At 39.0% G+C, this 70,188-nt stretch overlaps 9 protein-coding genes and 1 pseudogene across 10 annotated transcripts; 3 read left to right on the top strand and 7 right to left on the bottom strand.

The window, feature by feature from the left end:
- LOC121775787 overlaps positions 1–1,277 on the bottom strand; it is a 3,426-nt pseudogene extending 2,149 nt beyond the window's left edge.
- A 9,576-nt stretch (positions 1,278–10,853) lies between these two features.
- On the bottom strand, positions 10,854–12,568 carry LOC121776219 (26S proteasome non-ATPase regulatory subunit 12 homolog A-like). 2 transcript variants are annotated; one of them, XR_006045262.1, is made up of 3 exons: positions 11,675–12,568; positions 11,457–11,599; positions 10,854–11,311 (listed from the first exon to the last, which is right to left on the bottom strand). XR_006045262.1 is itself a non-coding variant. In XM_042173380.1 (3 exons), the coding sequence occupies exons 1-3, from the start codon at positions 12,364–12,366 to the stop codon at positions 11,570–11,572; spliced, it is 294 nt and encodes a 97-aa protein (XP_042029314.1). In that variant the 5' UTR covers positions 12,367–12,568; the 3' UTR covers positions 10,857–11,569. The 2 variants fall into 2 exon arrangements, 1 of the variants encoding a protein (XP_042029314.1); XM_042173380.1 differs by having other exon boundaries at positions 10,857–11,599; positions 11,675–11,728; positions 12,157–12,568.
- Positions 12,569–20,687: 8,119 nt separating this feature from the next.
- On the bottom strand, positions 20,688–22,597 carry LOC121776704 (probable serine/threonine-protein kinase At1g54610). The gene is made up of 4 exons (XM_042173884.1): positions 22,298–22,597; positions 21,810–22,082; positions 21,168–21,707; positions 20,688–21,080 (listed from the first exon to the last, which is right to left on the bottom strand). The coding sequence occupies exons 1-4, from the start codon at positions 22,595–22,597 to the stop codon at positions 20,688–20,690; spliced, it is 1,506 nt and encodes a 501-aa protein (XP_042029818.1).
- A 959-nt stretch (positions 22,598–23,556) lies between these two features.
- On the bottom strand, positions 23,557–37,723 carry LOC121776394. The gene is made up of 3 exons (XM_042173568.1): positions 37,351–37,723; positions 25,911–25,991; positions 23,557–24,024 (listed from the first exon to the last, which is right to left on the bottom strand). Exons 1-3 carry the CDS (start codon positions 37,507–37,509, stop codon positions 23,644–23,646), a joined length of 621 nt encoding a protein of 206 aa, XP_042029502.1. The 5' UTR covers positions 37,510–37,723; the 3' UTR covers positions 23,557–23,643.
- A 2,364-nt stretch (positions 37,724–40,087) lies between these two features.
- On the top strand, positions 40,088–42,699 carry LOC121776571 (glucan endo-1,3-beta-glucosidase 8-like). The gene is made up of 2 exons (XM_042173764.1): positions 40,088–40,575; positions 41,450–42,699. The coding sequence occupies exons 1-2, from the start codon at positions 40,178–40,180 to the stop codon at positions 42,555–42,557; spliced, it is 1,506 nt and encodes a 501-aa protein (XP_042029698.1). The 5' UTR covers positions 40,088–40,177; the 3' UTR covers positions 42,558–42,699.
- Positions 42,700–44,452: 1,753 nt separating this feature from the next.
- LOC121775738 lies at positions 44,453–46,412 on the bottom strand. The gene is made up of 2 exons (XM_042172772.1): positions 45,983–46,412; positions 44,453–45,816 (listed from the first exon to the last, which is right to left on the bottom strand). Exons 1-2 carry the CDS (start codon positions 46,271–46,273, stop codon positions 44,530–44,532), a joined length of 1,578 nt encoding a protein of 525 aa, XP_042028706.1. The 5' UTR covers positions 46,274–46,412; the 3' UTR covers positions 44,453–44,529.
- A 2,195-nt stretch (positions 46,413–48,607) lies between these two features.
- LOC121777937 (small GTPase LIP1-like) lies at positions 48,608–51,701 on the top strand. The gene is made up of 7 exons (XM_042175272.1): positions 48,608–49,279; positions 50,048–50,115; positions 50,197–50,338; positions 50,427–50,731; positions 50,803–50,856; positions 50,942–51,069; positions 51,201–51,701. Exons 1-7 carry the CDS (start codon positions 49,183–49,185, stop codon positions 51,391–51,393), a joined length of 987 nt encoding a protein of 328 aa, XP_042031206.1. The 5' UTR covers positions 48,608–49,182; the 3' UTR covers positions 51,394–51,701.
- A 1,060-nt stretch (positions 51,702–52,761) lies between these two features.
- On the bottom strand, positions 52,762–60,024 carry LOC121776703 (proline-rich receptor-like protein kinase PERK3). Its single transcript, XM_042173883.1, has 8 exons — positions 59,776–60,024; positions 59,508–59,706; positions 55,519–55,806; positions 54,997–55,271; positions 54,760–54,918; positions 54,600–54,679; positions 54,364–54,511; positions 52,762–54,250 (listed from the first exon to the last, which is right to left on the bottom strand). Exons 1-8 carry the CDS (start codon positions 60,022–60,024, stop codon positions 54,050–54,052), a joined length of 1,599 nt encoding a protein of 532 aa, XP_042029817.1. The 3' UTR covers positions 52,762–54,049.
- A 1,027-nt stretch (positions 60,025–61,051) lies between these two features.
- LOC121776702 (zinc finger BED domain-containing protein RICESLEEPER 4-like) lies at positions 61,052–61,510 on the bottom strand. Its single transcript, XM_042173882.1, has one exon. It carries the CDS (start codon positions 61,508–61,510, stop codon positions 61,052–61,054), a length of 459 nt encoding a protein of 152 aa, XP_042029816.1.
- Positions 61,511–65,614: 4,104 nt separating this feature from the next.
- Positions 65,615–66,237, top strand: LOC121776465 (monothiol glutaredoxin-S6-like). Its single transcript, XM_042173639.1, has one exon. The coding sequence runs from the start codon at positions 65,680–65,682 to the stop codon at positions 65,986–65,988; it is 309 nt and encodes a 102-aa protein (XP_042029573.1). The 5' UTR covers positions 65,615–65,679; the 3' UTR covers positions 65,989–66,237.
- The last annotated feature ends 3,951 nt before the right edge of the window (positions 66,238–70,188 follow it).

The raw sequence follows: 70,188 nt of genomic DNA, 5'->3' as shown, positions 1-70,188 counted from the left end.
CTCCAACAGAGACGGGATATCAGCAGGAGCCTCTTCAACAATGCTTTCACCTTCTTTTGTTTTTTTCTTTTCTTTTGATGGGTCAACCTAAAAAACTCTAGGACTTATCTTTCTTGCGAGTATTTGAGCACGGACGTAGTCTTGGCGGTCCAAACATAAACAGACCTATGGAATGCAAAAGAGAGACACCCTTCACCATCAGCCAAATACAAAATTGAGAAAGAACACCCACCATAGATGGAGAAAAACGAAAAAATAACTTACTTGCTCAAGTATGAAAGCTATTTTTTCAGTTTTTTCCATGGCTCCAAATGTTTCTACCTGGCAAAAAAAATCTGTTAGATAACTGCTGAAGAAGTTAACAAAACCTAGTGCATAAGAGAAAACAACTCACCGCAACTTCTTGCATTAAATCTGCAGCCTCAGCTATATGTCCTTGTTCTTCCTTAATCTTAGCAAGTTTCTTAATGAGGCGAGCTCTCTCTATCTCAACGTAAATCTGTCAGCAAATTACGCAATACATTAGACATCCATGTCCTCAAAATAGAGATAAATTTGAAAGGATATCTGGACATTAACCAACTTCCCAGCCGATACACTATTGAGTGTCTTAATAAGCTCAATTTTAGTATTAATATCTGGAGTCTGATCAATATATTGCATTGCTTGTTGAACCATGGCTTGTACAGCCTGCATCAGCCAAACAGAACAAACTTCAGGCAGCAGAAAAGCTCCCAGAAACATCACTTATCAAGTCATCTACGAGTTCAAAAGGGCTGATAAAACTCTCACACGCAAGCAACTGTTTTCAATTTCGTATTACTAAATGCTAAACACAAAATATAAGTCCACAAAATGAACAAAATCGGCATTTGTATGATTTCATCTTAGCTCAAACCAAATGAATCTAGAAACAAAAAAAGGAAAAATTAAAATGTGTGAAAAATAAGGGAACCTGTTTCAACTGTCCACGGCGCTTGGAAATGAGCAGAATCTGCTCGTTGAGTGTCTGCCAAGCGCCGGCTTCGTAGCACAGCTGCAGAATATCGGTGGCGGCCTTCCGTGTGGCGGCGACGTCGCCAACTTGCCTCATTTGCTTCTCTACATTCAGCAGCGACTCAATTTTCGCCTCCAAACTGCCACCTCCATCAGCCTACAACATCGAGCCAATGATTATCCGAAATTGCACCACAAGATCAAAAATTGGGTGGAAAAACTGAATTGAAAGAATCTGATTGTAATCAGGTTGTTGGAATGGCCGAAAGAGCAGCTCAACATTTGGAAGAAATGACCTTTGGAGGGTGAGATGTCACTAGCCGTTGGAAGATATGTTGAGGAGGTTAGTTGGTTAGAAGCAATGTTTTAAAAACCGGACCGGACCGGCCGGTTCGACCGGTTCGCGTTGATCCGGTCCGGTTAGCACTATAAAACCAGTTACATGTTCAACCGCCATGAACCGCTGAAACCGGCCGGTCGGACCGGTCTGGCCGGGAACCGGAAACCGGTTCAAATGCTTTTCAAAATTTTATTCTAAAATTTAGGCCTTGATAGGGGTCGAACTCAAGACCTCTCGGTGAACTTACCAACAATTCTACCACTACACCACAAGGACTTCTTGGTAGTAATATGAACATAAATTATTTTTATATGTTAAACACGAAATATTTTATCTATATAAACTAATAATTCGTGTTTAATACGTATATATGTATATTAAGAATATGTGATTAATTATATTAAAAGTTTACTACTATTTGATTATATACTAGGAGTATTTACTAAATATATGTTTTTAATTTATGTTTATTCATATATCTTTGTGTATAATATTATTTTGCCGCATTACTTTTTGAAAATAATACTATGAACTTATTTATTTTTATACATAAATATTAAATTTTTTATTTACAATAACTTACTACTAGTATAATTTATATATTTAATTATATTTGTTGATAAAAAATTAATAAAATTCTATCATTCACTAAAAATATATTCTTTTTAATTTTATATTCTTTTAAGATAATTCATTTTAATTTTATATATTCTTTTAAGAAATTGTTAATTTTAATATATTTCTTATATTTTAATTATACTTTTACAATCACTAATGTTTTATAATATAGGAGTTTATAATTATACATAGAGTTTAATACTAGTTTTTAATATTGTGTATTATAATTTATTATTGTATTTAAACTTAACGTCATTAAATATTCTAATATACTAGTACAAGACTTGTTTTCTATAATAATACTATTAAATATATAATACTATAATATTTATTGATAAAACATTTGATTAAATTTTATTATTTACTACTAAATATATATATATATATAAACAATATTCCGGTTCAACCAATGGTTCGACCAGTGAACCGGTTGAACCAGTGAACCAGTAATGACGCCTGTTCACTTGCCGGTCCGATTTTTAAAACATTGGTTAGAAGTGAGCAGGGGAATAAGCGCAAGCCTTAGTTGTTTTTAGCTAGAGTATAAATAGAGAGTGCAGATTGGTGTAACAAATCTTAGTCAAAAATGAAATAAAAATTCTCTCTTTTAATATCCTCTTCTCTGTTTGTATGTGCTAGTGGTATTGTTTGGTATTGTTTGATTTTTCCGTTCATCTATGTTTGATTTCTCAGTTTCTACATGGTATCAGTAGACATTTTGTGATTCCGCTTCGCTTTCTCTGTTCTTTCTCAAGATGAATCGTCCTCCCCTAGGTCATCGCGGTGGTGGGCCGGTTGTTCCGGTTGAAGATAACACCAGTCCGTATTATCTTCATGCGAGTGATAATCCGAGCCTCCAGCTCGTTTCTCAGTTGTTGATCGGTTCCAAATACATCAATTGGAGCATATCTGTAATTACAGCCCCGATTGCTAAGAACAAACTCTCGTTTGTGAATGGAACACTGTCGCGACCTCAGATTGATGATCTTCTATTTCCTTATAGGCTCAGATGCAATAGTATGGTGATTTCCTGGCTTCGTAATTCAGTATCTCCTCAGATCTGCTCGAGTATAATGTATATTGATGATGCTGATGAGCTTTGGTTGGATTTACGCGATCGCTTTTCTCAGATCGACTCAGCTCGATCCTATCAGCTTAAGTAGCAGCTCATGTTCCTCACACAAGGTCATTCCGATGTGAATACCTATTTCACAAATCTCAGAATTGTTTGGGATGAGTTTAAACACTCACAGCCTATTGCTTGGTACACTTGCACTACCTGCCGTTGTGATAGCACTTCGAGGTGGCATAAACATCAAGAGGATGATTGCATAATGCCGTTTCTTATTGGTCTGAATCCTTTTTTTCTTAGATCAGGTCTAGTATTTTGTCTACAGTTCATTTGCCTTCTCTCTCAAAGGTCTTCTCCATGGAGGTTCAAGAGGAGAGGCAAAAGAGTATTGAAGGGAATTTACCATCTTCTACTGCTGTTACTTCAAGTGAACAACCCTATGCTAATGCAGCCTCAGTGAATTTTGGTCGAGGCAAACTATTGTGTTCTCATTGTGGCAGAACAAACCACATTGTGGATAGATGTTTTTCCTTGCACGGTTTCCCTCAGAGTTTTGGCAGAGGTCGGGGGAAGCCTCCGTCTAAGGATTTCATTCCCTCAAAATCAGTTAACTATGTGGATGATTGTGTGATTGATGGCACTGATAAGCTAATCTCTCCAGCTCCACCTATTGTCAAGCCTTTATCAGATCAGTGTCAACAGCTGATATCTCTGTTGCAATCATAGCTTGCTGCCTCCTCTACATCTTCTTCACCTACACAATCTGTTCCTCCTTCAGCTGCACATATAAGCTCACCATCTACCTCCACTCAAATTCCCTTCACTGGTACAACTCTATTTTTTCCATTTGTTGCTTCCATTTCCTCTTCCACTCTTTTGCGGTTACTTGATACAGGTGCTACTCATCATGTGTGTTGTGATATTAATCTTTTTACCTCATCTTCTCCTGTTGATAATGCCTCTGTAAACTTACCAAATGGAGCTAAAGCCATAGTCACACACATGGGATCAGTTCATCTCACTCCCACAATTACTCTTCACTCTGTGCTTTGTGTCCCTACTTTTGCTTTCAATCTCATATTTGTTAGTTCCCTTACTTCATCCTTATCATATGTTGTCCATTTCACTTATGATTCTCTACACATTCAGGGAGCTTCTCCGGGGACTATGATTGGGAAGGGTAACAGAGTGGGGAACCTCTACATCCTTGATGTTGATTATGATTCTGTTTCAGGTTCTAATCATTCTCCTTGTATTAATTTTGCTGTTTCTGTTGATCTTTGGCATAGAAGACTTGGGCATTTATTCGTCAATAAGCTCAAGTCTATGTCTTCTTTTCTGCCTTTCACAAATAAAACTCACTCAATTTGTGAAATTTGTCCATTAGCTAAACAGAATCATCTTCCTTTCTCTACTTCAGATTCTATAGTAGCTGATATTTTTGATCTTATACATTATGATATATGGGCTCCTTTCTCCCCCTGCACTGCACAGGGTTTCTCATATTTTCTCACCATTGTAGATGACAAATCTAGATTTGTGTGGACCTTTTTGATACAACACAAATCTGATGTTAAGAATGTGTTGACTCAATTTTTCAACACCATTCATACTCAATTCTCAAAGAAAATCAAAGCTATAAGATCTGATAATGGCCCTGAATTTCACCTTCCTCTTCTATACTCTTCATTTGGTACAGTTATACAACATTCTTGTGTGGAAACACCACAACAAAATGCTCGGGTAGAAAGGAAACACCAGCATCTGTTAAATGTAGGGAGAAGCTTATTATTTCAGTCTCACTTACCTAGTACCTTTTGGGGTGACTGTATCCTTGCAGCTTCTTACCTCATTAATAGAATACCATCTTCTGTATTACCAGATAACATCTCTCCTTTCCAAGCCCTCTTCCAAAAATCACCATCCTACTCCCATCTCAAAGCCTTTGGCATCCTATGCTATGCTTCCACTCTAAGTCGTCACAGAGATAAGTTTTCACCTAGAGCTTCTAGGTGTGTTTTTCTGGGATATCCATCAGGGTATAAGGGGTACAAACTTCTTGAGATTGATTCTATGCAAGAAATCATTACAAGACATGGTGTGTTTCATGAAGACACATGTCCCTTTGATCACTTATCTCCTTCTGCCTTTCCCATTCCTCTCAACACAGTCTCTTCCACTTCTGATCTGATGCAGAATCCTTCACATTCTGCTTCTGATCCTACACCTTTTTCTCCTGATATTCCATATACTCAGTCTTCACATAATCAACCCACAAATACTCAGCCTCCAAATAATCAGCCCACACGAGCTGGCAGACAAATAAAAACCCCAGCTTACCTTACTGACTACATTTGCAACTCAGTGTCATCCTCCACTCCATATCCCATCTCAGCTTACTTCTCTCTCTCCAAACTTTCTCCATCTCACCTCAAATACATTGTGCTAATGACTGCTATTTTTGAGCCAAAATCTTACACTCAAGCTGCTCAATATCCCGAATGGCAGCAGGCAATACAAGAAGAGCTATCTGCTCTTACTCAGACTAATTTATGGAAGATTCTTCCACTTCCTGAAGGGAAAATTCCCATTGACTGCAAATGGGTGTTTAAGGTGAAATTTAAACCTAATGCTACTATTGAGAGGTACAAAGCTCAGTTAGTGGCTAAGGGATTTACACAGCTTGAGGGCATTGATATTCTTGACACATTCTCACCAGTTGCTAAGCTTACAACAGTCAAGTTCATCCTTGCTTTGGCTGCAATTCATGGTTGGTCTCTGTATCACCTTGACATCAACAATGCCTTCTTATATGGTGATCTCAAAGAGGAAATCTACATGAATATTCCTCCAGGGCTGCTTGTTGAGGAGGGCAATCAAAATGGTCCCAGATTAGTTTGCAAACTGAATAAATCTTTATATGGATTGAAACAAGCCTCAAGACATTGGTATTTGAAGCTTACTGAAGTATTAGCAAAGTTTGGTCTACAACAATCAGCCTCGGATCATTCCTTTTTCTTCAAGAATGAAAATTCAGTTTTCTTTGCAGTTGTTGTGTATGTAGATGATCTAATGGCAGCCACCAACAAGCCTGAATTGATGAAAGACTTCAAAGAGTTTCTAAGTCAGTTCTTCAAGTTCAAAGAATTAGGGCCTCCAAAATATTTTCTTGGGCTAGAGATAGCAAGAAATGAGAAAGGTATTATGGTCTCTCAAAGGAAATATGCAATGGATTTGATAAGAGATGCAGGATTACTTGGCTGTAATCCTTTGTTCCCATGGATCCTTCAAAGCAATTGCAGCAAGAAGCAGGTGATGTTATGGAGGACTCATCCAAGTATGGAAGGCAAATAGGCAGGCTGCTATATCTCTGCATTACTAGACCGAACATTACATTTGCTGTGCACAAGCTCAGTCAGTATGTGCCAAAGCCATGTGTTGAGCATTGGGAAGCAAGTGAGAAGATATTGAAGTATTTGATGGCTACACCAGGTCATGGACTCTTTTACTCTAGTGAAGCTGCCCCAACACTTAGTATTTTTTCTGATGCTGGGCAGCTTGCCCTGATACTCGAAGGTCCATGACCGGCTATTGCTTGTTTCTTGGATCATCTTTGGTGTCTTGGAAAGCTAAGAAGCAACACACCATTTCAAGATCTTCAGGAGAGGCTGAATCCCGAGCAATGGCTCAAGCAACTTGTGAAGTAGTCTGGGCTATTGCATTACTAAAGGACTTTGGAGTTAAAGTAGAAAAGGCAGTCCCTCTCTTCTATGATAACCAAGCTGCGGTGCACATTAGTGTGAATCCAGTGTTCCATGAGCGTACTAAGAATATTGAGATCGATTGTCACACAGTCTGGGAGAAATACTTGGAGGGAACTATCAAGCCGATGCACATTAAAAATGATTTGCAGTTGACAGACATTTTTACAAAACCACTTGGAGTTGCAGCATTTGAAAGAATCTTGAGCAAGATGAATTTTTGTAGTTTGTATGCTTCATCTTGAGGAGGGGTGTTGGAATGGCTGAAAGAGAAACTCAACATTTGGAAGAAATGACCGTTGGAGGGTGAGTTGTCACTAGCCGTTGGAAGATATTTTGAGGCGGTTAGTTGGTTAGAAGTGAGCTGGGGAATAAGCGCAAGCCTTAGTTGTTTTTAGCTAGAGTATAAATAGAGAGTGCAGATTGGTGTAACAAATCTTAGTCAAAAATGAAATAAAAATTCTCCCTTTGAATATCCTCTTCTCTGTTTGTATGTGCTAGTGGTATTGTTTGGTATTGTTCGATTTCTCCGTTCATCTATGTTTGATTTCTCGGTTTCTACACATGTCATGTGACAGGTTACTATTTTGGTGGAAGTGATTCGACTTTGAAATTTGTCGTGCAATCAAACCCTAGAAAGAGAAATTGGGGATATTTGGGATTTCAGAGTGTTGAATTCTTGTTCAAGTGACTACTTACAAAGTTAAATTGTAAGTGATCTAAGGAACCATTAATTTAAAACATAACTAGAGTTCACTATAAGAACAATTACTTTGACCGCGTAAATATTTCTAAGGTATTTTAATTCACTCCTTATTTTTAAATATATATTGTGAACTAAAACGTTCATATAATAAACTAAATCATTTTGATCTAATCGCTCAGATTTACTCTCTAGTTATAAACTTAATATGAATTATACTTTAATCATCTCTATGGCATATATTAAATTTGTTATTTAAGCGTATATGTGGTCTAGCTAAAGAGAAATAATATGATTACTTTGAGAATGAATAATTATTTTTAAATTCCTAAAAATTTTAAACCCAAAATTAAATGCATTAAATCTTTTTTTCTTCATGCATCTAAACATTTTCTATTCTTGTTTAAAATAGTTTTAGTCCTCCAAATAAAACTATAAAAATCCAATCACAAAAGGGGAGCTAGCTCTCTTTATAAATTTTAAAAAAAAGTGTGATTATCATCATTCCTAATATCAAATGATTACCTAAATGAAAATAAAACTGAAAAATATTAGTGCTAACAAGTCATGTAATAAAAATAAAACATAAAAATAATCAACTGCAATGACAAATAAATATAAAAAATTATAAATTGCGACAAAAACAAATGTGAATTAAAGATAAATAATGTATATGAAAATTACCAAAAGTGATATGGTTACTATTCCTAAAATATGATAAGTTAAAAAATAATCTTTCCTTATTCGAACTTTGTAGGTCTTCTTCTATATCTACGTACAGTACTTTCTCCGTCCCTGAAAATTTGTCATATTTTTCTATTTCTATCTGTCCTATAAAATTTGTCACATTTCACCTATTTACCAATTTTGGTAGTAAACCCCACATCCCACTAACTTATTCTCACTCACATTTAATTATAAAATAAAATTGTACTTTAAAGGTAGGATTCACATCCTACTAATTTTTTCAACTACTTGCCGTAATATTCATTAAAACTCGTGCCTGATCAAATTGTGACAAAGTTTAAGAGACGAAGAGAGTGTACCTACATACAAAAACCTCATATCATAACTCAGCTCGTAGAAGAAAAATTAAGAAAAAGGAAAAAGAGAGAATGGCTAACAATCCGAGAAGCGAGAGAAACGACGTCGTGATCGAGCCCATGGAGGTGGCAGCCGCACTTGGAGAGGGATTATTGCTCACTACGTTTCTTTTGAGCGTTACGTCGTCGGATGTCGAGAGAATAATATTTACTTCCTTCGTCCGTCATTAGGAGTCTCATTTCTTGGCGGTACGGGTTTTAAGAAATGTTAAGAAAAGTGGGTGGAAAAAAGTTAGTGGAATAGAGGTCTCACTTGTATATGTTAGTTTTAAATGAAATGTGAGTTGAATGAGTTGGTAGAAGGTGTGACCCTATTACCATATATGATAAAAGTGAACCTGGACTCCTATTTGCAGACGGACTAAAATGAAAAAAACGGGACTCCTATTCGCGAACGGAGGGAGTATAATCCAAGAAAAAGAAGTTGCCACTTATGATACGAAAAGAATAGTACTTACTCCACCTAACAATTTCTCCTAAAATCCTGTGCCACTAAAAAAATAGACATCTTGTCATCTTGGTGGATTGGGGAGAGTATGATTTTATAATAGTTCCAATTTTTACTTAAGAATTCTTATTTTTATATATGTGTAAAGGGTAAGATTGTAATAATAGAACTATCATTTACATATTGAGTATGCAGGCATAATAGTAAAAACTGACAACTATTTTGTTGGGTTATAAACTCATTCCATATTGGATGTTGGAGGGAAATTGGAAGGTGTATATAATTCCGGTCTAATCCAATTAGCTTGAGCCATTTTGGGAGTGATCCAAAAACAATTCCGTGCGAGCTTGAAACAAAGCAAACAATATCAAACCACTGTTCAGTCGATGATCCTAATATACTTTAATATTTTCATTTATATTACTCCATCCGTCCACGAAAAATAGGACACTTTCATTTTCTGCACTCGTTTTGAAAAAATGATAGTACTTCTTAATAAATAGTTAAAGTGGAGAGAGAGAATTATATAGACAAAAGACTTCTTTACATTATTCTCTCTCGTACTTTACTTTCTCTACATTTTAACTATTTATATTATTTTTTAAAAACAAGTGCAAAAAATGAAAGTACCCTATTTTTCGTGGATGGAGGGAGTAGTATAATGTCATCTTTCTGTATGACATTGAATACTCTGCGATTTAAGAAGGATGCAAGAAGGAAAAAAATCAACCAACTCCAACACATAATTTTAATCTCTATATACACATCAAATACTACTACTAATTATCACTTTTTCAATAAATTTAGAAAAACTGCAGCTTAAAGAGATATTGGGCACGTGAAGTTTGACTTTCTTTTTTGTAAATAATTATGGTTTATTTGAATGTCATTAGACATGAATTTAGTTTAATCCACTATGTTTTGTATTGTTGATTTCTTATAGAAAATTTCTATTTAATCTTTTTCCGAGTATTGATTTCTAAGATTCAAAGTTTATCAATAGGTTGGTTCGGCAAAGCTCAAAGTAAAATCTAGAAATAATGACAGTCACAATCTATTGATCGATAACTATTTATAATGTATTTTTAATCTTTAATATGATTAAAACCATCCCTAGCTTTTTCAACTAAGAAAATATCATGATATTGCAATGTTTATAAAATTATATACACTAATAAATGATAAAGAAGTAACTCCATTAGTAATTAAAATGAAAAATATATCCCTTAATGAATTGCTAGGTAGATGCATGGTGCCTTGCCTAACAAACCTAACAAAAGTTATGAAATTTTCGTGAATTATATCTGGGATTATAGATAGATTTAGAAAAACAAAAAGAGTAGGAACTCTATTATTATATTTAGAATTGATTGATTAATCATTTATTTAAAATTAAATAATCAATATGGAATTTAATGTACACTTCCTTAACAAAAATGAATCAATACTTTTGTTTAAATAAATCTACTGTAATATGTTTGGACTGTACATTGGATTGCAATTTTATTTTAAGTAACATACTCATAAAAAGGACGAATCCCATCACTTTATGAGAACGATTATATAATACTACAAGTAGTAATTATTTTTTACTTTAATAAAGTTGTATTCTTCCTCACATACGCACTACAGCAGCCATTTCTTCTTATAATCCAACTTAAAAAAATTATTTACTGCATTGATTTGGGGAGGGCGGGTCAGAGTGATCGAAAAATTTTAGAAGTAGAAAAAAATCACAAAAATAGCTTTTCATTAAGAAGTAATAGCATGAATGAATAATGATACTTCATTCCATTAATCTCGTATAAATATGAAAATAATAACATACTAAGTACATCGTTTACATACTACATCGATTCGAACATTATCTGAAAGAGATGAAAATACGAAGGCGGGATGTCACAGTCACACTAGTGATACTTGAATATTACTAGTATTTTTATTTTTATTTTTATTTTTATTTTTATTTTATTATAATATAATATAATATAATATATTTATTTATTAATATACGAAATAATATTTTATTACTATTATAGAGTATATTAAATCATATTCAATTCCGCCCCATCCATTTCCGGGTTCTTGATCCGCCGATATCGTCCTACAGCTGGTCCTAATCTGTCCTCTGCAGAGATTCTTGATTCTTGGTGTCAAGGACTTGATCGGAACTAAAGGCGCCGCTGAAGATTGTGCATCCTGTTTGGAAGGTGTTGTTTGGAGCTGAGATGTTGCTTGAACCACTCATACTTGCGCCTCTAGAGTCCTTTCTACCCAACGCGACCGGCCACCAACCGGTACGTTTTACATTTTCATGTTACATCTCGTATTTGTTAAATATATAGACATCAAACATGGCCAGACCACAGTAATTTTAGCCCACTTTGAATGCAAGTCATGAGCGGATATACTCACTAGAATTGTGCAGTCCAAATATCCGCACAAGAAACGGTTTGAGGAGAGACTTTTACGAATCTCATCAAATCCACGTACTGAAAATCTGTTGGGGACTCAGGTTTTCTCACTGGTTAAGCCTCCACCGTTGTCCAAAAGAATCCCTGCAAAACACCAATTCATCAAGATTGCTAAGGTCACGTGGCACGTCGCAGTGGGTACCAGATACTTGTGAGTACCTTAACAAAACAGTCTGGATATGGAGGCTGAGAAGCGAGGCTCTTTAGCGACAGCTTTGGTCACGAAAGGACGACATAAAGAGAGAAGGGTGACACAGACACATAGGATAAAATAAGCAATGTTAGATGACACAGACACAGACACATACACATACACATAGGATAAAATAAGTCGTGGTTATAAACTATATACTTAACAGTTCGGGCCAAGATTTATAACCAATAAATGGACGAAATTACCCCTCAAGGCATTGATGCTATTTTCGTTCAGAAAAACTTGAAAATTGTAAAAAATTACTTCGATTGATATTAACTCATAGTTAACGCACCTTAAATAATATTTTCAAAGTTCACGGACCTAAAATAATAGTTTAACAAAGTTCGCATATCATGAAAAATGTTTCCTCTATTTGTAGAGCTTGTGGGCATGTTTGGTCGTAGAATTGTGGGTAGAGATAGCCTCTATACGGGAAGTTGGGAACCTGTTTCAACTGTCCACGGCGCTTGGAAATGAGCAGAATCTGCTGGTTGAGTGTCTGCCAAGCGCCGGCTTCGTAGCACAGCTGCATAATAATATCGGTGGCGGCCTTCCGTGTCCCGGCGACGTCGCCAACTTGCCTCATCTGCTTCTCCACATTGAGCAGCGACTCAATTTTCGCCTCCAAACTACCACCTCCATCAGCCTGCGACATGAATCTCTGAAATTACACCACGAGATATCAACAATTGGGTGGAAACACTGAATTGACAGAAGCTGATTGTAAATCAGGTCATGTGACAGGTTAGCTTTGTGATGGAAGTGATTCGACTTCGAGATTTGTCGTGCAATCAAACCCTAGAAACAGAAATTGGGGATATTTGGGATTTCAGAGGGTTGAATTCTTTTTCATATCACGCCGCGGTACTCCAAATGACGACGTACAGATTTATTTATGCATCTATAATTAATTTCACTTATAATTCCTTTTCTTTAGCTTATTTATTTTGTTACTCTCCCCTATCTTAAATAGTATAAAAATTATTTTCATTTGGTTTGTTCATTGAAAATAAAAAATTTCTAAATTTTCTATTTTAGGGAGAGAATTCCACAATATACTAACATTATTTTCATTTTTTTTTCCTCTTCATCTCTTGTACCTTACCTATTTTTCTTTTCTTCTACCTTACTTTACCAATTGTGCATTAAAACCCATGAGGCCGTACCATTTCAAATGTTCCTTTTTTTCAAAGACGGAGGTAGTATGATTCAATCTCCCAAAATTTATAATCTTAGGCCGAAATTTAATACTCAGTAGACCAAGTTAATCGGCAATCTTGGTTGCACGCCATGCTCTTAGGGTGTCCACAATAGGATGGACATGCCCAAGCCCAAGTCACAAAAACTTGGCCTTGGCCAAGGCCAAGAAAACTTGTCCAGGGCCACAAAAAAATTTGTTCACCCTAATAGTGGACAAACCCAAGCCACAAATCTAAATTTTTTTTTCATTCTTTGTATATATTAATTTAATTAGAATAAAAATTATATGACTATAATAATTATAAAAAAATGCATAATTTAATAAAAAAAATATTAAAACCAAATCTTCGTTGTATTATAGAAAGGGGAAAATTATACAACGAAAATTTTATAAAAACACTAAAAAAACACTGCCATCGCCTACTCGGTGGTGTCATCAGAATCCGCCGCTTCTTCACCAGTTTCGTCGCCGTTGCCGTCGCCGTCGCTGCCGCCCACCGCTCCCGCCGCCGCATTTAAACCCAACTTCGACCTCAACCTTTGTATGAGCTCGTACAATACCCCCTTCCTGATCGGGTCGGTCGCGGACGCGTACAATACACTGTTCTCCTGAAGTTGCTTCATCATCTGCACCTCCAGGTTACTGCTCAACACCAAGGCAGGTGATGGTGATGGGCCTGATGCAGACGCGCCCGCAGCAGAGAGTTGGGAGGTGGCTCTAGCGTCTAGGATTGCGGACTGCTGGCCTTGTGGACGTGGGCGCCTAGAGAGTGTCGAATGGGGCTCCTCCGAAACCTCGTCGTTGAGGTCGAAGGTATGTAAGCCACTACTACTCACCGAGTCTTGTCCGCTTCGCACCAGGAGCACGAGCTCGCACTTCCTCGCAGATGGCCCTGAATTTCAGGCAGTCCTACAGAACGAGGAATTCCTCCCAGTAGCCGAAGCAGCAACACTTTTATGTCGGCTTCGCATCGGCCGCTCTCAGCAGTGCGGAGTTGGTTCTCGTATATGCCTGTGAACCTCTTGACGGCTCTAGTGATCCTGCCAAACTTTTTCCGGATCTGGTCGTGTATACTTGGGGCGCAACCTTGCGGCTTGAATTCGTTGTACACCGCCAGGATGCACTTCCAGAAGCATATGCGGGTTTGATCCGTACCAACTACGGGATCGTTGGTGACCGTGTCCCAGGTCCTGGCAATAGCAACAGACTCCGCCGTTTTGTAGTACGACGCCCCCCGTTGACCGCCGCGGCCGTGGCCGCCGCCTTTCTGCTCACCGTCGCCGCCGCCGCCTCTCCCACCGCCTTCTCTCCCCGTCTCCACATGTCCGGACGTCGGGGTCTCCGGTGTGCCCATCAACTGCTCCCATATAAATCTATCAGATTTAGACAGAGAAGATTGGGTGGATTGGAATTGCTGAGAAGGGGTGTCACGACGCGGATAGTTGATCGCGTCCATGCTGGGCCGGTAGTCACCGAACCCCGATTGGGGACGACCCACGTTCCTCTGCTGATGAGAGGAGGACTGGCCCCGATATTGGGGTTTCTGTTGCCATGGCGGCGGCGATTGCGGACTCCACATCTGGGATGGAGGGAAGGTGCGACTCGATCTCCAGGGTTGGGAAGATGGATAGTTTCCGTATCCCTAGTCTCCATAGCGGGGGGAATCATCATCTCCACCTTGCATTTTGAGACTACAAAAATATAGATAGTGAAAATTAGGGTGTAAAATGTGTGTGATCTGAAAATGTGTAGAATGAGGTATTTATAGAAAAATTTTGAAATATTAAAAAAAATTAAAACTTGGGCGTGCGACGCGGCTCTCGGTCGCTGCAATAGAGCACCGCGGCCCGCGCCCAAGAGCCTCGGCCAGGCCAACTCCCCTCTCCCTCCGCGGCCCTCCTTGTCCATAGCTATAGGGAGCCGCGACCCAGCCACCCTCCTGCCCGGGAGCCGCGGCTCCCTATTGTGGTTACTCTTAATAGACATGCCGAAGAGCCCACGATTCAGGAACTGTTGGTTCTGAAAAATCTCGAACCGAAACTGAACCTTGAACGTATTTTGCAATTATGGTTTCGGTTCCGAACCGACGGTTTTCCTTCAGTTTTTCGCGGTTCAGTTTGGTTTCATGGTTTTTTGTGGTTCCGGTTTGGAACCACACGGAATAGGCGATTCCAAAATTTTGGAACCAGAACCGGCCCACAGTTCCAAAAGTGGAAGTTTCGATTCCAATTAAATCTCACGATTCTGGTTCAGAACTGTAACCGCTCGAACCATAAACCTTGGGCATCTTTAGGTCTTAATTCCCATTTGTTACATAAACCAATGATATTGTACCATTAAAAATTATGAATTTTGGTATAATATTTATATTTTTTAATATAATATACTTTATATATGATATTTAAATTTTAAAAAAAATTATCAACCAATGAGATTGTGATACCAAAATTCATAATTTTTCATTCTCTATAAATAGAGACCATATTTGCTATAGTTATGCCAACAAAAATCACATCTTTCATTTATAGTTATTATAATTTATGTTTCTTTATTTGTTTGTTTTACAAGTTTTAGCTTTTCATTTATCGTGTTTTTTTTATAAATTTTATTGTGCAATTATAAATATTTCATGTATTTAATAGTATAAAAATAAATAAAATGCTCATGGTGTGGTTGAGTGGTCATTGATAAACCCTTAAAAAATTTGTGGTTGGGTTAGATGAATATCGATGGTGTGGATGAGATAGAAAAAAATAAATACTTCCTCCGTTTCTGAAAAGTATGAACATTTGGTTCGACACGAGTTTTAATGTATAATTGGTAAAGTAAGAAAGATATAGATAGAAAAAGTGTTTTAAGTATTGTTAGTGGAGAATGATTAGAGAGAACATAGTTTCCAAAATTAGAATATTAATACTTTTCTAGGATGGACTAAAAATGAAAGAGTTCATACCTTTAGGGATGGAGGGAGTTTTAAAAAAGTGGAGGATTGGATTGAGTTGGATGATTGTTGATAGACACGGTCTTATAAAATAAAACATTAAATTTGATCAAAAAAATTATGAATAAGTTTTATAGTGGATTTCCCAAGTTTATTCTTAATTTACGGGAAATTCACTATAAAAATAAGTTCATGATTTTTGCGATTATTTATAAGTTAGTGAAAAATATCAAATTAGGCCGAAATTTGTAATTTTAGGTACAATTAATTTTAGGGACAATGGTCTTAACGTTCATTAACTTTGGTCAAAATCTGATATTTTCCATCAACTTTGAAATGTGTACATAAAACCTGAACTTTGACGGATCGTGTTATTTTTCCAATTCGATCTGAATTGTTCCGACGGAAAACGTCCTACATGTACAGATCGAAAATCTACGTGGACAATCGGATACATAATAATGGAGAGAGCTCGCGATTTGGGAGAGATAGAGCTAGCGATTTGGGAGAAGAGATGACGAAAGGACGACATAAAGAGAGAAGGGTGACACAGACACATAGGATAAAATAAGTCGTGGTTATAAACTATATATTTAACAGTGCAGGCCTAGATTTATAACCAATAAATGGACGAAATTACCCCTCAAGGCATTGATGCTATTTTCGTTCGGAAAAACTTGAAAATTGTAAAAAAGTACTTCGATTGATATTAACTCGTAGTTAACGGACCTTAAATAATATTTTCAAAGTTCACGGACCTAAAATGATAGTTTAACAAAGTTCGCATATCATAAAAAATGTTTCCTCTATTAATTTTGGCTGAAATCTGGTATTTCCCATTATCTTTACATAAAACCATGAACTTTTACGTCGGTGGGGAATTTCCCCAGACGGGTCGCAAATGACCCGTATGTGTGTCATGGCTTATTTTATCCTATGTGTCTGTGTCGTGCCATCTAACATGACGATTAATTGGAGAGGGAAAATGTTGATGTAAGTATTGAAATGGAGAGAGAAAGAAAGATGAGTATTTTAATAGGAGTGAGAAAAAGTAGTTGGATGTATTAATTAGAGAGAGAAACTTTCTATAAAAGGAAATGTGTCATTTTAGTTGGGACAAACTAAAAAGAAAAACGTGTCATCTTAAGTGTGACGGAGGGAGTAGTACGCTATAACTATAACTTAAATTTCCACAACAATTACTTTTAGAGTATTGTTTTTTATGATTGGAACATTATGAAATTGTTTATTAAATTAACAAATTTATTCATTTTGACTAAAGTAAATTGTTACGTTATTCTTGAATTTTTTTGGTTTGTTCATTCTTTAATTTTCAAAATAAAAATATTTTGATGCGCTGTTATTCAAACTCTTTATCTAGGTTAATATCTATCTTCACAACTCTCAAGCTCTTCAAATAAACTATACAAATCCAATCACAAGAGTAGAGCTCTTTTTATAAATTAAAAAAATAAACTGTGATTATCATCATTCCTAGCGTTAAATGATTGCCTAAATGAAATAAAACTGAAAAATATTAGTGCTGACAAGCCATACAATAATAAAATAAAACATAAATATAATCAACTACGATGACAAATAAATATAAAAAAAAAATGTTAAATCGCAATAAAAACAAATGTGATTAAAAGATAAATAAAGTGTATGAAAATTACCAAAAATAATACTAGCTACTCCACTTCCAATTATGGTTATTATAGTTAAAAAAATAATCTTTCCTTTCTCGAACTTGTATCTCCACGAGGTCTTCTTCTATCTCTAAATATCCCCACCTGGAAATTATATCGAGAATTTCAGAAATTGGAGAAAGGGAGAGGAGAAGGGGAAAACCGTAGACATTGCCGAGAAATTGATGTTACTATGTGTGGTTATGTTTTACATTCTGTTAATACTATAAATAATTGTGATTTTACAACTGTGTTTATACCTCCAATTTTTTTATATCCACAATTCTTTATATCCATATGTGCTCAAAAACTATTTATTTAATTAAAGTAATGTAAAAATATTTTCGAGCACCAACACAGCAACTTTAGGATTGCTCGATTTGTTCTCAGTGTTTAATCTTTACCGAGCACTTTTGCATGGAATTGCATTCTAGACATTTTGGTGCTCGAAAAATAGCCTTTTTGTAGGGTTAGTAAAATCAAACACTTACATTAATAATATACTCCAACCGTCTATAAAAAATATTCTCATATATACTCCCTCCATCTCAAGTTAAATGCATTTCTTTTGGTCATGAGATTTAAAAAATTAATATTTAAAAACTAAATAAAGAGATAATAATATAAGAAAGAGAATAAAACTTTTGCTAAAAATGAAGTGGAACAAATAGCTTGGGACAACACAAAATGGAATAAATGCAAGTAGCTTGGGATGGAGGGAGTGTTAAAAATGGAAAGTTACCCCCATTTTATTACTCATTTTTCTTATCTTTCTCTATCATACTTTATCCACTTTATTTATTTCTTTCTCATATTTTACTAATTTTTCATTAAAATTCGTGTCATTCATCAATTTTTTAGTGGACAAGGAAATATAAACTAAGTCAATTCAAATCTAAACGTATGATTATTTTACTATCCTGGTCAATCATATTGTGGTTAATTGCTTTTGATCCTCCACATTACAAATTGATCTATGTTAGCTCAAAAATTTATGGAATTTTATATTTAGCGATAGAACTCAATTTCAACAAAATTTGTCAGTTAAATTTGTTCTTATTGGATCATAATCTATTAACTTCTCGTGCGTATTCATGTCAAGTTTCGTGTCATGCCAAAACATTTCAGCCTTACCCTTAACGTTAGTACATGATACATTAGCTTGACACGGCACGATAACAACCTGAATATGATAGTTTTATATGATTAGAAGCTGATAGTACACTGTAATATATGATACTCCATCTGAAATTGGTCATTTTTTAATGCGCAATTGATAGCGTAAAGAAAGAAGGATGACAAATCATAAAAAGTATTAGTTCTAATTAGCCATATAAAAATGGACTTCTTTTGTCCCAAGGAAGATGACCCCTTTATTAGGCGACATGAAATATCATGCAGTTCTATTTTATTCGTTCAGTAAAAAAAAGCAAAGTTTTGATCGTACAAATAAAAGTGTTTCATTTTTAGCAATGAATCAATTTTGTTGGGATAAGAAAAGTGAGTGAATCATCTTTTGGTTGTATGGTGTGGACGGTAGTAAAACATAACATAATCAACTACGAAAGTAAAATTAAAGATGACAACTCAATTAAAATATTCGTAGTGCATTATAGATTGCGATACAATGTAATTAAAGGATAAATAAATTGTATAAATATTAATACCGAAAAGAACTTATGATTATTATTTAATTAGCTAAAAATCAATTATTTCATTCTTGGTATAATCCCTAATCCTTTCCTTATTCGAACTCGTAGCTATATACATGTATACACACAATTACAAACCTCATAACTCACATCGAAAGAGAGAGAAAAATGGATAACTACTCTCCGACAAGAGAGAGAAACGACGTCGTGATCGACACCATGGAGGTGGCGGCCTTACTTGGAGAGAAGTTAAAAGCTACGTTGCTTTCCGGCGTTAGGCCGGCGGATGTCGACCTTTTCTTCGGGCGCGGCGGCGATCCGCCACGTGGATCGTTGAGGCAAGAGCAGATTATTTATTTCGAGAATTTCAAAATTTGGAGCGAGCAATTATTGCCGACAAAAGGAGAGGAGAATGGGAAAACCCTAGCCGAAAACCCGGCCAACTGTCCCGTCGTCGTCGGTGGTGACCGGACCGAGGAGGCCAAAAAGGATAGTGAAGGCTGCGCCGTTGAAAAGGGCTGTTGAGTTAATCTCATTGCCATCTTTTTTTTTTGCATGTTGCTAATGCAACTAATTAAGTTAGGTTTTTTTTATTTTCTGTTACATAAATAATAGTGATTTTTCCATTATACTATTACGACAGTGTTTATATCGCAATATGTAATCTAAAGCTTGGTGTAGTTCTAGTTATATGAGGTTGATCTCAAATTAAAAAATACTAACTACATACTGGAGTTGATTGTTATGAATGATTGTGTTTATATTGAATCTACATTCTACAACACAGTTATAAGAAAAAAACTATTAAAAGAATAAAATAAGTATGTAGGAAAAGAATATTGTTAAAGAAAAATAAAGGGTAAATTGTCTAATTAATAGTAATTCACAAGAGATGGTCAAATTCATACTTTTCAAAATCTAAAAATTAAATCACGAAAAGATGAAAATTTCACAATTATCTCATCTACATCCTTTCCAGCGAAATATGCAATGATATGTCGGTCAATTTTAAATACGTCACTCATCATATAAACATGTACTTTCACAATTATCCCATCTTTCCTGATTAATTTATTTGAATTTTTATTTTCCCAAACTCCATTTTCCTGTTATTCAAGGTATAAATGAATTTTCTCATTAATTTTTTCACATTTTAAATTGATCATATTTATGGTTTTGATTGGAGTAGTAAATTATTAACGCTGAATATATGCGAATGTCTTTATTTTATCATCATGTTCTAAATTTGAGGATTTTTTTTATCATTTTAATTCTACTTTGACTATAAATGAGTTGTGAGTTAAAATATGTAAATTGTGCTAGGGTGTATAAAGAGAAAAAACGTACGAGAAGATGCTGGAGAAAAGGAAAATATGTACTTGAAAATATATATTTGATGATGTAGTAACAATACTAGTAGTGCAAGATGTAGTAAGAAAGTAAGAGATACAACAACATCCATGATTTTTAAGTTTACATAATTATTGATACTAATCAAGCCAAAGAGGGTGGTGATTCATGATCGTGATGGTCTAAGCCAAGCAACTTTGAGATGTTATTGAGATCAAGATCTCGAAAATCGATGTGCGAGAGCGAACGTCGGTAGAGGCCGGAGTTGCTCTCCTTGAGGTGATTAGCAGCTTCGGTTAACGAGGCGAGAAGCAGCGGATAATTCTTTAAGTTTTTCAGAGCATTCGGGTGCGCCTCGGTTTTCGCAGCGCGGTTGTGGAGAGCACGGAAAGCCGCCGGAGTGGGAGATGGCGGCGGGCTCGACGAGCTACTCTCCGTTTCCTGTTTGGCATATGCTTCTTCTTTAGTGAATGTGACCTTTCTTTGACGGTTGGTTAGAGCAGTTGGGGCACATGGCAAGGGACTCGCTACAAAGAACTGCAATTTTGGGGCATCAGACATTAACCACTTTATCATTAGGCCAATATACGCACATTTATTTGTTTGTACTCTATTGGTACTGACCTCGTCTCTGAGGGCTGCAGATGCAGATCCTCTGATGGCGGGGTCAAGGGATAGAAGTCTACTCAGAAGGCCAAGAGCGGATTTAGGAAAACGCGGGAATGCCTCCTCCAAGTTGGCCTTGTACTGTTGTGGTGGCCGGAAGGTTGCAGGTGGCTTCACCGTCTTCCAATACTCCTCTGACGGCGATCCACACAGCTTGAAAATCCTATGTAGTTGTTCAATCTCATTGCGGCCGGGCATGATAGGCCGCTTCACAAACATCTCGGCCAGGGTGCACCCGGCGCTCCATAGATCAATGCCAACGCCATAATCCGTGGCGCCAAGAAGTAACTCTGGAGCTCTGTACCACAGTGTCACCACCCGGCTTGTTAAAGGCCGCCGCTGCTTATTCTTGTAACAATTTGCTAGCCCAAAATCCGCAATTTTGAGCACTCCATCTTTATCGATCAACAGATTAGAGCCTTTTATGTCGCGATGCAATATTCCCTTGTCGTGGCAATGCTGCAGCCCCGATAGGAGTTGCATCATGTAGCACTTTGCCTGTAGATTTAGCGCGTGTTTGATAGGGAAGATAAATAAACTAAATATGATAAGAACACACATTTTACGTCATTTTTAGTCATATAACTTCATCATAGTGACCTGAGGCTCGGTGAGTCGAGAGATGACTTTGGTCAAGTCGGAAGGCATGAAATCGAACACCAAATAGAGGCTATATTGCATTCTTGAAGTTGCTATCCCTTCAAGCTTGATTATGTTGGGATGATCAAGCTTCTTCAGTATTATGATCTCCCTTGCCATGAATTTCACACTCTCAGGCTCCGACGTGTCCAATCGCACCTTCTTTAGCGCCACGATCTTTCCGGTCCCTTTATCACGCGCCTTGTACACGTTGCTATACGTTCCATGTCCTACCTGATGATCATATATTCATGAATCGGAATCCTGATGCATATTGATACAAAGGCAAGAATTTCAAGGAACATTTGGAACATTTTGTTTCTGATTACAAAAGCTACCAATCCATATTATAAAGGCCTAGTAATTAATTCCTATGTTGAAATAATTTTTATTTCTGAGTTTGCATGTTATCGTTACTCTGTATATTTAATATATATTGATATACGAACCTTTGCTAGCTTATCATATGAATCGGCGGTTTTGGGAACCAAGCCGGCCAAAGCATCCGGCTTGACATTCTCAACGAGCCATCTCGGCCATCCATCCACCGTGGTCGTGGTCTCATCAACGGCCACGATCTTCTTCACCGAGATCCTCTGGGAACCGTGCTTCCTCTCGCTCTCCCTGCTGATCCTCCTCTCTTCCGCTTCTTCCCTCTCGACTCTCATGTAGCTTCCGTCCCTTTTCAGCCTCTCGAGCGTCGCAGTGCGCGCGGGGCTGTATGTTCCCTTGCCTTGAACGCACCCCATTAATGCGGCGGCGAATCTCCGAGTAAGGGCTTCGGTTATTCCGAGGAATGTGGGTGTCGATAGTGACTAACTGACTATGATCATGAGATGATGATAATGATAATATGCGAGGGAAGTAAAAAACAGCTATAGCCGGCGATGCAATAATGCTAAGTAATTTCCGCCAATTAACCAAGAAATATACCAAGAATTGTATGCATCATTGATTATTTATTATTTTTTGTTTGGCTATGTTAGGCAAATATTTGAAAATTTGGATTTTCACAATGTGTACAAGATTTATTTGCGTATTTATGCAAGTTTTCTATAGATTTGTAATTGTTTTTATCTTTGCGTTTAAGAGATATGTTATAAGTGTTTGTGTTTCATTTAAACTAACTAAATTAGTGTTATATTTAAAATTGGGGTTAGGGTTTACATTAGTTCAAATTTATAGTTTGAACTCTCTCGTCCCACTACAACTGATGAATTTCTTTTCGATACGAGATTTAAGAAAATATTATATATTGAGTTAAAGTGTAGAGAATAAAGTATGAGAGATGAAAAAATAAAAGAGATAAAATAAAGTATAAGAGAGCTAATGTTTTGGTTTTAGCTAAAAGTAAAATTGATTATTTATAGTGGGACAATTCAAAATGGAAAGTCGACCACTTGTAGGTTGGAGGGAATAGTACATTTTTGTTATAGGAATTATGTCTTTATGTGTAAATTTGTATAAGGGCGTACAAATTTGACTAATCCTGTTAGATCGGATTTGCGAATTAAGGCCGAAAGTCTTCCAACGGATGACAAAGAGTGAACCCATGACCTCACCACAGCTTCGCACTGCCAACTGCGCTAGAGCCTGTTGTTATCTTTATTTTAAAATAGTTACGTTAGCTGGATTAATGTTATTCCTATTATAATATTCGACGAAAAATAATAAATAGCAACATGAAAAGACACCTCCAAGATGAATAAAATTCACTTGCACTTAATTCAATCTTGTTCACATTTTTGGGTTAGAGTAGAGAGTGCTTGCTTGACTCTCTAGCGGGCAGATGAATCTAGTAAGGAGAGTCGTGGCCAGGGCTGTCAGCGTGCATCTCCATCGAGGTATCGTTAGAGCTAGGGGGGTTAAGATCTCTGGTTTGGTTGCCGCTATTATCATTGCACCGTACAGCGTTGTTGCTTGCATACTGGCTGCCTTGCGACGGGTGGTAATGCTGGAGGCTACGACGAACGGGACTGGAGAGGGCGTTAGAGAATACAGTGTTTTTAGGTTGGTCTGAGCTGCCGGATCGCAATCCTTGTCCAGCAGCGGAAGGACCAAATACATTTGAAGATAGTGGGATTCCTGTATGAGCTGATTGCATTGCAGTTTGAGAAAGTTGCTGAGTGAGGAGTGGCAGAGAAGGAGTCTCGTCCGTCCCAAAATCGAGTTCGTTCTGCAAATTTTCAAAGTTGCACTAAGATTTTAGTAAGTGGAACATAGAAGAGTCCTGCAATGTTGCAGCAATTGAAACATAGGGGCAAAGTAACATGATACATCATAGATTATCCATTTTGATAGTTTCCAAATGATAATGAGACATGCAGTTCCACAGAAATAGATTTTGCCACAATTTTAGACTGAAATATTAGCGTCAGATTTGAGTATGACAAAAAACATGGATTAACCAAGGCTCACGTACAAATTACGAAACACGAGAAAAATAATTAGGCCCCTATTATCATATCAGCCAACATGCAGACAGTATTGTTTGGGGCACAGGGTGCACCAGGGGATGGTTAGGTACAAACTCAGGGCGTGGGGAGACGCGGTGCAGTAACAGTTGAAAATTTTAATAACAGACAAAAAAAATTTAGGTGAATGAAGAATTGAATATATTGGTAATTAACCATTAATTTAATGCAACAAAGAGCCTAATAATGAATCTGACTGCGACTGTACCCAATAAAGATAACACAATTTATTACTCTCTCAGTCCCATGGCTAGTGAGACACTCCTTTTGAGCACATATTTTGGTAGTGTTGTTTAGTGATTAAATAAAGAGAATAAAGTAGAAGGCAGAAAAAAGTAGGAGAGAGGATAAAGTAAGAGAGAGTAGTATTGCTTTTTGCCAATAAAAGAAATGCATCACGTTAGTTGGGACGGCCCAACGGGAATACAACTCACTTTACGTGGGCAAAGAGAGTACTACAGAGAATAGTTTGAGAATGCATATATTCTCTTTACCTTCTCAAAAAGGTAAATATACTTTCTTAAGTGAACTCCAAGGGAAGAAGAAGAATTCAAAAAGTCAAAACAAAAATAACTACCATATTTACCTTTAGTGTGGAGAAGTGGTTCTTCAAAAGTGAAGAAGGTATAATACGTTCTCAAATACCCTTCCCATTGGAGAAGGAGTTTTACAAAGAAGAGGTTATGGTAGTTATTTCCCTTTACCTCTCTATTTATCTCCTCCTTTGGAGAGGGAGAAGGAGAGGGAGCATTGGTAAATATGGCAGTTATTTGTCTCTACCACTTGTGCTTCTAGTGCCACCAGCAAACCAAGGGATAGGAAAAAGAAGAGGTAGAAAGGGGCGGAATGGAGGCCAAAATAAAAGGAAATATAGAGAGAACAATATGATGGTCCAAGAAGCGAAAAGTGAATTGAGGTTCAGACAAACATCAAATTGTCTAATGAAACAATAGCTACAAAACGAATACTATCACTTGAGTCGCTTCAAAACCAGTTTCCACAAATTGTAGTGTACTGATATCTACAATGGGAATTTGATGACCTACATAACATTCTAATACAGAACGGTAAGCTTGCCACGTCCTCATCTCGCCATTTCCACAAAACAAACAACCAATCAAATACCATTTACCTGAGTCTATTATCTCAACAATTATTATAGCTTTCTATAAAGTATCCATCCTAGTCCAGGTTAACAAAAGATCCAAAATTTTGCTGAAAATGAATATACTATTAACTGAAGTTTATAATTAGTTGTAAACTCATTAACATTGTACAAAGATGACTGGTTGCATTATTCATCAGGTCATACTTCATAGCAGTACATAAGAATCAATTTAACAGGAAACTACATATACTACTTGACATCCCTGTGGATTTTGCCTATTCAATGATACAATTCAAGAAACAAAGTTAAACATAATCAAAAAAATTCTTCATTGACAACATGCATTACATTTTTACCAATACTCCAAAAGGAAGAGTAGAAAAAATGTGCACAAAGCCTGGTTTCAAAACCAGGCGACTTTTAAACGGGCATAGAAATACGATGTACAATCGCAACTTATATCATAGAAAAAGGAGAGACCTGCACATAGGCGAGTATGTCACCGGGCATCACTCTAATACCATTTTCTTGCTGCCTCAAAAGCCAGCTATAAAGCTTCTCCTACAACCACAAAACAGATTAAGATGGGTTCAAAACAAGGCAAACGCATTATATACACACCACATATTGAGAAAAACGCGACTGATGGGGTGCGTACTAAACAAGCCCAACAGCAATGACGGCCCATCAGCCCAAAGCCCAAGGAAGAGTATGAGTTCGGCATTACCAAAGAGTTCGGCCTCAGCCTACAGCTCGGTAAAACCCAACCTATCAAGCTCTACTCTCAGATCGGCAACCAAAGCAGGAGTATGAGTTCGGCATTACCAAAGAGTTCGGCCTCAGCCTACAGCTCGGTAAAAGCCAACCAATCAAGCTCTGCTCTCAGGTCGGCATCAAGCTCTACTCAAAGATCGGCAACCAAAGCAGTTCGGTCTCAGTATTCGACCGAACAAGGAGTTAGTGGACCCATACAGGATGTCCAACGCACCCACTACCACGTGGTGTCAACTCAGGCCACGATCGTAGGCCATGACCTACGCTACATCCACGATCTTAGGCCATGACCTACACGACATCCACGACTTAGGGTGGAGATGCAAGCCACGATCTTAGTTCCATATATAAATAGAACTTAGATCTGATAGGAGGAGGTTAGAATCTCTCTAGAGAAAAAGTCATATAGCAAGTCTGTGTTGTAAGCTGTAATTCGCAGATCAAGCAATACAAACCTGCCCCCATTTCTTCCCGTGGACGTAGATTTACCTCAGTAAATCGAACCACGTAAAATTTCCGTGTCGTAATTTATTTTTACGAGCATTCATCATCATCAATAATTCGCGGATTCATCACTGGCGCCGTCTGTGGGAAACAGAGAACCAAATTTGTGATAAAGCGAATTTTTGACCATTTTTTCCACCCAAAAAATGCATACCAGATCGCAGAGTACCCGTATTCCTGCCCGTGAGAACCAGGAGGAAGCCAATCCATCCCATAGGTCTGGAAAACAGCCTAGGGATAAATCCACCACCAGTTCTCATGGCCCAGCAGCCCGATTTGAACGAGGCTGTCAAGCTGTTTTTGGCTGAAAAGCAGGAGGAATTCTTAACCTTCCTGCAAAAAAGCCAAAAGCAGCCGGAGACGAAAACGGCGGATTCTCCCTCTCCCTCCATACGAGACAGTCACTACCGCAGTAGTGTCATGTCTTCCAGGAGAAAGAATCCTCGGTACCGGAATCACAGGAGAACTCCATCTCCTCCATACCGAAGAAATGTCGGGTTCGCCGTGTACGGAGCATTGAGGACTCCGTTCTCGGACGATATTACCCGAACTCCCCTACCACAGAACTACCGAACTCCGTCGATAACCTATGACGGACTCGTGGATCCTCATGATTTCTTGGGACGCTATCAATATAACATGGCGAACCAGGGTCTCAACGAGGTCCACATGTGCAAGCTGTTTCCCGAGCTGCTCATCGGGAACGCAAGAAGGTGGTTCGATAGCCTCCCCCAAGGCAGCATTAGATCTTACCGAGATCTAATGGATGCATTCCATAGGAGGTTCTTTCAGAAAGCGGAAGTCCGAATCACTTCGGCTCAGCTGCTTTCCATTCGTCAAGGTCGCGACGAAAAAATCAGCGACTTTATGACAAGATTCCACAAGGAATGCCTGCAAGTAGACGATCTCAACGATCTGCTTGTCATCTCGGCATTCCAAAATGGAATCCTGCCCGGAGCTCTCTACAGGAAGCTCGTTGAGTGCGGTCCGCAGACAGCTCAGGAAATGTGGGACATTGCGGACCAGTACTCCCGGGCCGATGAGGCAGACCGTCGCAAACGGTCGTTAGACAGCTCATCGTCCCGAGGAGACAGAAGGAAGCCCGATCATAGCGATCAGGGGCATCCTCGCCGGACTCCATTTGAAAGAATTCAAAAGGCTCCGGTACAAGACAGATTGGGACCCCGTCTCAATCCCGAGAAGCCGCCCGCTCAGTTCGTACCGCTGAACAAGCCGAGAGCGGAAATTTTCGAACTGCACTCTGACCTGTTCGAAAAGCCAAAGCGGATGACGAAATCAGCCGCGCGCCGACCCCGGGATAACTACTGCTCCTACCATCAAGACCACGGTCACGATACCGAGGAGTGCAGAAACTTGGCTGCAGGTATCGATGTTCTTGTGAAGGCAGGGACATTGAAAAAATACCAAAGCAAGCAGTCAAAGAAGAATAAAAAGCAGAGAGGTGCGAACTGCGCTCCTCAAGATCCGAAAAGGCAGCCGGATCCCGAAGACGATGACGAGCCGCAATATGATGGAGTAATCCAGACTATCGACGCTCTCCCTGCCGGGAAGACCAAGTCGTCCCTGAAGTCAGAGCGCAGAGGCTCCAATCGAGAGGAGCCAACGCATAAAAGGCTGAAGCAGGACGAAGTGATTACGTTCTCGGATGCTGATCCCGTCCCGGCCATCTCTCCTCACCAAGACGCCATTGTCATCCAAGCCGGAGTGGCAAACAAACTAATCCACAGGGTGTTTGTGGATACAGGAGCGTCGGTTAGCATTCTTTTTAAAGAGTGCTTCGACAAACTAGAAGTGGACCCAGCTCGGCTCAGTCCGGCTCCGCTTCCCCTGAAGAGCTTCACCCAGGAGGACACCCGCCCTGAAGGTATTATCAGCCTTCCGATCACGGTGGGGAAAGCGCCTACTAGCTCCAGTACGATGATTGAGTTCTTTGTGGTAAAAGCTCGGTCTCCGTACAACATCATCCTGGGAAGAGACTGGCTCAACGCAGTTCGGGCCGTTTGCTCTACTTATCATCTCACCATCAAGCTCCCCACTAAAGGGGGGATAGCGGTCATCCGAGGTGATCAAAAGAGAGCAAAAGAGTGTCTGCAGATTGCGCTTAAAAGTGCCGAGCAATCAGATCGGCATCATCAAGCATAGCAATCACAGCAGCCGGAGTCAGAGGCAAGCGAAATTACCGAAGTCACACCAGAGCCGAACTCAATGACCGTTCAGTTATACGAAGATGATCCATCCAGAACGGTCAAGATCGGTTTCGCGGGAACGCCTCTACTCCGAGAAAAGACCATCCAGCTCCTCAAGGAGTACAAAGATGTCTTTGCATGGTCTCCGTTGGACATGACCGGAGTGCCCTCTGAGGTAATCACTCATCGGTTAAATATTGATCCATCAGTCCGGCCTATAAAACAGAAGCAAAGACTCTTTGCGGCAGAAAGAAATCAAGTCATCCATGACGAAGTCCGCCAATTACTGAGAGCGGATGTGTTATTCGAAGTGAAGTATCCTTCGTGGGTGGCCAATCCTGTCATGATCAAGAAAAAGGAAGGAGGATGGCGGATGTGCATAGATTTCACCGATCTAAATAAGCACTGTCCCAAAGATTGCTATCCCCTTCCGAACATAGATAAAAAAGTAGAAGCTTTGATCGGCTTCGAAATTTTCTGTTTTCTTGATTTATACAAAGGCTACCACCAAGTCTTAATGGATGAGATTGATGCTTCAAAAACGGCCTTCATTACTGATTTCGGCATTTTCGCTTTTAAAAAGATGCCATTCGGTTTAAAGAATGCCGGAGCCACTTATCAAAGGATGGTAGACAAGCTTTTTCGGCACCTGATTGGAAAGGAGGTCGAAGTGTATGTTGACGATATAGTCGTCAAAAGCAAAAGCACTTCGGAGTACGAGCACAACCTCAAGTCCACTCTCAACGTGCTCAAGAAAGCCAACCTCAAACTTAATCCCCAAAAGTGTACCTTTTTGGTAGATTCGGGAAAGTTTCTGGGTTGTTGGGTTTCAAAGGACGGACTCAAGGCAAACCCCTCAAAAGTTCAAGTCGTTCAGAACATGGCAATGCCGAAGTCCATACATGACGTGCAAAGGCTAACCGGATGTCTAGCCGCACTGAATCGATTCCTTTCCCAAGCAGCCGAAAAGCAACTGCCGTTCTTCAAGGTGTTGAAAAAGGCACCAAAGTTCGAGTGGGGAGCCGAGCAGAAAAAGGCCTTTGACGAGCTCAAAAGTTACCTAGCCGAGCTTCCTATTCTCTCTGCTCCAACCGAAGCCGAAGTAATATTCTTATACTTAGCGGCATCGGATCAAACCATCAGCGCGGTGCTTGTACGAGAAGAAGGCCTAAAGCAGCTTCCCATCTATTTTACAAGCCGAGCATTAAGAGGTCCAGAAACCAGGTATCAACCTCTGGAAAAGATTGCTCTGGCATTAGTAAATGCAGCAAGGAGACTGCGGCCATACTTCTATGCTCACAAGGTATGCGTCTTAACTGATCTGCCACTTCGGCAAGTGTTGACCAAACCAGAAGCATCAGGCAGAATCGCCAAGTGGGCTATAGAGTTGGGAGAGCACACAATTGAATATCTACCTCGGAAAGCCATCAAGGGACAAGCCTTGGCAGATTTTCTTGCAGAAGCAAAGTTCGATCAAGCAATTCCTGTTATTGCCGAACAGAAGAATTCTGCCAATGCCGAGCTAGCACAGCCCTTGGAATCCGAAGTAGAGCCGCCGGACTGCTGGAGCGGATTCGTAGATGGAGCTTCAAACAAAATGGGAAGTGGAGCTGGTATTTTACTTGTCGCTCCCGACGGACACGAGGTAACCTACTCACTTCGGTTTCTATTCCCCACTACTAATAATGAAGCCGAGTACGAAGCCCTCCTGGCCGGACTCCAGTTAGCGCAAAGTCTGCTCGTCAAATCTCTCAAAGTCCATTGTGATTCACAAGTCATAGTAAATCACATGTTGGGTACAAGTGAAGCTCGTGACGAGAGAATGAAGAAGTATTTGGACAAAGCGCAAAACATCAGCCGAAGTTTCTCCTATTTTCGGATAATCCGCATTCCCAGAGCGGAAAATAGCCGAGCAGATACCTTAAGTAAGTTGGCCTCAGATCCGAGCTCAAAGGTGGAAGAATTAATGCATCGAAGCATTGATGAAGCCGAGGTACATTCAGTATCCAGCTCGCCGAACTGGATGACGCCGATCTTGCGGTATCTGGATCAAGGACAATTGCCCGAGGATAAGAGAGAAGCTCGGAAGATCACGTGCCGAGCACTTCGGTACGAACTTCATGAAGGAGTCCTCTTTAGAAAGTCTTACCTCCAGCCGTTGTTGCGGTGCGTAGGACCAGAAGAGACGGACTACATCCTCAGAGAAGTTCATGAAGGATCGTGCGGTAGCCACATCGGAGCCAGAGCTTTAGCTACAAAAGTTCTGAGATGGGGATATTATTGGCCAACCATGGTACAAGAGGCAGTGCAGCTCGTCAAGAAGTGTACGAAGTGCCAAATTCATGCAAATGTCCCAAGGATGCCGCAGACCGATCTATACACTATGCAAAGCCCTTGGCCTTTCATGCAATGGGGCATAGACATAGTGGGACCACTTCCTCAAGCTCCTCGGCAAATGAAATTCCTTATCGTTGCCGTGGACTACTTCACGAAGTGGGTGGAGGCTGAACCATTAGCTACGATAACGAGTTCAAAGGCATTGGACTTCGTCTGGAAGAACATAGTGTGCCGATTTGGCATACCCCACATCCTCATCTCGGATAATGGGACTCAGTTCACCGACAAGACGTTCAAGAATTGGTGCCAAGAGCTGAACATTCAACAGCGGTTCACTTCGGTCTCCCATCCCCAAGCAAACGGACAAACGGAAGTAACGAACCGGATTCTGGTGAAAGGGTTAAAAGCTCGGTTAGAACAAGCCAAAGGACAATGGGTAGAAAATCTCCCTCAAGTCCTATGGTCCTACCGAACTACACCAAAAACCTCCAACGGTGAAACTCCGTATAGTCTGGTGTACGGCACTGAAGCCGTAATTCCGGTGGAGATCGGCGTACCCAGTCCCCGAACTCTAAATTTCTCCTCAGAAATGAATGACGACGGACTGAGAGCAGAACTAGATCTCGCCGAAGAAAGAAGAGAATTGGCGTGCATAAAAGCAGCCAAGTATAAGGAGCAAGTAGCCCGGTATTATAACCAAAGGGTGAAAAAGCTTCAATTTCAAGTGGGAGATCTCGTCTTGAGAAACAACGAAGTAAGCCGAGCAGAAAAGCTGGGCAAACTCGAACCCACATGGGAGGGTCCATATCGGGTGTCAGAAGTCCTCGGCAAAGGGTCTTATAAATTGACTCACATGTCAGGAGAACAAGTACCCCGAACCTGGCACATCTCCAACCTCAAGAAGTTCCACTTGTAAGAGACAGTCCGGTCAGTCCGTCTCGTGTCTAGTTCGGTCATAGGGGTATATGTTTTTATTTGTTTGTTTCTTACTTGCACCTTTTACTTGTCGTTTTATAAAAGGTTTAAAGTCTTTTTCTTTCGTCTTTTTCATTTTTTCCCTATGTGTTTTGTCTCTATGTGCTTGTCGTCTCTTACAAATGGTACCAAGGTATATCGTTCTTTAAAGACTGATCCCCTTTTTAGATCGATTATTAAAGACTATTGTGAGTCCAAGCTTCTAAGGAGGATATAAGACCACAAGTCAGCTTAACAAGCAGTCCGTCTGAAACGAACTGCAATAAGCCAACGATTGTGAGTCCAAGCTTCCAAGGAGGATACAAGACCGCAATTCAGCTTAACAAGCACTTCGTCTGAAACGAACTGCAATAAGGGAAAGTCCGATCCACGCGATAAACCTCGCCGAATTAGGACGACCAAGTTCGGTCAAAGAAGTTTACCTCATAAGACCGGGGACGACCATGTCTGGTCAAAGAGGTTTACTGCATAAGACCACTTCGGTTAACTGGGAAAGTCCGATCCACGCGATAAAACTCGCCGAATTAGGACAAGGGAAAGTTCGATCCCGGCGACAAAAATCGCCAAATTAGAACACAAACCAAGTCGGGTCAAAGATGTTTATTTCATAAGACCAAAGACGAGTCCGGTCAAAGATGTTTATTTCATCAGACCAAAGACGAGTCCGGTCAAAGATGTTTATTTCATCAGACCAAAGACGAGTCCGGTCAAAGATGTTTATTTCATCAGACCAAAGACGAGTCCGGTCAAAGATGTTTATTTCATCAGACCAAAGACGAGTCCGGTCAAAGAAGTTTACTTCATAAGACCAAGGACCAAGTCCGGTCAAAGAAGTTTACTTCATAAGACCGAGGACAAGTACGATGAAATTTTTTCGCTAAGCTGTAAATACAGTGTTAGAAGCGAAAACAAAATTTCATTTTTCAAATCTTGTTCGGCATACAACTCAGCTACCCTACAAAATGGCGTTACGCTATTACAAAGGACTATTCTACTGTCCAGGGTTGCTGAAGTTAAGCCACCTATCTGCAAAATCCTCTGGAAGCCGAGTTCGGTTGTTCCGAGCAGATGAAGAATAAGCAGGTCGACGAGATGCTATCCTCGACCCAACGCCTCTTCCCCGAGCCCGAGAAGTCCTAACACCTCGGCGATGAAGAGTCTCTGCAATAATCATCTGCTGATCTTGCTCGCTCATAGTCACAACTCCTCGGCGAATTTCAGTCCGTCCCTGTCTTGACGATTCCGGTTGCTCCTGAGCCCGTTCTCGTCTTGACGTTTCCGGCTGTTCCGGAGTTCGTTGTTGACTGGAAGTAGGATTTTGAACAAGGGAACCAGAGGCTTGATCTGGAGTGCGAGCATCTGTTGGCACAATATGCCGAAGGAATCTTTCTATGGAGGGGCGCCGAGAAAGAACAATGTCGTACCGAGAAGCCCAGCGCCGTAATGATTTCACAACTTGTTGGCAAGCCGAGCTCTCCAGCGCATTGTTCCTCCGGAGTACATGATATTCCTCCCACAGTTCGTCAACTCGACTCTGAACATCTGATATGGTCAATCCCCCGCGCACACGGATGTAATCCTCGTACGCAGTCCTCTCAGCAACGGTCGTATTCAGCTCGGCCTCCAGATCCTTCTTATCGGACTCTAAGTCCTTATTATCGGCCTCCAGCTTCACTAAACGAGCCAGAAGCTCGTCATTCTTCGTCTGATCGGCTATAGCTCTTTTCTCAGCTTCGTCTAAAGCCGAAGAGTACAGCCGTTTCCAGTGAAGTATCTCCATCTCCTTGAGTACAAAGCAACTATATTAGTTCGGCAGCTGTACCGGGCAGATAGTAAAATACAACAGGAGTAAAGGCGAGTACGAAAAGCTATACGAAGACAAGTGTAGAGAATTTTTCATTCACAAGGAAAATTTTTTACACTAGGAGGGCTTCAAGGCCATTTTACAAGGAAGAAACCAGAGTAAGAGAAGGGAGACGAAATCATACTCCGCCAGCTTCGTCTCCGGCTCCTCGCTCTGGTTCAGCTACCTCAGCCTCGGCCTCGCGTCCTGCCGGCCTCGCCTCCGCCTCCTGATCGGCTTCCTTCTCCGGATGCCCGGCCCGCTCGACTTCGGCCTCCGGCTCCAGCGGCTCGGCCTCACCCTCTCCGTTGTAAGTCGAAGCGGGTGAAACGGGTCCCACGGAGGCAAAGATGGCCTCCAGGTTCTCGTCCCGATCAGCTCGACAACTCCGGACTCGGTCTGCAGAAAGCAGGACCGAGGATGAAGCGAGCTCCTCAAGGAGCGGCAGATTCTGAAGCCGAGCTGCTATCTCTCGGCTGTACAGAGGCAGCACGACGTCGGCCCCCTGCTCGCCCTTATCGGTAATTAGCCTTACCAGACTACCGACAAAGGCCGAGAACTGGCTGCTCAAAAAGAGTTTCTCCGTGTAAACACGGAGAGCCTCCCCCTGGGCAGCCACGGCGGCAGCCTCCTTCTGAGCCTCCCGGTGCTTCGTCTGCTCTTGCAGGATGATGAGCTGGTTTTTGGCTGACCGGGCTTCATCCTGAGCCGATATCCTAGCAGCTCGGGCCCTCTCAAATTTGGCCTCAGCCTGTTCGGCCAGACTACGAGCAAGATGCAACTCCTTCTGCATCTCCTCGTAGTCGTGGGATGCTTTGGAGAGCTCCACGGAGACGAGCTTGGCTCTCTGAAGATGAACAAGGAAAAAACTCAACAGAATGGCCATAAAAAAATGTGGAAAAGAAGCCAAGTCAGAAAGCTTACCTCCACAAAATTCGTCGGCCATTGAAAAGGCTCAGGGACGTGTTCCGGGATGTCTGCAACCACCTCGGAGATGACCAGGTCTTTCCCCGGCACTCTTGGGGACTCATGAAATTTCCCCTTCCCTTTAGCCGAATACGACTCCGGCTCTTTCGGATCCGAAGAAGAGGTTTTTTGCCTCTTCGGATCCTTCTCGGCTTCAGACGCCGAGCGAGGGGCTCTCTGCCTCTCCGGCTCCACAAGCTCGGAGGACTTTCGGATAGCCTTATTCAGCATGTACACTGCCAAAAAGCAAGAAAGCAAGGTTAGTTTTCTTCGCTAAAGCAGTAGAGCATAAAGATAAAGAGAAATCCTCACCCTCGGCCTCTTCGTCCGAAGACGAGATGTCGAACACGACGTCGCCCTTGACGAGCTCAGACTCCGTGTATTGTTTCCTAACTATGGGAATCTTGTTGAGCTCGCCATCGAGCTCGTCCAACGGTTCAGGCCGAGGGTGACGGATAACGGACTTCGGCCCTCTCCAGGGAAAACTAGGAGCCGCGGTCCTATCATAGTAGAAGAAGCGGTTTTGCCACTTCGGCCACTTCGTTTTACAAAAGGCCCTAAAGGGCTGTACAGGGATCAAGTAAAACCAAGACCCCTTCCTCTTAAATTGAAAGAATTTAAGGATCGCCTTCAAAGACAAATCCCTTCCTAACCTACGGAGTTCGGCAGCAAAGGCCGACAAGTGCCTCCAAGAGTTCGGAGTCACCTGGCCTAAAGGAAGCTGAAAAAAATCTAGTAAATCTATAAAGGCAGAAGGGAGGGGGAAACGAAGCCCGCATTCTAAGCAGGCCTCGTACACGGTGGCGTAACCCTCCGGCGGGGAGTCAGCCCTATGATCACCGTCAGGTACCACCGCCTTCCCCCCAGGAAAAAAGTATTTTTCGGGTAGGGACATCACAGTATCCTTACTCAAAATACTATGGAAATACTCTACGGTCTTCTCCCCGGACTCTTTCCGGCCAGAAGACCCCTTACCGCCTCTCCTAACGCTACCCGACTCCGAAGAAGAAGAAGAAGACATTTTTCTTACTTTTTGAAGGTGAAGAAAGTCTGAAGAAATTCTTGAAAGCGGAGAGAGAATCTTCGCAAAAAAGAGAGAGTGCAGAAGAAGCAGTCGCAAAAGTGCTTCAATGATGAAGAAAGGAGGTATTTATCAGGTTCGGCGAAGATTTCAAAATCGTCGCACCGTTTCGAATCCCACCTTTTCAGGATTCAACGGCCGGATTTTACTGTCGCATTTAATGCAGTCACGCGCAAGGCACGTCCCCTGACATCAGCCTCCCCCTTGCCTTTATCCAGAATGCCGAAGTGACTCACTTCTCCGAAGTGATTCACTTCGCCCTTCGGGGGGGGTAGTGATGGGGTGCGTACTAAACAAGCCCAACAGCAATGACGGCCCATCAGCCCAAAGCCCAAGGAAGAGTATGAGTTCGGCATTACCAAAGAGTTCGGCCTCAGCCTACAGCTCGGTAAAAGCCAACCTATCAAGCTCTACTCTCAGATCGGCAACCAAAGCAGGAGTATGAGTTCGGCATTACCAAAGAGTTCGGCCTCAGCCTACAGCTCGGTAAAAGCCAACCAATCAAGCTCTGCTCTCAGGTCGGCATCAAGCTCTACTCAAAGATCGGCAACCAAAGCAGTTCGGTCTCAGTATTCGACCGAACAAGGAGTTAGTGGACCCATACAGGATGTCCAACGCACCCACTACCACGTGGTGTCAACTCAGGCCACGATCGTAGGCCATGACCTACGCTACATCCACGATCTTAGGCCATGACCTACACGACATCCACGACTTAGGGTGGAGATGCAAGCCACGATCTTAGTTCCATATATAAATAGAACTTAGATCTGATAGGAGGAGGTTAGAATCTCTCTAGAGAAAAAGTCATATAGCAAGTCTGTGTTGTAAGCTGTAATTCGCAGATCAAGCAATACAAACCTGCCCCCATTTCTTCCCGTGGACGTAGATTTACCTCAGTAAATCGAACCACGTAAAATTTCCGTGTCGTAATTTATTTTTACGAGCATTCATCATCATCAATAATTCGCGGATTCATCAGCGACATTTCAGAAATCAATTCAACAAAATTCAATAAAATAAAATAAAATCCCAAAAGCATACAATTGAGCTGAAATAATCACATAATCGATTATGCAAACATTAGCCTAGGAAATTATCAATCATGAAAAGGAGACTCGAGCCAAAAATCCTCCACTCCTTCAGCTCAATCGCTGGAGACAAACAGCCATAAAATCGAATCACCGATATACAAAATGAAAGAAAGAGCCACCGAAAGGGGGGAAAACAAACCATGGCGTGTCGCTCGCCGGCGTGGAAGGAGAGGCGCTGGTGGTTGACTGCCTGCGAATAGAGCTGCGAGAGGGAGTTGGCGGCGCCGCAGAAGGCGGTGTACATGCCTCGATCCACCTCGTCCAGCCGCGTCGCGTCGGATTTCCTCTTCTTCGCCATTCGCAATAAAAAAAAGTCAAAAAAGGGAAACTCCGAAATGGAAAATCGAATTTGTTCCTTCGTCGCTTGGATTGTGCGGAAAGGAAACCCTAAGATTTGGTGGACGGTGCGTGGGCAGTGCGTGTAAATTTGGGGTAAAATTTATATGCAAAATGGCGTGGTTTTGATTCCAACAAGGAAGGTGGAATGGAGAAGGAAACCGCAGATTTTTATACGCGGGGCTTTCGGTTTCGTGAATTTGGTTCAATTTCTTCTCTTTTTATATTTATCTTTTCAAATAGTTTTATTAAATTTCATTTTCACTTAACATGAATTATAAAAATATAAACTATAATAAACGAAAAAATTAGTTAATTTTTATATACTATGTAGTATTAATTTTATGTGAATAATAATTATGGATGGTTGTACGTAATAATATACTAGCTACTACTAAAATATGGATGGTTGTACATAATACTAGCAACTTCTAAACCTAATCGATTCAAATTAGGGTTTAGTTTTTAAGAGAGGTGTCTTGATTAGGATTGAACACCATTCAAATTAGAAGTTGTTAGTATATAGCAAGCAATCATCGCTTTAAATGACAAATAATAAATATGGGTTTAATTACCAAAGTTTGGACGGCATCAACCACATGACTTGAGAAGATGTGTGCACACCCACCTTTCTCATGCACTCGGTATGGTGTGTCAAATATGCAAAACCTTCATGATAATGGGAAGCACGAGTTCATGTACTACAACGTATACGTCCTCATGAAGGATCGCCCGAAGTTCATGCCGGGTACGAGTGTGGAGGCCCGAAGATTTGCAAGGTCAACACCGATGGTAACTACACCAGCAACGGAGGGGTGCCTTCGACATAAATTTCCTATAGAGGAGAGTTTTGACACACAAGGGCAAACATGAAGTCGTCCTATTGGCCAAAAGGCTGCGAAGAAAAGGGCAAGGGGAAGGCGAGTGGTGCGATAGAGCCGGTTGCAGCAGGGACCGTTGATACCAACATCAAGGCGATCACTAAGGCATCGATTTTGAAGACGTTGAAGTTCATAATGAAGTTGTGGAGGAGGACGATGATGAGGAAGAGCGCACAATGCACTATGACCTGATCCAAAGGGTTCAGACCAAATTGGAACTTTAACGTGTGTTTTTCTATGCTCTTACTTGTAGTTTTGTTTCTATTACTCTGTGTTGTTTTGCAATTTTATTTTTGGTAACTATAAAACATGAAAAAATGGTATCAAATTGTGAAATAAGTTGAGACTGGTTTTGGGGATGAAATTAAAAATGCTGGCGTGACAGTGGGGAAATGAGCTGGGCCTGATTTTAGGGACGATATTTAATGAATTCCCTTACTAATTAAATTGAGCTCAATTTAACTCAAACATAACAAAATATTATTATCAGTCATTATACAATAAAATAATATTGATTGCATGTTCAAGACAAGAGTTGTCTATATCAAAAAATTTATTTATTATTTGTAGAATAAGTTCAAATGAAATGGATTTGTGAATAATAAAATATTTTTCTGAACACATCTGGTGTAGCGCTATCAGTCAATGAATTAGATCCACGCTATTACATAACTTTTCCTCTTCAAGTTACGGTCTTGATAAGATAGGTGCAAGTTTATTTTGTGGATTTCTCATATTGCCTTGTGATAATTTGTTTTTTACTGATAGAGTAATGCCACGTCAAACAACTTGAGGATATTTATTTATACTGATTGTTTTTTCAGGGTGATACTGATAATGAGTGGGTCAAGTGGTTGCCCTTGATGAGGGTTAAAGGAAAAGAATATAATGCATCGTCCAAATTAAGGGAATACTTAGTGCACTGTAAAACATGTATTATTTCTATTTTTATTATTTCTATTTTAAGATATTAGACTTAATTATTTCTATTTTAAGATATTAGACTTAATTAAGTGTTGTATTATTTCTATCTGCATTTGTAAAACTTGTACCTCTGTCCCATGCTACTCCCAAATTGAGTATAAATTATGGTAGTATTTAATTAAGATAATAGAATTAATTAAGTGATTTGTTATTAAGTATTTACTTATTATACTTAAAATTCTAATTTATATTAATTACTCATGCTTAAAATTAAGCTATTAAAATAAAAGGTGCGAGTAGCATGAAAAAGAGGGAGTACAATATTCTAGAAAATAAAATGTGTGTTTTACTCTTCTTCATTTCCTTTTATTTTTCTCAATTAGTGGGAATAGTTGCAGTTTTTTGCTGTTTTGAAATCTCACCTAGAAGAAGTGTAAATGTGTTTCAAACATTCTATTTATGAAATTCTATTTCTTCAACAATCAACCCCGAAGGAAACGGAAACAATGAGTTGATCTAATTTCAACACACGTAATATACAAACGGAAATTAGATCTAATTTCAATTTTTATTAACATTATATTATCTTGACATAGGGTTGATCTATTCAAGTTTGTTGTAACCACAAGTGATCGAAGTATAAGCTATTTTCTCTCAACTTCCTTCTCCAAATTCAAGGACTCACACTCATTTCGTCACTCGCGTCCTCGCTATTAATCTCAACAAAATTATCGAGTTTGATGGATTGATAAAAAAGAAAGAATCTTGTGCGCTTCTTAAGTGACTCTATTGTCTCGATCGATCGAGGTCTCGTGCTCTACTCGCATGCCCCAACTCCCAACCAACACGCAAATTCTTGCTATAGTAAATATCTATAATCATATGGTACGTGCAATGGCGAAACCAACGTGGGCAGTGGTCGTGATCGTGGTGGCACAGCTCGCTTGTGTGGAGGGCCTTGGTGTTAATTGGGGAAATCAGGCCTCCCAAAACCTGCATCCTAGAAACATTGTCCAAATGTTGAAAGATAACAACATTACTAAGATAAAATTGTTTGATGCTGATACATGGGTTGTCAAACATTTCGCCGCGACAGGAATTGAAGTCATGCTTGGTATTCCCAACATACATTTAGAGTCTTTGGCCGATCGATATAGTCATGCTAAGGCATGGGTCAAGGCCAACCTCACTAGGCATATCCACCAAGGTGGTGTCGATATCAGGTAAATCTCAAAATATTACATTTTCTATTCATGCATTATTACAAATATGTTTTTTTAATATTTAATCATTTACTTCGTCCGTGAAATGTTGTCCAGTTTTACCATTTTGGTCCGTCAGTAAAAAGTTATCCACTTTGCTTTTATTCTATTTTTGGTAAATGGTCCCCACTTTCCACTAACTTTTTACACTCACATCCTACTATAAAACCAATATATAAATGTGAGACCCTTATTCCAGTAACTTTTTCAACTCACTTTTCTTCAAATTTTTTAAAACGTGCCGAGTCAAACTTGGACAATATTTCATGGACGGAGGGAGTATTTGGAAAGAAGTTACAAAGCCATCAAATGCACATTATGTTTACTAGCAAAAACTCCCTCTGTTCCGCAATAGAAGAGTTATATATTTTCGGTATAGAGATTAAGAAAGAGAAGTATAATGTAATGAATAAATACACCCTCCGTCTGGCAATTTCTTTTCGAAACGAGTTTTGAAAAGTTGGTTGAAAAAAAGTAAGTGAAATAAAGGTCTCACTTGTATATATTAGTTTTAAATGAAATGTGAAGCCTTATTACCATTTATAGTAAATATGAACCAGGACTCCTATTCACCAATGGAGTGAGTAGATACTAAAATAGGAGAGGTGCAAAAGTAGAGAGAATAAAATAAAAATGAAAAATGTATTTTTTTGTTAAAATAAAAAAAATGACTCAATTAACATGGAATGTCCTAAAATGAAAAAAAAATGAATCAACTACCATAGAATGAGGGGAATACTTTAGAGTATTCACAACTCCATTCCTTAAACCATTCATTTACTGAACTATTCATAGGCCTCACACCACTTATTACCTCGTTCATTAATGTATGCAGGTACGTGGTAGTTGGTAACGAGCCATTCTTGTCGGCCTACAACGGGTCAAACCTGCAGACGACTTTTCCCGCGCTATGGAACATCCAGAAGGCGATAAACGAAGTCGGCCTCGGCGACAGAATCAAGGCGACGATCCCGCAAAACGCGGACGTCTACGACTCCGGCACCAAAGGCCCGTCGGCCGGTGACTTCCGCGCCGACATCCGAGCAACGATGAAGCAGATCGTACAGTTCCTACGAGACAACAACGCGCCCTTCGTCGTCAACATCTACCCCTTCCTCAGCCTATCCCTCAACCCGGACTTCCCCATCGAATTCGCCTTCTTCAGCGGCGGTGCGCAGCCGGTCCAGGACGGGTCCATCACGTACACCAACGTGCTGGACGCGAACCTCGACACACTCGTGTCGGCGCTGAAGAAGGCCGGCTGCGGAACCGTCCCGATCATCGTCGGCGAGATCGGGTGGCCCACAGACGGCGACAAATACGCCTCGGTCGAGCTGGCGAAGAAATTCTACGACGGATTTTTCAACAAAATAGCAATGACTAAAGGAACACCTCTTTATAAAAACTCAATTGAATACTACCTTTTCGGATTGACAGATGAGAACCTGAAGAGCATCGCGCCCGGCGATTTCGAGCGCCATTGGGGCATTTTCACGTACGACGGGCAGCCTAAGTTCGCGGTGGACTTCTTAGGAAGGAACACGAACAAGATGCCCGTCGCGGCGAAGGACGTAAAGTACTTGGAGAAGAAATGGTGCGTCTACGTCAGCACCGGCGAGACGGCGGACGTGCTCGCGGCGAACATGGACTACGCGTGCACGAATGGCGACTGCACGGCGCTGAAATATGGAAGCCCGTGTAGTAAATTGAGTAATTCGTCGAAGGTTTCGTACGCGTTTAACATGTTTTTTCAGATGATGTATCAAGATGTGGAGGCGTGTGATTTCGGGGGGCTTGCGAAGATCGTGACGAAGAATGCCACGGTGGGGAATTGTCTGTTCCCGATCGCGTTGGACACCGATTGGGCGTGGAGCGTCGCGGCGGATGTGAGGTCTGTTTTTGTGGTGGGGTTGTTGGTGGTGTTGTTGTTGCTGGAGTTTTAAAAACTAAGCTTCTCTATATCTTGCGTAGTGTTGTTAGAGGATTATGAGAATAACGTCAGACGATTTTATCGATATACATATATATTACTTCATTCATACAATGATTGTATACAGTGATTCGTGCTCCATTTTTTGGACATTCATCTTAATTGACTCATTTGTTTATTTAGTTAAATATAATATAATTATTCTCTCTTACTATATCATCTATTCACTTCATTATTTTTTTCTCTCGTTTTGAAAATGTATGTAACAACAAATAGTTAAAGTGAAGAAATAATAAAGTAAATAAAAGACTAATGTAAATAAGAGTCTTCTCTCGGATAATGTGTCGTGTCTTATTTAAGATGCCGAACATAATTTATGATATGTGTTTTAAACTGTTCGGACTCTGTATAGAATTTATAGCTCTAAGGGGGTGTATTTTCTTATAAATGACTCAACTTTCTAATTGTGGTTTTGCATACCAATTTTAAAATCTATTCAAAATTACTAAACTAAAGATGTGACAAGAGTTTTGCAAGCAATCAAGATTCGCACCAAACAATTTCTTTTAAAATTTTTTAAAAAAATCTATTTTCTTACATTTTATTAATTAACTTTTTAAAATTTTACTTATTCTTGATTATGTTAAATGTGTAAATAAATCATGTATTAATAATAAATTTACTTTTAAAATTTTGTTTTTTTAACTAGTACTGTTTTATTTCTTGATTTATTTGTTATCTACATTGAATTCCGTCTTGTAAGTTCTATAACTAAAATTGTGCAGTTATTTTACGGAGTAGCATTTATGACGAAAGTGCCGCCACCGTTTATCAACATTGTTGACTCTTTCGATGTTGACCCTGCATTTAACGACAATCACAACTCCTTCTAACGACAATCACAATATATATATCTTTAGTTTCTATCACTCATCTATCTTCCTAATGTCGCAGCTACTTCTAACGACACTTATATCAGAAAGTACCCTACAACTGATAGCAGCAGATTGGACCCTCAACGTCAAAATCGAGGCTCCTCGACCGGTGACATTCATCTATGCCGACTGTGCGACAATGTTTGATACAACACCACGGTTACAGTGTTGCTTCCTTGGTTGATCCACTCAGCATGTTTTTTCTTAGTTTCACGAAAAATTTTAAGAATTCAAAACACCAAATATCTGATAAAATATTAAAATAGAAATTCTGCCCCATTTACATACCTCTTTATTCTTACACTACCATCCACTACGCTGTCCCCCCACTGTACCTTAAACTACTATTTGAGGGCCACACTGTATTTTATTCCTCCATCCCTTAACTAAGGGACGGAACCTGCAACGCTCCGTCCCTTAACCTGTCTCTTATTCCGTCCCTTAAATTACTATTCATTTAATTTCATTTTTTATTTTTTTCCAACACAATTCAATTAAAACAAACACACTTAATTAAAATTAAAATAACATTACAACATAAAATAAAAATACAACTTAAAATTAAAAAAAAAACATAATTAAAATCTTAAAAAAAATAAAAATGACATAATTTAAAATATAATTTTATATGGACATCCTTGAATGTTTTATATTTCACTTTTGATGTGTGACAAAATCATTCTTGGATGTCTCTATAAAAGAGAAACAACCAAGAATAATTTTGTCCCACATCGAACGTGAAACATAAAACATTCAACGTTGTCTCTATAAAAGAGAAGCAACCAAGAATGACTTTGTCCCACCTCGAAAGTGGAACATAAAACATTCAAGGTTGTCTCTATAAAAGAGAAGCAACCAAGAATGAGTTTGGGACGGGCGAGGGACGGGACGGCGTGTCGCAACGCGTCGCGCGAGTGTTCCGTCCCTCCACCATATTCCAAATGTGGAAACTCTATAAATCATTTTCACAATATTTCACAAACATTCAACCTCTTTCATGTCTCAATTAAGACATCCTCGTCAAACACTAGCAGAACTATCTTCCAAAGATTAAACTCTCAACTTAGAATGCAATCTAGAATCTTCTGGCAAATCCAAAGGTGGATTCTCACAAGAACAATTATCAACATCAAAAACCTCCCATTCCTTGATGCTGCATTTCTCCAATGCAGATCCCACCTTCCCTAGCTGGCTCTCGTCCGGGTAGGCCCCGGTCGGGCTCACTAGCACCGCCCCCGTGTACGACTGCCCCGCAACTCTAGCCGCTCCGTGATAGTGAAACAAGCCCCACCCTAGATCATCAGCCACATCCACAATCGTCCACGTCTCATTCGACACCACGCCATTGTCCAGCACGCTGAAGTAGAACGTCCCTGGCCTTGTCCCCCTCTTCACCCGGTACCTCCTCCTCCTCCACACGAGATCCCCGTCCAGCGTCCTCACCTGAAAAACCGGCTCGTACCAAAGCGACCCTTTCGCCCTCCCTCTGTAGAAGAGCTGGTACTGGCACGGGAACTGGTCGTACGCCGGATTCTGCCCAGCAACGACGCGCCAGCTCCACTCCAAACGCCCCAGCCAGCCGACAAACAGATCCTCAGCAGTCTCATGGTCCAGCTCCACTCCCCGGAAACGCTCCATCGGGGCAACAAAGGGCTTATCCGGGATCTTCGCATCCAGCTCGAGGCAGTTGTGCTTCTGCAATACACATAGAGAGAACTCCTCCAGCTCTCGGCTCTCATACGACGCGATGCACTTATAGTTGCAGACCTGATCGACCGGGCTGCAATTGTTCAAGCATTGCAGAGCCTTCCTGCAATTGTTATCCAACAAACAGTTCAAGATTTGTGGGCCGCAGTTCTTCACCATACAGCTCAACGTCGAGAATCCCTTCGCCCGTAGGTTCTTCAGTATAGGAACCGGCTTGACGTAGGCGTTCACGACGACCAGCAAACAGAACCTTATATCATCCGAGTTGCGCCTGCTCCACGCCTCGTTTACCGACTTCGCCACTTCCTCTGATTCCTTCACCTTCTCCGGTCGAGGCAACGGGATAACATCACCAGAGATACTCCCCACAGCCTTCGTTTGCACGAGCGATCCGCCTAATTTGTTCGGTAGAGACGGAGAGGAGTCGAAACATATGATGTTCGCAACGTCTTGGCTACTGGACTGGATTAATTTAATGGATTCTTGATCAGAAACAGCAACAACCAGCAAAATATCTGCCTGCCTCAAATCATGGTGAAACTGGTGTGTGATTGCATTCTCACCTCGACAAGCATTGTCAGTGTACACCTCCATTTCATAGCCTTCGTCAACCCATTTCAATCTCTTGGCCTAATCAGATTAAAAGGGGATAAAGTTAGGTCAGAAAAGGGCATATTCCTAGCAATTGAAGGCAAACATAAATCAACATAAAATGTAAATCTGCAACAATTACTAATTAAATGGCAATAAATGATCAAATTTCAATTATTTGTGGAGCTGAATTAGGTTTACTTACAGTGTGGAGCATGACGTCATACCAAGGCGCGGATTTGAGAGGGCTGACGCTGCCTTCTCCTACTACAGCCACGATTCTGACCGGAATTTCACTCTCCGGTGGCGCCGCGGCAGCTGCGGCGTCATTGTTTGTGACGGCGCTGCTGCAGCAATGCGATGGGCGGCGGCGATTTGGGGAATAGGTCACTGACCGGGAGAATTGACGGGCGGTGCGACTCGAGAAACAGCGGCGGCTGGGTGGAAAGCGGCGGAGGAAGGAGGGCGGCGCCGCGCAGTTGCTAAGAGTAGTCATTACAGAGGTGGAAATGAATCGAATTTCTCTCAATATGGGTAATTGGTTTGGTTATTTGAATCAGTAGTTACGGGAAATATAGCTTCAAGAATCATCTCAGCTAGATTTTTCTTGAAGAGAATCGTGGCATCATTTTGAATCGATTATATTTCACCGTTTAATAGACAATCGCATAAAAATATGTCATGATTGTAATTAAAAATAGACATACTGATATGTCACGATTGTAATTAAAAAAATAAAGTGAGATAAAAAATAATAATTTAAATATTAAAAGTTGAGATAAAAAAATAATTTCAATATTAAAAATTGAAAAAAATAGAGATGATACTATTTTATTTTTAATAGCATAATCCAAAATAATCAAGAGAGAAAAGTATTTTATTTATAATAGGATAAAAGAGTATGTAATAAGTTAGTACTATAAATAAGTAACCAAAAGGATAAAAATTGATAGAACGCTACCACTTTGAATGCACAGCACAATTGCCGTGGTTGGAGCACAACAGACGATACATGCCCATAAAGTAAGATATTAAAAAAATAAAAATAATTGAAATAATATAAATAATAATAAAGTAAAATTGCCGTGGTTGGAGCACAACAGACGATACATGCCCATAAAGTAAGATATTAAAAAAATAAAAATAATTGAAATAATATAAATAATAATAAAGTAAAATTGCCGTGGTTGGAGCACAACAGACGATACATGCCCATAAAGTAAGATATAAAAAAAATAAAAATAATTGAAATAATATAAATAATAATAAAGTAAAAGAGAATAAAAAAAATTCTTTAAATAAATATGAACTATTTTTATGAAATTAAGTCTATTTTATGGAATGAATGAAGTATTAAATAAAGAGAGAACTGCAATTTTAATCTCTGGACATTGCAATGATAGCACTCATGGTCCCTATGGGATGTGTTAGAGTGACACCACTGTTAAGTGACAATTTGACAACAACGTAACATGTAATCTGCGATACATAAGCAAACAACTCGACATATGGTTTCAAGCAATCTGTGATACGAAATTACAGCAATATGGTGACACCATACTTAAAATGACAATTTAAGCAAGCAATCTATGATATATAGACAAACAACTCGACGTATGGTTCCAAGCAATATGCAATACAAAATTAGAGATAATCAAGTAATCTACTATACATAAGCAATCATGCCTGCCATGTGACAAGCCAAAATTGAATATGCTCCTAAATATAAGGGTTTGGTGGTATGTTACCATTTTAAATATGGTTGTTATTTTAATACCATCCTGGTCCATATTCTTTAAATCTATTATCTAACGTTACTGGACATTGATATAATATTATTAGAATGGTTTTTGTATTTTTAAAACCTTTCGACTTATACCAAACAAAGAATATGGTCATCTATTTGCGATCAAAGAAATTACTAATAAATAGGGATAATTGCTCAAATTGCTTAATTTTGACAAGTTCTATACCTTTAAAATTTTTAAGTGTTTCATCCTGTCCACTAAAAGTAGTTTTATTACTGGATGCTATGAGTTTTAATGCGAAATTAGTAAAATATGAGAAATAAAGAAATAATGTGAGTAAAATAGGAGGGATGAATATGGTAAAAGAGAGAAAAATAAAAACTTGAGTAATAAGCAAAGAGTAATTTTTTGATTTCTAGTATGAGGCTCATTTTAATAGACAAATAAAAATAAAAATAAAATATGGGACTGTTTTATAAAATAATGATTTTTCTTAATTGCTCCATCAAGCCGATTTCTAAATTGAGGCGGGAAAATCAGCAACTAGACAACCGCTAGTAGTTTTATAAGAAATTAATGGATATATAACTATGAAAAATCGTTCCATAAAAATAGATATTTTTCTAATTTTGGTCTCGACTTATAAAAATAGGCCACTTCTATTATTAGTAATTTTTTTTCTCAAATGAAGTGGAGCTCATTCACTAATAATAATATTATTATCATATTTTCTTTTTATTTATATTTTATTTTACCAATTATGCATTGAATACATGTGTCATCTAAAAATTAGTTATATGGAACGGAGGGAGATAAATCCAAACTCGAAACCTTTGGCCTCATAGTATTTTGTACATATTGAACATTGTCCCCACTTTTCTTCATCTTATTATCGAAAATTTGAAAAAATGTTCAGTTTCTGATTTTCCCATTTTGATGATTTCATTTGATTTTTATCCCTTTTAAACTATAATATGAGGAGGAAATGTAAAAAATTCATGAACACCGAGGATTAAAATGCAATTTAACCAAACATTCAAACGCCGCTAAAAGTCGCATTTACATGCCATTGTAGTCGTTGTGTCAATAATCCCAGATCTAACCGTTCAAACTGTCAATCCGATCCCATTTGCTTCCATCTCTGTCGGCAGCTGACGCAAATCCCATCTTAGATCGCTGCTATTTAATCTCTCTGATTCACGCGCAATCGTAGAAATCTCACTCCCCGCTAGATTTTCGAAGAAAATCGAAGTCTATACGGTTTCTTGCATATCTTAGCTGCGTCTGTGTCTAGAAGAAGAAACAATACAAGTTTGTTTCAGCTGAACCTTTTTTATTTCCACCGTTATTGAGCTGGAAAAAAAAGCTGATTCTTTTTCATTTGGTGAAATTTTTTGTGGCATTATGTTCTGATTGGAGGTGATTGTTGTGAAGATATTGAAAGATCTGTCCTCGTTTACATCTTATTGGGATCTTCCAATGTTGAATTTGTTGCCAATGTGGAATGGGCTTAGGGGTGGAATCTGAAGGTCCCAAATCCATAAATAAAAATGCTTTCTTTGTTGAAGATTTAGCTTGTTTCTTGATGTGAAAGTAGTGGTAAGGTGAGTGGCAATTATTGGATATTCCCATTTGCTTCTTGGAGAGAGAGAGAGATATGTTTTGGAGGGAAAGGGAGAGAGAAAGAGATATCAAAGAGCAAGATGGAGGGCATCCTGTTGGGCAGGTCAGGGTGCTTATTGTTGGGGATTCAGGTAACCTTCACATTGTTTCAGTGCACCCTGGTTTTAGTTCTTTGTTTGTGATGTATGATGTTGCTGTTGATCTTTGTGTTTTGCTCCCTCTTGAGTTGTTTAAGTTAATTGAGCTTTATAGTAGTAATGTGTTGTTGAATATTGTGGATGTTGAAAGAGAGTGAGATTCGATGTTGCTAGTTGCTGTGGAAACATATGCATGATGTTGTTAGTGTGTTCATGTATGATTTATGGTGAGCTTCATTGCAAAATCTCGAGAACTTTGTGCATTTGGATGCTTATTTTCTTTGTTTCGTTTGAATTCGCGCCCTTGTGATTTGGCTATATTGTTTTGGGTGGAAATGTAAGTGGTGTGAGAGGTGGGAATGAGTTATTTCTGTTAGTAAAAACAAATCATATATGCATATGTATCTCTTAAGAATGCACAGCATCACCGTGCCTTAATTAGGATTAGGTATAAAACTTTAACCCTTTAACCTAAATCCGCAAATGATGGTTATTTTGAAGTGCTATACTATACTACAAGATATGTTGCGATCGCATAGGAGTCCTAAAGATTGCTTACCAAGATTTGCTATCAATGAACTCATAACTTTGATGCCCGTGTATGTTTGTTGCCTGATGCCATGGTGGCTGTATGGTTTAACATAGTAAGGATTAAAGTTATTGGAATTTAAATTGCAGCTGAAAATAATTTAAGATCTGTCTTGTGCTACTTAGCTGATAATAACATTGTTAGAGATCTGATTAATCTCCATGTTAACTCAGGTGTGGGTAAGACTTCTCTTGTTCATCTGATAATGAAAGGCCATTCTGTTTCTAGCGTAAGTGTAAAGGTAAGCCTTTTGTCAGTCATCCTTGAATCCATCAGAAACTAGACTTTACGTATCGAGTTCATTAACTTTTCTTCTTTGCAGCATACGACATATGGAAATTCTGGTAGCTCCTCTAATAGTTTGAAAGGTGAAGCTGAGAGAGACTTTTTTGTTGAAATCTGGGACATATCAGGGCACGAACGTTATAAAGATTGCCGGTCTCTGTTCTACTCTCAAATCAATGGTTAGCAAAAAAGTGCTCTTTTATTTTGAGGGATTTTCATTTCTTGAAATTCAAGGTCTTCATTTTTGGTGGGAAATCGATTTTTTAGGTGTTGTGTTTGTTCATGACCGTTCTCAAAGAAGGACAAAGTCGAGCTTACAAAAATGGGCAGTTGAGATCGCAGAAAAAGGGACATTTTCAGCTCCTTTGGCATCCGGAGGTCCTGGTGGGCTCCCGGTTCCGTACATTGTCATTGGTAACAAAGCTGATATTGCTCCAAAAGAAGGCACTCGAGTCAGTAGTGGTCATCTCGTTGATGTAGCCCGTGAGTGGGCTGAAAAACAGGGATTACTCCCACAAAGTGAAGAGCTTCCATTAGTCGAGAGCTTCCCTAGCGGTGGAGGCCTTATAGCCGTAAGTTTAGTCCAATAATACAGTTCATAACTACTCAGTGACAATCATATTGATTTCCATCACAAATATAGGCAGCTAAAGAAGCCAGATATGACAAGGAAGCTGTGATGAAGTTTTTCAAAATGGTCAGTGTTTTGATTCCTATATGGCTATATCATACACTCGTTTCTGTCGGTACGATCTCATAAATTAGGTGTGCTACGTTTCCAGTTGATCAGGAGAAGGTACTTCTCCGATGAATTACCCGGTGCAGCCCCGTGGTCCTCCCCTGTTGGTCGGTCAATCTCACAATCTAGCGAAATCTCAAGTGACGAAGACCATCTATACAAGAGCTCGAGGTATGGTACAAATTCGAACATGCACAATAACTGGACTTAAGCATTTGATGTGCCTTAGTTTAAGCCAATGTAGCCTTGTCTGGTCGAGTTTGACACGAGCTTTTTTTGCTGTGCGTGTCCTTGGTTTTCAGCCTGATTGGAGACTCGTACAAGTACAACGTGCTTCCCCCCCTTCCTGCTCAACGCAACCTGACACCACCTCCCACGCTCTACCCTCAGCAGCCCATTTCGACTCCTGACAATTACAGCATCCCCAGATTCGCCCTCACGAGCTCCCACGAGATTACCAGCACGAGATCAAAGCGTATGGACATCAATGTCTGACGTCGTCCACCTCACCACGTACATCTTCAACTGCGATGGATAAAATCATAAAATATATAGTGTGTTTTTATTCCATCAAAATGTGAAATGAAAACTGATTGTATACAAGCCATTTTTTGTCATTCTTGTGCTTCCTTGATTCTTTTTCAGCCATCATGCAAAGGAGAATGTGTGTAATAGAAATTATTGGTGAACTTCAGCTTGACATTTTTTTATTTTTAGAAAGTGCACTTGAAATTTTCATAATAACATTATTTTTGCCATTTCAAAACAATATCAATTTTTATTAAGTCATGTTTGTTTCGTTATACTTCAGTTTGACATTTTGGATGTTTGGTAGATAAAATAGGTCCATGTTAGGCAATCAAAGGCCATCTCGACCTGCTGAGGCCATCAAAGTTAGTTTAACATACTAATGTACGGGTACGAAGTGAAATAATGAAATAAGATATGAAATGATTATGCTCTTGAAGTAGCTAGAAAGAGCGTGTGCAATTGATGTTTCTCAATTCAGTAGGTCCAGAGGATTCACTAGGTCACAGGGTCTAGGAGATCATGAATCTATCAAAAATGGTCGTTGGATACGCTTTTTCCGCTTCAAAACCTCAACCCACTATACTATTGTCTAGTATAGGGAAGTAAAGGATCGATCCCACGAGGACAGATGTGCTACGAAACTGCATTTAAAATGTTTTGGGAGGGGTTTGACTGCTACCACGCAACAAGTTGGTTGAGAATTTAAACTACTAGACTTGGGAAATGAAAGTTAGACTATTCTATCTACTGGGTCCAGGAAACGGGCATGTACGGCACATGCATGACTCCGAACATAAAAATTAACTTGGGGAATAAAATCCTCAGACTGGAGACTAAACTGACTTTCCTAAAATGGCCCAACAAACTAGCACAAAAAGTGGGGACCAAATTTCCCTAAATGACCAGGTTTTGGAAAAGCTGCAGAAAGCACAAAAGACAAGCAGAAAGCACAAACATGAGCAGATCTGATCCTAACTACCAACAAACTTCATCTTCTTCATGAATCAAACGGGAATAACATAGTAAAACAGAGCATAAATCACCATGAAAACAGAACAAGTTCCAGATCTTAATTTAAGCAAGAAATTTAAGGCCAAACTCGACAGATCTAAACTACTGGGCCTAGCAAATGCGAGATCAAACAGTAAACAGCCATAATCATGTAAAATTCAAACAGCAAACTCCAGATCCACCACGATTCTCCAAAATCCCAACGTCTCCATAATCAGATCCAACAAATCTAACAACAAACCAACAGATCCCAACTCCAAACATTCAACAAACAACAAATACGAAATAGAAAAGCAGTAAACAAACATCAACTTCACGAGATCCAACAAAAACCAACAGATACTTCTATAATATATAAAACTAAGCTTGATTCCAACTGATCCAAGTCAGAAACAGAAATTACGAAGCTGAAAACCAACAAGTACTTAAGAAAACGAGAACTAAACAAAGCAAGGTAAAATATTGTTTCTTCGCCCACGTAGGGCGGTGTTACACAGCAGCAAACGAACTAAAACCACCACGGTAGCCGGAAGTCACCCCATATCCAAGTGCGCAGCAAACTGAAATGTGTTTCTGAAGTGTGGAGCTAAGTAAGTGAGCTAGGAGCCTCCCTAAAAGTGATCTAAAAAGTGTATATATTTCTTTCTCAATGTTGAGCTCTTTATATAGGTAAGGCTCTGATCCCTAAGGCATCTTCTCGGTGAATTGACGCTTGTGCCCATGAATAAGATCTTTTAAAGTCTGCTCTTGGTCCATTCGGCTCCTGTCCGTGCGACGACTTCTGGTGTTTCACTCCAAAATTCATCATTTTTTGCATCTGCCAGGTCAATTAGCACAAACTCCTAGGTCCGGCAGATTTCTTACGCACCTGAACTTAGAAACATACATTAGTGTTCCGAAAACACAGAATTTAACCCAAAACCAATGCATGAAACGAACTGAAATGTAGGGCGGTGTTACACAGCAGCAAACGAACTAAAACCACCACGGTAGCCGGAAGTCACCCCATATCCAAGTGCGCAGCAAACTGAAATGTGTTTCTGAAGTGTGGAGCTAAGTAAGTAAGCTAGGAGCCTCCCTAAAAGTGATCTGAAAAGTGTATATATTTCTTTCTCAATGTTGAGCTCTTTATATAGGTAAGGCTCTGATCTCTAAGGCATCTTCTCGGTGAATTGACGCTTGTGCCCCTGAATAAGATCTTTTAAAGTCTGCTCTTGGTCCATTCTGCTCCTGTCCGAGCGACGACTTCTGATGTTTCACTACAAAATTCATCATTTTTTGCATCTGCCAGGTCAATTAGCACAAACTCCTAGGTCCGGCAGATTTCTTACGCACCTGAACTTAGAAACATACATTAGTGTTCCGAAAACACAGAATTTAACCCAAAATCAATGCATGAAACGAGCCTTATCAGCTCTTTACAGGGAACCCAAAATCAATGCATGAAACCGAAAACCGAAAAACCGAAACCGAACTTAAAAAAACGAATTAAACCGAAAAACCGAAATTTTTAAAATTTCAACCAAAAACCGAAATTGTATGAAATAACCGAAAAACGAAAAACCAAAATAAAAAAATCACAAAACTATAATAACATGATTAACATACATCAACCAACAAAATTTACATATCCACGCAACTCATCAACAATTAGCCTAAAAGCTAAAGCCTTCTTAGCCTTTTCTTGATCAAACTTCCAAGTATCAATGGAAGAACTTCTATTTTTTTCATGGCCTTTGTCATCCTCATGGGGAGTAACTTTAGTTACATCAATGCTATCTCCAATGGTTTCTCTTTCATTATTCAACATCTACAATAAGAAAGATTTAGAAAATTATATATTAAATCGTAAATTGGAGAAAATTATAACATCAATGGACAATGGTATCTCCAATTGTTCACCATATGAAATTCGAGGCATACCCATTGAACCAGATTATCTTCTCCTGGCCCTCTGCTGGACTCAATCGGCTTCCTACCAGTGATGAGTTCCAAGAGCACGACGCCAAAGGCATATACATCAGTTTTATCTGACACTTTCCCATGCTGGAAGTATTCCAGAGCCAAGTATCTAAACAATGAAACAAACTCTCACCATTAAAATCAAGAAGCATAGGACTTATACACTTGTCTTTCACATAAACTACGAAGATTCTTACCCAAATGTTCCTTTAACCATTTTGCAAAGGAATGGCACCGAAGGCCCAGGAGTCCATGTTGCCAAGCCAAAGTCACACAACTGAAAAAATCATTTCGAAGAACATTTAGCAATAAAAAAACAAGTTAAGCAAGATTCACAAACGAGGCTTTTCCCCTTACTTTGGGCGTCTTCTTAGAGGAAACGAGGATGTTTGAGGGCTTTATGTCCCTATGAACAACACATCTTTCCGTTCCATTGAGCAAGTAGTCAATTGCCTCAGCAATCCCCACTGCGACCTTGTACCTAACCGGCCATGGCAGAGCCGGACAACCCCTCTTCTTCCCTGCAATTTGTAAACAACACATTTCAAATCACTAAAACAGATTGGAAGCAAGACCAACGCTACAAACAAAAACTGAATAATACCGTGCAAGGATGAAGGATCGTTCCAAGCTTCCACCGGAGACGTACTTGTACACCAAAAACAAGCCCATCTCAGCATCTAAACAGAACTCTACCAGTGGAACAATGTGAGGGTTATGCAAAGAGCTAGCAATCATCAATTCCCTGCAAAACGCCTTGGACGACTCCTTATCGTCACTCTCCAACCTCTTGATCGCCACAGTACGCCTCATGAATCCCACTCTCCCTCTAAACACACAGCTCAATGCCCGTCTCCCCAACACCCTACCTACTCAACACAAACAATTTCTGATTCAATCATCAAATTCCATTCATATCAACATTAAATTTCAGAAACATTGAAAATTAAGCATCTAATTACCTTTGGAGAAAATATACACTGTATCAGAGCATTAAGCACTCAAATTTTATTGTATTAGAAAATTAAACTCTCAATTTCACTAAATAAAAAATTACACTCAATTTGGGATGCAATACACAAATTAAATAGGAATCAAATGAGTAGGAGATTTTACCTTCTTGAGCGGCGTGGCTGGCTGAGGGAGGAGGCGGCTGCTGGACGCTGGAAAGCGACGAGTCGTCGGGTGGAGGGCGCCAACGTGGAGGGGAGCAGACGAGCAAGAATCTGGAGCACGGCTGGAGGGCGGAGGCGACGGGTAGGAGAAGAGATGGGAAACAGAGAGGAGAAGAGATGTCGACGGAGAGGAGATGAGAGGGGAGGAGAAGAGATTGCAACGGAGAGGAGAAGAGATTCAGAATCTGGATTTGGAGAGGAGGCGGAAGGAGTGAATTAGGGTTAGAGTCTAATGAGGAGTACTATATATGTTAAATATAATTCGGTTTTTCGGTTTTTCGGTTTTTTTTTTCATCAAAACCGAACCGAACCGAAAAACCGAAATTTTCAAAATTTTAAAACCGAACCGAACCGAAAAACCAAAAAAATCGAACCGAATTTCAAATTTTCGGTTTGGTTCGGTTCGGATATTCGGTTTCCGGTTTTTTTGCTCACGCCTACAATCAAGTCACTCTAATGAATTTCGGATCAACTTTATATATTTAGATTGCGGGTTAGTCGAGTATGAATTTATTTAGTTACAAAATTTCAATTGTAACTCTAAACGTTGGGATTTCGAGCTAGTCAACAAGTTAACAGAGTTGCTAAAAGTAACATATGTTCAAAAATCCAATGTATAATAATGAAAAATAGTTATATTTAATACAAAATATATAACTATAAAATTTTAGGATATATCTTTGTAATACCCGCCCCTTTTATTACCTTTTTCTTTATGTTAATGTCAAACTGAATTTTGTCGCTCTCTCTTTTTTGTTGAAATTAAATGAAACCCGCTACCCTTTTTGTTGATTATTAATGTTGTTAGTTCGCGAAACAAATTTTTTTAAGTAAGAATCGAACGAACCAAAACGATTTTCATATAATTATGAAAATTTACAAACGTCGATAAGGAATAGAAGGTTTATTCCGGACTAAAAGTGTCAGAATACCTTTTTATATATATATCAAGCTTCTAGCTAGTTACAAATAATTTACACACGAATTGATTAGATGGAATTTAAGAATACAAAATATGCATTTTGGGCCTCTTTTTCCTAAGCCCAAGACACGGCCCGTTTCCGAACAGCCCGTCGGGCCCAAGGCAGGGAGCCATGCCACGGACAGCAAGGTGGCAGCCAAGTAGCATCTTCCTCCTGCAATGTAAAACAAGTGTTAATTGCTAAGGAACAAGAAGAAGAATTAAGGGGACTACTATTAGAAGAAATGGGACAACCTTTCTTTAGCAATAAGAGACCAAGGACTTACCCAAAAGGGGCAAGTCCATGCCTGCAACATCCTTCCCTATCCAACCAAGCTGCTCTAGTGGCTTGGGAGTTGATATCAGGGAGCTTTCACTTCCTAGGAGGTCGCAGGTTCGAATCCTAGGAAGTGCAGATTTGGGGATTAATTTCTCCTTGGGCCTGTGGGCCCAGAATGACAACGAAGCGCACCTACTGGGTAAGACGCTTCACCTCCAACTGTTAGGTCGGGGGTCCGAGTCACATCAGAGGGTAGATGGGGAACCATCGTCGATCCTCCTAAATTATAAAAAAAAAAAAAAAAAAAAACATCCTTCCCTCAAGGCAGCCCCTGCACTCACTCTCCTTGTACACTACAAGACCAAACAAAGCACATCAATGCAAGGATACTTTGGCCAAGCATAACACCAAGTCCTTAAATAAAAGTGGTAGGGAATAAAAAAGGATGATTTGCTGCAACTTGTGGACAAAATGCAGGAAAACAACCCCATTAATTCATCCACAATGTACACATATCTGCCTATAAAAGCCACACCACATACCACAACACTTCCTCTTCCTCATACTTTGAAATTTCTCTAGCAAATTAGAGTGGTAAGTCGAGAGTGAGAAGGAGCAAGAAGAGCTGTTGTGAATCAAGGCTTAGGAATCCCCTTCCAACAACAACAAGGTAACCACCACAAGACCATCTCACATCATTTAGAGAAGTCGCATAGGAAGCATGTGAACGTAGGGCCACAGAGACTCAATGACATCGAATTTATAAGAGCATGCTGTAGATCCAAGTTCAAAACAAGCCATGTAGAGATAGAACTTAGAGGACATAGGCAGTAGCTTCACACTTTGAACAACATAGTCAACCCCCCAACACCACTGAGATGTTGAACCAAGAATTCAAGAGAAAATAACAACGAGACCAAGGGGAATAGGGAAAGGGGACTTAGCTTGTGCGTGGGACTGCCGGAGACAATCGGTTGGCGACGGAGTCTCGAGGCTTGCCGCGTGGACCCCACTAAGGAGGCTGCTCGTCTGGAGCAGCCGACCGATGGCGGAGCTGGCTAGCGCGACGGAGAGCCGAGAACTCCTCCGCGACTTCAACAGAGAGGGAGCACACGACGGTGGAGCTCGGCAGCGGCGAGGGCCAACTTCAGCGATGTCGATGGCAGAGTGTTATTTGTTTAGGATGCATTCACGTTAAGAATGAATAAAATGATCATGCATTTAGGATGCATTCACGTTAAGTTACTTGGCTTCTAAAGTCTAATTAAGTATTATTTGTTTTTCTAAAGGGGCGTCTTCGCACGTCGTTTAAGACCAAATCAAGAAACTTTTCGACTAAGGAAAAAGCTTTGAGGTGGACATTCTTTTCAAAACGTGATTTTAGTATGAATGTGTGAATCTTTTCTAAACATGTTTGTCATGCCATGTTTTGCTTTTACTATTACTTATCTGTTTGGCTATGTCAATCATGTTAAATCGAATTCGGGTCCCAGTAGGGCCGCAAACCCTACTCGGACTAGTGTACACATATGGGGATCGTGAGCTAACTTTCGAGTTGGCAGGTCCAGTGACAGTCGTGGAATGTGGCCACATTCCCGGTTCACTTACGGGACAAACTTGTTGGACAGAATAAAAAGGAAAGAGTGCATATTCTTGTGGGACGGAAGGAGTATAAATTAGGTTAAAAATTAGGTTTAATTTGGTTAGGTCTTAATGAGTTGGGTAGTTACCAACATAACCAAATAACGTTATCAGGTCGGATTCAGATTAAGCCTTATAATTTGAGTTGGTATCAGGTTAACCCAATAACAACCTTACCCTGCACGATTTGGCACCCCCTAACAAGAGTATACTATACCAAGTTAGGGCTAATTGAAGTAGAAATTGTTGGAAATGAATTTTGTTATTTAAATCAGTATATGTCATTTCAAGTTTAATTAGAAGCTTTTAAATAATATTCACTTCGTCCCACTATAAGTGAGTCAGTATTCCTATTGCACCGTCGTCCCACTTAGGGGTGTGCATTCGAGTTTCGGTTTGGTTTTTCGCCCTAACCGAATCGAACCCGAAAAATCGAATTTCGCCTAAAACTAAAATCGAACCGAAAACCGAAAAACCGAAAAAGTGAAACCGAACTTAAAAACTCGAATTAAACCGAAAAACTGAAATTATATAAAAACCGAAAAATCAAAAAACCTTAAACCGAATTAAAAAACCAAAAATCTGGAGAGAGAGAAAACAGTACAGAAACTTAGAAATTTTCAACCTACAAAACATAACATGATAAAAATAATAATATCCCTAATCCATCAAAGGCATCAACCAACAAATATAAATATGCAATCAACATTCCACAATAAAAAACATCAACCAAAATGTCTTCAATAGTTTCAACACATTACATCAAAATAAATCCAAAATGAAGTTCCATGACAAGTCTTCAATATTGTCCAAGTGCAAGTAAGTTGCAGCAAATAACGGAGATTGATTAATTTGTTGAATCTTGAGTAGACATCAATGCAACACCTACACAAAAAAGAGTTATATAAGTACAATAAATGAAATAATCAATAACAAAAAACTTAAATGTATACAACTATCTTCTTCTATCTTTTGGACATCTTCAAGAATTTCTTCAACACTAAATTTGGAAGATTTGCGAAACCAATTTTGACCACAAACAAGATACTCGACAATTTAGGACTTAAAGAGCTCCTAAATGGATCAAGAACTCGGCCACCGGTGCTAAAAGCGGACTCAGATGCTACAGTGGAGATAGGAACTGCTAGAATATCACGGGCAGCTTGGGAGAGTACATGATATTTATATTCATTATTTTTCCACCAATCCAAAAGGTCAAATTTTGGCCCACCACTCTCAATATCCTCCTTAAGATATTCATGTACATCATTTATTTCATCATGCCTTTGGTGAAAAGTCTCTTACAAGGAACCCACCATTTTCATAGCATTCTTCAATACATCATTATCATCTTGTGTAGCATTCAATTTCAATTCTGCATATCCTACATTTTGTTGGACAATTGGCTGTTTGTAATCACCACACATGTTAACTAATTCAGCCTCAACTTCATTTCCAAATGAGTTAGCCAACTCCTCATCGTACATATGTGCCAACACTAGTTTCACCAACTTCAACTTGTATCGAGGATCAACAACAACAGCCATGAAAATGAGCTTATTCATCTTCCTAGGATTCCCTCAATACTTGTCGAAATTTACTTTCATTTTCTTTGCCATGATACTCAATTCAAAATCATCACCCTCTATGAAAGCCTTCAACAATGCATGCACTTTGTAAATCTCATGAAGAAATTAATTAGAGGTAACATATAAAGATCCAGAAATCCTATTAGTTGCCTCATAAAAAATCCTCAAGAAATTCAACATTAATTTTGCTTTCCTCCAATCTTCCTCTTTTGGCACCCCGTGAACTCTATCTCCATCTACATCATCATCATCATCATCATCATCATCATCATCATCATCATCATCATCAACTTCAAGATCCTTATGCCTTACGTCAAGACCCTTTTTATATGATGAGTCTATCAACTCATACCTATAGAAAGCTTTCTCAAAAGTTGTCGCAGCTTCCAACATGAAGAATGTTGAGTTCCATCGAGTTGCAACATCTAAGCACAACATGCTCTTACTAGATATTTTTTCTAGTTCACAACACTCCTTAAATTTGCCCAGCCTTGTAGATGAGTGCCTAATAAACCGAACTGCATTTCTGATTTTCTTCACCGAAGGCCCAATCTCTTTCAAGCCTTTTTGCACCACTAAATTGAATATATGTGCAATGCACCTCATATGCATATAGTCACAATTTCCTACACTTTCCCCCCATTGCCTAATAGTTCTTTTCAAATAAACCAATGCAGTATTATTCGAAGAAGCATTATCAACAGTAATCGTGAACTCCCTATTGATTCCCCAATCATGCAAGCACTTCTCAATTTCCAAACCAATATCTATACCTTTATGACTAGAAATTGGACAAAAATTAATAATTTTTTTGTTCAATTTCCAATCATTTATAGCGAGCAGTCAAACACATGTAGTTCACCTTTTGACAAGAAGTCCATGTATCTGTGGTAAGACACACTCTTTGGTTGGCCGATTTAAGCAATGCCATGAGCAATTTCTTTTCATCTTCATAGAACTTAAAACAATCACGTGAAACTGACCATCTAGATAGAATCTTAAACTAAGGACATGACTTCAAACAAAAGTATTTAAAACCCTCCCCTTCAACAAACTTAAAAGGCAACTCATCCACAATGATCATATAAGCTAAAGCTTTCCTAACCTCTTCTTGCTCAAAATTCCAACTACTAAGTGATGAGCTTTGACCAGATTGTAACACCAACTGTGTTTGCCTAGGACCTGTAGTTGAAATTTTATTGCATTTACTCAAATGTGCTTTAAGTGAAGAAGTGTCATTCTTAGATTCTCCACACAATGTTTTCGCACAATGCACACATTTAGCTCTCTGTTTCTTATTGTTATCTAAGAACGGAGTAAAATGATCCCAAACCTCTGATCTTTTCTCTATAGTTTTCCTCTTTTTTGCATCTCCTTTGTCTTGAGGATCCTCAGATGAAGTATCTTCAGTTGCATTATTTTCGATGGTATCTCCAACCGCTTCACTTTCATCACACAACATCTATAATAAGAAATTTTTAGAGATACTTAGCAATCAATTTGCAACTTAACAATACATAAATTATATCAAAATTAATGAATAACTTACATTACAACTTGATGCTAAATAATCTATGTTGTAGAGTGGAGAAAAACCGTCTGCTTTTTACTTACTAAATCTGAAATATGCAAGTACGAAAGAAACATGTCAAAATTAGCATAACAGTATTACACTTTAATCAAGCACGTTAAGGCGCGCCAGATCGTCGACAGCAGGGGCAATCCCACCGTCGAGGTCGATCTGATCACCGATGACGACGCGCTCTACCGCTTCGCCGTCCCCAGCGGCGCCTCCAAAGGGATCTACGAGGCACTCGAGCTCATAGACGGCGACATGGCCGTATATGGGGGAAAGGAGTCCTCAATGCGGTAAGGAATATTAATGAGTTTTTGGGGCCTAAGCTCGCCGGCATTGATGTCAGGTATATCATGAAATGAAATTGCCTATTTGCAATTCATTTTCTGGTGTAGTTCATACTATTCTTCTAATTTGTGTTATTTCTCCACGAGTTTAGGGATGCAATTGAAGGTGTAAGTAGAGATTTACCTGGAGTCGGAGGACGATGGCTAGAGGGGCGACCGGCGATAGGCGACGTCTGGAGGGGCAAGACGACAGGCGACGACTGGAGGGGCGACCGGCGACGGAGGACGATGGAGTTGGTGGTGGATTGGTGGAGGGATTTAGGGTTAGAGGGAGAGGAGAGCCAAGAGCGACTGATTCAGAAACGTGAGTTATTGAGTTTCCAATTAGGGCTTTTAGTTTTAGTTATAATTAAATAATAGTAATATATATATATATATATATATATAATATAATATAAATAATTAATTAAATAAATTCGGTTATTCGGTTTTTCTGTTTTTATCTTCGCCCGAACCGAAAAACCGAAATTTTTGTATTTTCAAAACCGAACCGAAAAACCGAAATAACCGAACCGAATTTCAAAATTTCGATTTGGTTTGGTTCGGATATTCGGTTTCCGGTTTTATTGCTCACCCCTAGTCCCACTATAAGTGAGTCAGTATTCCTATTGCACCGTACCAACTAACGTGACACATTTTTTTTAAATTTGAAGAAACATAAAATAAGAGACCAAAATCTGGTGCAGAGGAAGACCGAGTGGGCAACCGTCCCACCGTTTGGAGAGTGGGATGAAAATGGGCCACAATACTCAATGGATTTCTCCAAGAAAGTGGACAAGAATCTCATCACTTCCACAATCAATGACTCATCATCAGTTATAGTACGCCTCTCTCTCTCTCTTCACCATTAGTCCATTATCAATTTACCATGTTTCCTGTCTAGGCTTGGGTTTGGGGGCATCACTAACACATTTTTCTACAACTTGACATTTCTTATTACTTCATCCTTGCAATGAATTCAAGAGGAATAGGGAGACCAAGAGTAGGAGCTTCTTCACCTACTTCAACTGTTTCAATGCCTGAATTATGACCTGTGTAAGAGTATTATTTTTGATGTAATGAAAACCAATTACATACATAGGTCCATATAATTCGAATAATCTCTTCCAACATTTTGGTGTCTGTTCGAGTCCCATTATTTATTAAATTGAAAATTACATTATAATAATAGTAAACTCTAATTAGTATGTATTCATTATTAGAGCTGTATCTATTTTATTAGAGCTGATTATTGGTTAGACAATCGCTAAAAAAACCTTATCTTTTAAGATTGCAAAAATCGAGATGCAATTGTGTTGGAAAATTTTAAAATTAACAATAACTTAAGATGCAAACGAAAGTATTCCTAAATTATTAACAATTTAACTTAATCTTTTACTTATTTAGGACCCCTTCGTTTGTATCCTTTAACTTTAGTTGGGACACCAACAGTAAGAATGGTTTTTGAAACGTTAGTGATATTATTTAAAAACACAAGTTAGCCTCCTTAATTTCACTAAAAAATACCTTTAACGGATTTTATTATTATTATTTTTAGTGGTGAGTTAACCAATAATTAAACATCAGTGACCGGTGTCAAACTTATCCATTCAGTTCGGTCATAGTTATTACTAGTTTCGATTAAAATTGGTTTTGTTTATAACCTATTACCAATTAAAATAATAATATAATCCATGTAAAATTTTAGTACTCCTAATTTATTTTCAAAATATACATTTAATATATATTAAAAATTGTTTGACTTTATGTGGTAAAGTTGGTAGAAAAGTTAGTGGAATGTGTGACTTACTTTTATATATTGGTTTTATAATAAAATATGAGTGGAATTAATTAGTGGAATGCATGATCCACTTATCAAATATTATAAAAGTGAAATAGGACATTTATTAGCGGAAAAAGAAAAATTGGACAATTAATGGCGGACGGAGGGAGTAGGTCCAAACGACGAGGAAGAGGAATGGACTACCTTTTGTCCTTCTCCACTAAACTCATTCCAATCTCCAACCACAATTTATTGTCGGATCTTATGCGTTTGACCCGACCCGGTTGCGTATATGTTGATGGAATTGAATCTTGTTAGAAAATTCATTTAATTTATCTCAAAATGTTTGCTTAGAGAACCAAATTTGCTGTCCATTTCTTCAAGGTACAAACTACAAATTAAGATATGATATGATATCATAGTGTAAATTGATTTATAGATTCCGTACAAACGAATATATCTCCTTCGATGTGACTCAACTCAACTCGAAAGGTCGGGAAAAATATGTGACACACTAACATTGCTATTTTTTCATTGGTGTCGCATTTCACATAAATAATGAATTTACATTATCCCTAACTCTAAAAAAAAAAATACTACTAGAAAATAGTACTTGTAGTCGTATACATATACACGCACATTTTGAATCTAAAATAAATATTTCTATAACAAAACATAATGAATCTAAAATAAATATTTCTATAACAAAACTTGAATTAGAAAATTCGTACATTGTGAAGTACGTCGTACGGACATATTATTTCTGGTTTTTGCGATTTCCCAAGAGTCATATTTTAAAGAATATATAGACAGACTTTCATTTTCAGAATTTTCTGTGTATTCGAGTATCTTTAGATATCAACAGAATAAGATAAATCTTAGCACCACAACTTTTTAAATCTATTTTGTTCACTTTTGTAGTTGCTTTTGTATCGAATGAATGGGAATAATGAGAGATTTAAATCAAATATATACTTTTTATTGGCTTGCACATATATTTTTGTATTGTATCCAGCAAAGAATTGACAATATCAAGTTGTATTGTTCGACATTATGATTTTTTGATGCTGACTTTGCCGATATAGAATTTGATATTGTCAACTTCAAGTTGTCTTCAATATTATTATATTATTAAACATATTAGTATATCGTAATGAATTGTTTATTTTAGTCCACTTATTATGCCTAAGGTAGTGATTGTTATAAATTAGTTTAAAGTAATAAGTTCAAGATATAAAATATAACGTGCATAGAAATATTCGATAAAAATACAACATAAAATAAATAATAAAAATAATCACACCATATGAACTATGAAGCACATATATTTCTTTATTTATTCCAAAATGATACTCCATTTTCTATCATGCTTTTGAATTGACCTTGATCATATAATATTTTGTCTTAAACATTAATAATAAGATACTCCCTCCGTCCCGGGCTACTCGCTCCTTTCCTTTTTCGGCGCGGAGATTAAGTAATGAGTGTATAGGAAAGTCAAAAATTACGGCTGTAGGTGAAAATTTTTACTAAAATGGAAAGAGTGCAAGTAACTTGGGACGCCCAAAAATGAAATAAGTGCAAGTAGCCCGGGGCGGAGGGAGTATAATTTTTTTCTCAAATTAATAGGGGTCTCGTTTAAATTAAAAGTAAGAACACGTGTTGGAAACTGTAGTCATAAAACAAAAGAAAAGTGGAAAAAGAGATAAATGTTCCAAAGAATAAGAAAAAGGAAATTTTATCCTACAAACAATTCCAATGCATGCAACTTTATCATATAAAGATCAAACCCAAAAATCGCAGCATATTTCATGAAATCTCTAGATTGGACGTCAACTTCTTCTTTACCTCTATATATATCAACCTCAACAACACCAAATGTAGCTCATGTTCGAATCAAACGATAAACAACACATTACGAAAAAAAAACAACTCTACTTCTCAAAATGGATACTATTGTGAAGTTAGCAAGTGAAAATTCAGTTGTGATATTTAGCAAGAGCAATTGTTGCATGTCACATGCGATTGACTTGCTGATACGTGGCTACGGGGCGAACCCTAGGATTTATGAGCTCGACCAGCTAGCAGAGGGGGACCGGATGGAGAAGGATTTGATGGCAATGGGGTGCAACCCGAGCGTACCGGCTGTGTTCATAAACAAGGAGTTCATCGGGGGCTCGAATGAGATCATAAGCCTCAATGTTAGAGGCAAGCTCAAGCCCTTGCTCATCAAAGCCAATGCAATTTGGGTATAGATGGAAATTACAAGGCTAAGTGAGTAATTAATTAATAAGTTAAGTTGTAAGATACATAAGCTACAACTTTTTTTTTTCTTTTGTTTTTGGCCTAGAGTTATAAGAAGTATATATAGGTCAAATTTTGGGCATGTGTATCATGTTATATATAGATTAAGTGAGACCCTTCTTCTCCATTAACATGAGTAGATGTGGCTTATATCTAGACACATATATATGTATCAAATATACAATATTACTATTTCTCAATATTGTATATTGTATATTGTTAGCAATATACAATACGACCGGTAATGTTTGGATAAAATACCATACCATTTCAAGATATCACAAAATACTAGTGATGGTCCGAAAATTTATTTGATTGTTGAACTAGCAACTACAAGAAATTTATATGTGAGCGATACCACAAATGATGCTCTATTGTGGATGCTCTATAAACGATTACATAAATGACATTCGAGCAATGCAAGGGTGACACAAAGTATATTGATAGTAACAATTAAAAGTTGTGGACTCTTATCGTTATTATATGTAACGAGAACAAAAATTCAACTGTTGGAAATAAAAATTGAAAGAATAAAATCAGTCATATGCAATAGTTGATCAAATTAAGGCTAAGCCCAAAACATATGTCCAAGAGTTACACTAAAGTAGCCCAAAACCGAAAAAAATATATCGGTGCATTTAGTAAAAAGTGTGTCCTATTTTTGGTTGTTCTTAGTGCAGCATTTTTTCCGTATAAAATTTCACACAACTATTGTCAGTTTGTCACTACATAAGTTTGAGAATTTTTACAACTACTATTATTACATTAGTTGTTGGCACACTACAATAAAAACAATGGTTAAGGACACTTTTTTTAGTCCAGCTAAATAATTCATCGACGCTTCAAAAAAAACGTCCTTAGCTGAGTGTGCCAAATCTAATTAAGGACACTTTTAATTAGCATCGGTAAATTAATTTTTGGATCGCTTGTAAAACGCGTCTCCAATATATTTAGGACGTTTTTAAAATTGTGTTCCAAATTTATATGAGACTCTTTTAAGTAGCGTCTCCATTATAGTTGGGACCTGTCTCCAATCTAATGGTTAAGAATTGATCTTAGTTTGTGATTGCTAGCAGTTGGTCAAAATTATATATATATATATATATATATATATATAGGTCCATGATCAATTGAGATTTTTTAGGCTAATTGAGAAATGAGATGCAACATCAGCCACTCATTTTTATTAAATGAGTGGTCCAGATTTTGCCAAAAAAAATATTTTTAGATTAATTTATTATGAAAGGGTATAATGGTAAATTTAGTTGAAAACAAATGAAAACTAACTTCTCCCCTCCCATTCTTCTTCCCTTACGCCTCCACCTTTGCTCATCTCCTCCTCCACTCTTTTCCGACCCTTCTCGCTGATGCTCCGCCTCAAATCATGGCAGCGCTCCTCCTCACCCCATCACCAGCTCCTTCCTCGCCGGAGACGTCGCCGGAGGTGGAATCCCTAGCTCGTCGTCCGACGCCTCGAGCAGATAGCCTAGATCCGGCCGCGATTCGCCGGAATCCGACACCAATTCGACGATTCCTTCCTCAACCTCTCCGGATTCGCCGCAATCCGACGCCGATTCGACGATTCTTTTCTCAGCCGCTCCGGATCCGTGACTAGAAGTGGGAGATGTAGTGATTTCCTCCTCGAAACTCTTCATGAACGAGTCGAGGTCGTGGATGGAAGTGCAGAGATCGGAATCCTCGTCGATTCCGTCCAACAGATCCTCCCTCAGCCGCTCCACCTCCGGCGAGTCAATCTCCTCCGACTCCGTCTCCGTTTCTGTTATGGAATTATCAATTAAGCTATTGCATAGTTGTATACTATGATGCTTAGAGAAGATTAAGTCAAATAGTTGTTATTTTTTAATTACAATAATTGTTTTTGAGTTGTTGACAATATATACAAGCTTTTGACAAGTTGTTGACATTTGATATACAAGCTGATACATTTTACTATAAGTTGTTGACATTTGATATATAAGCTGGTGACACTATGACAACTATGGTGCATATCGTGTCAACGGCACATACATGTCATGTCAACTACGGTACATATCGTGTCAACTACACATACAAGCCATGTCAACTGTGTTACAAGTCATGTCAATTACACGTACAACCATGTCAACTGCACACAGAAACCATGTCAACAACAATTATAAGTCATGTCAACTAGACATACAAGCCATGTCAACAATCCGACACAGTAAAACACGAAATGACACTTATACCCCCGTGTTGACATAATGTGATAGCTGTTGACATTTAGTTAATCTTGTGGATTAGTGGGTGATATTGCATCTCATTTCTCAATTTAGCTAAATAATCTCAACCTAACAGGACCATATATATATATATATATACATATATATATATATATATATCTCTATATAGGGGGATACATCCCTAAACCCTAAAAGGAAATGAATACATCCATATATATATATATATATATATATATATATATAGAGAGAGAGAGAGGGGAATGTAATCAAATACAAATTCTAAACTATGACCTGGACCGTTAGAAAATGTCAACAGATGACAAAATAACATAAACAGAAAATGTCAACATGGTGTCAACACAACATCAACCGTCGACACTGTGTTGACATTTTTTATTACTGTTATTTTGTCATTTGTTGATATTTTCTAATAGTGCAGATCATAGTTTGGAGTTTTTACAATTTTTAGTGTATTTGATTACAATTTTTAAGAAACAGAAAAAATCAAGACGCAATTACTTGCGTTAGAAATTTTTTAAAAATAACAATAATTTAGGATGCAAAAGAAAATGTTCATAAATTAAGGAGAGATGTAACGCGAAAAAAAAGTAAGGCATTCATCTGCACTATACGTTTCAGCAATGGAACCCCGTGGTTGTGCTGTATTCCGAACATATGATTTTAACCTCATAAAAAATCTTAACAAAAATAAGTATAAATGAAGTTGAAAATTAGAATTTCATGCGATGACAAATATAATATGATAATTATACATACTATCAGACTCACAAGCCTCTCGATTGGATACATCCAGTGATAATGCATAGGACCACCAAGGTTTGGCTTAAAAGGTAGATGTATAATTAGATGAACCATAATTGTAAAGAACCCTAAGGGAAATATATTTTCCATGCGACAAAGTGCTAAAACAGCCTCAGATTGCTATTCATCAAGTTCAATTTGGATTAAGAGTTTTGGCACGTAACTTCTTAAACACCACCGACACCTCTGAAATAGCTATAATAACATTTTTAGGCATAATCCCTCTCAATGCAAGTGGAAGTATGCATGCTGTTGGGAAATAAACACAGATAATCACGAATATGAAAGAGAATGAACACAAGAAATTATTTACCCAGTTCGATACAATGTGTATCTACGTCTGGGGGCGATGCCAAGCCAGGGATTTCACTATATAATTTCAGAATAAACATAACTTAACAATGAGGGAGCACCTCTATTTATAAGCAACTAGAGAGCCATAATTCTAGTCAAACTAGGAAACATATATCACAAGAAAAAAATACTTCAAGAAAATAAATCCTAAACATGGTAGGAGATAAATTAGGCTTCATAATTAACAATCTCCCACTTGGAGACTAACAACTCCTAAACAACCATTTCCTCGTGATCTCATCCCTTCATCCGCTTAGCATCGCCTAACCTTCTCTTCAAGTTCCAAGGCCAATTGAAGCTATGCATAACTTCAATTTCTCTAAGGTCACCACCTTAGTAAACATGTCTGCAGGATTCTCACTTCCAAGTATCTTCACAAGTTGCAGGATTTTCATCTCCACTAGGTGTCGGATGTAATGATACTTCAACTCCACATGCTTTGTCCTAGAATGAAACGCTGGATTCTTCGCCAAGAAAATAGCACTCTGACTATCACTGTAGAGTAAGCTACTCTTGTTCTCCTTCCAAGTTCATCTAAGAAACTCTGCAACCACACCATCTCCTTGCTTGCCTCTGTCGCAGCTACATATTCAGCCTCCGTAGTAGACAAAGCAACGGTCTTCTGCAACTTAGAAGTCCATGAAATAGCAGTACCACCATAAGTAAATACATACCCAGTTGTGCTTCTTCTCCCATCAAGATCATTGGACGCCAAGTCTGCATCCACATAACCTGCCAGCTCGACATTCTTGC

This window comes from Salvia splendens, chromosome 18 (assembly GCF_004379255.2).
Source record: "Salvia splendens isolate huo1 chromosome 18, SspV2, whole genome shotgun sequence".
In the NCBI taxonomy this organism is placed as follows: Eukaryota; Viridiplantae; Streptophyta; class Magnoliopsida; order Lamiales; family Lamiaceae; genus Salvia; species Salvia splendens.
The sequence above is the reverse complement of the archived record's forward strand: the minus strand, read 5'-3'. Positions and strand labels throughout refer to the sequence as shown.

Coding starts and splice junctions, on each gene's coding strand:
- LOC121776219 (XM_042173380.1), bottom strand. CDS start 12,366: ATGTCGCAGGCTGATGGAGGTGGTAGTTTGGAGGCGAAAATTGAGTCG. Junction 11,729..12,156: donor GCCGTGGACAGTTGAAACAG/GTTCCCAACTTC, acceptor TCGTGACCAAAG/CTGTCGCTAAAGAGCCTCGC. Junction 11,600..11,674: donor ATCCAGACTGTTTTGTTAAG/GTACTCACAAGT, acceptor GGTGTTTTGCAG/GGATTCTTTTGGACAACGGT.
- LOC121776704 (XM_042173884.1), bottom strand. CDS start 22,597: ATGGGGTGCGTTCAAGGCAAGGGAACATACAGCCCCGCGCGCACTGCG. Junction 22,083..22,297: donor CATATGATAAGCTAGCAAAG/GTTCGTATATCA, acceptor TATGATCATCAG/GTAGGACATGGAACGTATAG. Junction 21,081..21,167: donor CTGCAGCCCTCAGAGACGAG/GTCAGTACCAAT, acceptor CCAAAATTGCAG/TTCTTTGTAGCGAGTCCCTT.
- LOC121776394 (XM_042173568.1), bottom strand. CDS start 37,509: ATGGCGAAGAAGAGGAAATCCGACGCGACGCGGCTGGACGAGGTGGAT. Junction 25,992..37,350: donor CCGGCGAGCGACACGCCATG/GTTTGTTTTCCC, acceptor TTGTGGTTGTAG/GAGAAGCTTTATAGCTGGCT. Junction 24,025..25,910: donor ACATACTCGCCTATGTGCAG/GTCTCTCCTTTT, acceptor GAAAATTTGCAG/AACGAACTCGATTTTGGGAC.
- LOC121776571 (XM_042173764.1), top strand. CDS start 40,178: ATGCCCCAACTCCCAACCAACACGCAAATTCTTGCTATAGTAAATATC. Junction 40,576..41,449: donor CAAGGTGGTGTCGATATCAG/GTAAATCTCAAA, acceptor TAATGTATGCAG/GTACGTGGTAGTTGGTAACG.
- LOC121775738 (XM_042172772.1), bottom strand. CDS start 46,273: ATGACTACTCTTAGCAACTGCGCGGCGCCGCCCTCCTTCCTCCGCCGC. Junction 45,817..45,982: donor ATGACGTCATGCTCCACACT/GTAAGTAAACCT, acceptor TAATCTGATTAG/GCCAAGAGATTGAAATGGGT.
- LOC121777937 (XM_042175272.1), top strand. CDS start 49,183: ATGTTTTGGAGGGAAAGGGAGAGAGAAAGAGATATCAAAGAGCAAGAT. Junction 49,280..50,047: donor GCTTATTGTTGGGGATTCAG/GTAACCTTCACA, acceptor ATGTTAACTCAG/GTGTGGGTAAGACTTCTCTT. Junction 50,732..50,802: donor GCGGTGGAGGCCTTATAGCC/GTAAGTTTAGTC, acceptor TCACAAATATAG/GCAGCTAAAGAAGCCAGATA.
- LOC121776703 (XM_042173883.1), bottom strand. CDS start 60,024: ATGAATAAGCTCATTTTCATGGCTGTTGTTGTTGATCCTCGATACAAG. Junction 59,707..59,775: donor TGAAGAATGCTATGAAAATG/GTGGGTTCCTTG, acceptor GAATATCTTAAG/GAGGATATTGAGAGTGGTGG. Junction 54,251..54,363: donor AAGATAATCTGGTTCAATGG/GTATGCCTCGAA, acceptor TTCTTATTGTAG/ATGTTGAATAATGAAAGAGA.
- LOC121776702 (XM_042173882.1), bottom strand. CDS start 61,510: ATGTTGTGTGATGAAAGTGAAGCGGTTGGAGATACCATCGAAAATAAT.
- LOC121776465 (XM_042173639.1), top strand. CDS start 65,680: ATGGATACTATTGTGAAGTTAGCAAGTGAAAATTCAGTTGTGATATTT.